Source organism: Benincasa hispida, chromosome 6 (genome assembly GCF_027475165.1).
Source record: "Benincasa hispida cultivar pf3 chromosome 6, pf3_genome.v1.1, whole genome shotgun sequence".
Classification (NCBI taxonomy): domain Eukaryota; kingdom Viridiplantae; phylum Streptophyta; class Magnoliopsida; order Cucurbitales; family Cucurbitaceae; genus Benincasa; species Benincasa hispida.
Genome location: NC_143483.1, coordinates 41,803,908 through 41,875,996, shown reverse-complemented (window position 1 = coordinate 41,875,996; position 72,089 = coordinate 41,803,908). Strand labels below are relative to the sequence as shown.

Sequence of the window (72,089 nt, the reverse complement as noted above, 5' to 3'; positions counted from 1 at the left end):
GACCGCCCACAAATCACTCGAACCAAGCGAACCGGACGTGAACCAACTCAACCACAAACCAAACCGCGTGTGAATCAATAAAAATTTTCGTCTTGGAGTGTAGTAATGTTGTGACCTACGGTTGCAACGTTACGGAAAATTTTTTTCGTCCGCCCTTCACAACGTTGCAACGCTACTGTATAGTAGCCACTATACATTTGCGCTTTCGTCGATTCTACTCCGATTTAGGCCTTGTCTTCACCAGTACATCGCCGAAAACATCATGGATGACTCAATATTTTAATAATATAGACTTAAATTCAATTAATGCAAAAAAAAGGCGCTCTTACAAACTAAATATGTAAAAGTAAAGCAGTATCCTGAATGTATCCACAATTACAAACTACATTCATGCATTCATCATTATGAATAAAAAAAAATGATACCCACCATAATTCTTTAAAAAAAATTGGAAAAAATAAATTGGGCCAAGAACTTGGTTCTGATACCAATTAAAGGAACGATGAAGTTCCGCAGCGGAAGCGAGATCGTCCCAATTTAGGAGTTGTGGATCTCGATCTCCAAAAACTGAAATTCCAAATGGTCATCACCAAGAAGTCAACCTCTGTATTCTCTTGGGAATAATAATTTAGGAGTTGTGGGCTCTGAATTCTTGGGAAGAGGAAGAGAATTTTGAGAAAGGGAAAGGAAATTTGTGTAGGAGAGTTGTTATGGGAAAATCACACATAGAGACCACATCTTTTTTAATCTTTTGTGAAGAAGATGATAAACCGTAGGAAACTGAACACCCCTCATACACAATTTTCACCTAAGACAAAAGAAGGGGAGAGAGTTACAACTCCCTCCTTAATTAATTTCAAAATTTAATTGAAAATAATTTAATACAATTATTTTAGTTATATGATAACCATCTTATCATATAATATATATTAAACTTGAAGGATCTCATATCTAAGAGTTTCATGAGTGCGTTCAGATTGCTTCGATCTCACTGTGACCGAAATACACATTATACATTCAACACATACAATTATGGAAATAAACTCTAATTAACGGCATGCTACAAACAACAAAATAACAAAGGGACAGAGTTCCATACCAGTTGAAGACAATCTTCACACTCCGGAACTCCAACGCAGCGGAAACCCTCCAAGAGATCTACCAACGCCCGGTGGGAACGTCGACTGCAACAGCACGATCAACGCGAACACGAACGCTGCAACGGGGATGACACCACCACTAATGAGCCCCGGGTATTCTCGGAATGAATACCCAAAGGGTGGGCTTTGGTGAATTCGGTAGAGGACGAAGGAAAAACGAGTTGTGTAGGGGATAAGAAAGTGGGAGAGAAAACAATGCTATCGTTAGCAGAAGTGTTTATCGCTTAGAGGAGCTACACGATCGTGTAGGATTTGCTTAACGACTATTTAAGAAAAGGTATACGATCGTTTAGCTAAATTGACACACTATACGATCGTTTATAGAAGCTATTTGATCGTCTAGGCAACAGTGTGCAATCATTTAGGCATGAGGTATACGATCGTTTAGGCGGAGAACGCTATCGCATAGGCTCTCAAGCGATCGTTTACTTTCACCAACGCGCGCTTCCGAATTCTTTTGGGCGAATGACCGATGAACGATTGAACCATTCAAAAATAAAAACCTTTTTCATTTTAACCCATCAGTTACCATAACCAACGCTACACACTAACCCACGTCCGAACGTGGTAAAATGATTAATTATCATATAATTAATCAATTATTAAATATAATCATATTATATTTATATCCTATAGTTTGATATTACATATTTACTATAGTATTTCCTCCTTTACTTGATATAAATCATATTTATATCTAATTTCCTCCAAAATAATTTATCTTATACATTTAGCCAATTATATCATATATAATTAACCAATCCAATTATATCATATATAATTAACCAATCCAATTATATAATATATAATAGAACTTCCTCTTGTCAATTTAAACATTTCAAATTAACCCAAATACTGGTTCTCGACTTTATCCAAGCTATCCAGGGGACCTAATGGACCTGTGGCTCGAAGCTCTAATGGTACATGAATAGCTAACTAAATTCTTTAACCACGAGATCTACCATCCATTAACTGTCAAGCATTCCACTAAAGACCAACAGTTGAACTCTTCTTACCACATATATATTTCTGTGTCCATCGGATATAACCAATCATGAGTACGATGACCCTTCACAGATGCTCGTAAGTACAACTGGGACAAATTATCGTTTTGCCCCTGTAGTTACATCTCACTCATTAAGTACCACCAATTCCTTTAATGAACAATACAACATAGTCCAACTATATGTGAACACCTTTCGAGCCAAAAGAAGGTGCGTGATACCACATCGTTCAAGCCCCGGAATCAGCCCTTAAGGGAGCCATCTATCTACTTACCCCTGCCTCGGGGAAGGAGTGAATTCTATCTTGTGTAGCTGAGTTCCCAGCTCCTAAATCAGACGAATCCCCAAAATGGTAGGTTTTAATCAACGACCTGGCCACTCGCACCCATACAAATCAAAGGACCGCCCTCAATGGCTGGAGTTCCCAACTCACTCAGGATTGAGGTCATGTTACCTATGGTCATCCTAGTGAAGTGAAGTCTCTGTTATGAACGGTGTTATATAACGAAACGTTAACACTTCGTGGTCAGGTCTTATACAAACTTTTTGTATAGGACGCCCCCACTCGCATGTCCCAACACGAATGATCAGGATTAGACCATCTGTGACAAGTCACAACACTTGTGACCATTCCACAAAGCGGACCGCGTCCGTAACGTTACCAGGATAAGGTTTCCCTCCTTTATCCATATACTACAGACCATTTTGGTTATCACTTAAGACATGATCTACTTGTATGTCACCACATATATGCTTGAGTCACATACAGATAACCAGAGATTTTATGTTTATTGGTTTGTGGTAAAGCAAATAAAACAATTAACCGAGCAAAATACAAGATGTGAAGTAAATATCATATATTAACAACACAAGTGTTCGCACATACTGTTTACAAACTACAGGACACGAGACTTTAGGGCATCAACCCCGACAAAACTATATGTTATATTAAATATAACAAATAGCCTATAGTTTTCATATTGTATCAAATACAATATAACCTATAGTTTTTATTTCTGTCAATCATTTATGGTATTTAGTATAAATCACATTTATACAAAATTATTTATATGAATCTCATCCATATAATTAGTATTTGAATCATATTTAAATATTAATTTCTCTCAAAATAAACTTTATACCATAATGTATCAAATACATTATATTAATTATATCACTTATAATTAATTTAATTAATTATATCATATAAAATTAATTCCCTCAACTAATTTGAACAATTCAAATTAATCCAAAATTAATTCTTAATAATTTATGTTGAGCAACAGAGGGGACCTTATGGACCTGTATATTAAAGCTCCAATGATACTTGGATAATTAATTAAACTTTTTAATTAAATTATCCAACATCCATTAACTGTTGATCACTTCATTAAAGACCGATAGCTGCACTATTCACATTACAGATATATTTTTGTGTCCATTATTTGTAACTAGTCAATATTGCGATGACCCTTCACAAATTGCTCGTAAATACATCCTGGCCAAACCATTTTACCCATGTAGTTACATTTAACTCTTTAAGTACCACCGATCTCTTTAATGAACAATAAGTCATAGTTTAATTATGACCAAATCCCTCTCAAGCCAAGAGAGGGTGTGACCACATTGTTCAAGCCCCGGGATCAACCCTTAAGGGAGAAATTTATCTACTTACCCCGACATTAGTGAAAGAGTGAATTCCGTCTTGTGTAGTTATTTTCTCAGCTCCCCAATAAGACGAATCCTTGTAATGGTAGGTATATTGAGTTGGCGATTTGGCCACTCTCACCCATGCAAATCAAATGACCGCCTTCATAGGCAAGAGTTCACAACTCACTTAGGATTCAAGACATGTCACCTATGGTCATCATGGTGAAATGTAAGTTTCTATTATTAACGACGGTATATAATGAAACTAATCATTCGTGGTCCAGTCTTATACAAACTCTTTGTATAGGATACCTCCACTCGCATGTCTCCATATGAACGATCAAGATCAGATCATTTGTAGTACTTTACAAAACTTGTAACATCTACAAAGTGGGCTGTATCTGTAGTGTCACAAAGATAAGGTACCTGCCTTATCCATCTACTACAGACCATTTAGGTTATCATTTAAACATGATCCACCTGTATGTCTCTACATATATGTTTAAATTACATAAAATAATCTAGGGTCTTAGTTTATTGAATTGATTGTATACTTATAAAATAAAAATGATTTTAGTAATAATAATTTGTTTATACAAAGTTTACAAACTACGAGAATACAAGAGAGATTTAGTGTTGGGTTTTATGTCCTAAAACTCGTGGTTTGTAAACAGTATAACTTATTTTTTAAAATTCAATAAGTTGTTATTGAATATATTATTTTTTAGAAATTCAATAAATCTAAGTCCTTTGACTATTACATGAGTACTTGGACTTTACGTGGAGACATACAAGTGGATCAGGTTCGAGTAAATAGACAAAATAATCTATAGTATATGAATAAGGTTTGGTGCCTTATTCTGGTGACACTATTGGATACGGCTACCCTGTAATTGTTACAAAGAGTTGTAAAGTGCTACATACGAAGTGATCCTAATTCATGCATGTTATGACATGAGGAGTGGGGGCGTCCCGTGCAAGTGAGTTTTGTGCAAGATCGGACCACAAAACCAGTTACTCTTACTTTATAATGTTGTTTACTATTTAAGACTGACTATTTCAAAGCGATGACCTAGGTAACTTGACCTTAATCCTGAGCTAACTATGAATTTCTGTTTGTTCGGGATTATCCTTTGATCTACAAACGATGAGAGTAAACCAAATGTCTCTGCTCAATAAGCCTCCCATTTTAAGGATAAGAGCGGATGAATAGCTGGGGACATAAGGTGCAAGACAGAACTCACTCCTACCCGATTAGGGTTAGTAGAGAGGTTGTTCCCTTCAAGTGCTGATTCTGGGTTTTGAACAAGAGTCCTCACCCTCTCATTGGCCCGAGAAGGATTCGATTTGTTGATTGGATCAAAAATTAATTATTCATTAGGGGATCAGTGGGACTTAAGAAACAATAGGTAATTTCGGGGGTAAAACAGAGATTCGACCCAGTTGTTATTATGAACAACCTGTGAAGGGTTAATTTACTAATCATGGTTATATCGAGTGAACATAATATATCTACAGTGAGGGGTGTTCAACTATGAGCTTGAGTGGAATCACCCATTAGTTAACGAATGAGGGTTAGTTCGGTTTAATGAATTTAGCCGATTAATCTCAGATTGTTGGAGCCCGTAATCTGTAATTTCGCAAGGTCCCCCTACTAGCTCGTAAATGGATTAGCGCTAGAATAACATGATAAGTTAAGTTGAAACGTTCATATTAGAATGAAATTAAATTGGATAAATAATATTTAAATATGATTTAAATATTTGAAGATGGAATTGTGTAAAATTAATTTAATATTTGATATTAAATTAATTAGAATTATTTAAATCGTTTAAATAATTATTTATTAATTTTATTAAGAAAATTAATTTATGACATTAATTTTTTAAAATTAATAATATTTTCAATTTTATTAAATAAAATTGATTTATGAAATCAATTTTGATAAATTGAAAAAGAAAGGAAAAACACAAAATGAAAATAAGTATTCTCCATTTTCTTTATCAAGTAGCTCACTAACAACCCACTTCTCATGCTTCATTAACTCCATGCATGAGCTGCATCTCATGCAACTATCTCTTTGCATGATTGTCTGCCATATATTGAAGAGATTGGAGTGTTTTGAAGTAATGCAACTGATCAAATTTTTCTGAAAAAATCGTGAGAAGAAAGGTGTTCTTCATTTGGGTTGCTGTAGTGAGTGTGTCTCCAAATTCCCTTAATTCAGGCTTATTTTGAGTCCCGCTACCCAATTTAGAGCACCAAGAGGATAATAGGGAAGATCTGGTGGTCTACAACAAGATTCAGGAGAGATTTGCAGCTGGTTTCAAGCTTTGAGGAAGTTCTACAAAAGCATGTCTTGAAACCCATTTATTTATGTTGAAGCATGCTTTCATTTTTGCCAAAATTAATGAATTAGAGTGCTTATGGTTCCTAGTCATTTCCGCTGCACAATAGTATATTCCAACATTTAGGACACCAATCCCAATAGGAAACTCTATAAATAGGAGTTTTACCCCTTCATTTCGAGGGAAGATTTGGAATAACTAAAGGCTAAAGCTCTAAAAACTAGAATTCCATAACTCTAAAGATTCAAAGGTTGAAGCTAGTTTTAAATATATGAAGAACAACTCCCTTTTGAAGATTAGAAGACATACTAAAGCTCTAAAGACTGAAGCTCCCAAGTTTTCAAGACCAAAGTTCTCAAGTGTCAAAGTCTGAAACTTCTCAAGTTCTTAAGACCGAAGCACTTAAGTTTTGAAGAAATGAAGATTGAAACTAATATAATCTTAAAAGATTAGAAGACTTCAAAAAAAAAAATGTTCGTATTTTCACAACCTACAAGTTGACGATTCATTCTCCTTAAACTCAAACAAGTTGATCGACAAGTCAAAGACCAATCCGAGCTAATCAATAAGCCAGAGGCTGGTCATGGTTGATCAACAAGTCAGAGACCGATCATACTCGATCGACAAACCAAAGGCTGATTTAAGTTGATCAAAAAACAAATCAAAGGTTGATCTAAGTCGATCAACAAACCAACCAGAGGGCGATTCACGTCGATCAACAAGCCATATGGCAATCCAAACTAATCAACAAACCAGAGACTAATCCAACCCAATTAATAAGTCAAAAGATCAATCGTCCAAGAAGATAAACAAGCTTAAGAATTAAAGTTTACTTTTTGAGATAAAGAATAAAATAATCAAACATTAGAGATTGTATTCACTTTACTGAAATGACTACAAATACAAAATTCTATTTTCACAAATTAAATTTCTCCAGAAATCTTGTTGAATAGTCATTCTTAAATTTTGAGCTTTGTTTTCATTTAGTTCATAAGTTTCGATGTCTTACATATTACTCTTCAATCTTCACTAATACTCACTTTGGCATTTCACTATTAACTTCCAGTTAATTATTTTAAAATAACTATGATGTGAAAACTTTTAATTTATTTTGATAACGACGAGAAACTAGGGAAAACTAAATTAATTATAATTATTTCAATTATTTTAAAGTAATTTATAAACATCAACACCACAAATTGAAAGTAAATATTTAATTAAAAAAAGGTCAGAGACATAAATAAAAAGCACAAACACCAAAGAATAAGGATCGAATGGGAAAAGAAAACTCACAATTCAGGAGTAAAATGCAACAATAGAAACTTTTAGGGGTTGTTTGGCATACAATAAAAGCATAGAGTTTAGTTAAGTTAAGTTTATAATTATTGTCCGATGAGTTATGTGATCTGGAGAGTTAAATTGTTTGTGTTTGGGGTGTAAAATTGAGTTGAGTTGGTAATTATTGTATTTGTTTAGAGTACTGAGTTGATTTAAATCGAGTCAGAAAGTCTGTGTTTAGGATGTAGGGTTGAGTTGAGTTGAATTGGGGTATTTGAATCAGTTTTTCTAACTGAAATTGATTTTGTCTTGATTTTTTTTTGTTGCTAATATTGATTTTAATTTTCAACTATACACATATTTTCCTAACTTTTATAGGACAAAAAAAAGATAAATAATAATAAAAACTTCCGGTCTTTTTCCATTCTCAAAACATAACAAATTCTGTACAAAAAATTCATATGCTAAACACAATATATTCTAGTTGCCAAATTATAAGTGTATCTCAGTGACAAATATTCTTTGATAACTGATGATTCGTTGGGGATCTTTTCAATTAGTATATGATCAGGTTGACATATAGCTCATGGACTTAGACCTAAGGAGAGATCTTCAATTTACTTAAAATATATTTACCAATTATTTTTTAAAATTCATTTACCAAATATTTTTATTTTATTTTATTTATCAACTAATTTTGTAAAATATATTTACTAACTACTTTTTTTTTTTAAAAAAAAATATTTACCAATTATTTATTTAAATATATATTTAACATTGTTTTAAATTAGTTGGAACTACGTGTGTGTGTTGCACGTGTTTCATGAGTTGAAATAATAGTCTAGTACTTTATAATTATTTTTTTAAGTTTTTGAATTGGATTTTTATATCTTAATTTAAATTGTTGATAATAATAGAAAAAACAAACTTATAATATTTGCATTTATAATAAGAAGACTTTAAAATAAAAGCTAATTACTTGTATAAGAAAAAAACCTAATTCTAATATATTTATAACTCCTATTTAACTTGCTTAAAAAATACTATTCTTTTACTATTATTATTTTTTAAATATAGGCTATTCAATCTAAACCTCAATTCCATACAAAAGATTAAAAAACTACCTTTCACCTTAAACGATAAGCAAAAAAAGAAATTTGAAAAAGACAACATACCTTAAAGAAATAAAAAAAATGAAGGATTGTCAGTATAGATAGAAGCGATTATTCCATTCAAAACCAAACTTAATCATTAATTACTGTAAAAGTTAAATAGAATCGAAAGAATTAGTGCTAACAATAAAACTATTACCATTGTTTTAGATAGAAGAGATGACACTTAAATATTAATCTTAAAAAAACCTAAATTTTACATTTAAATCATAAAACCAATTATTAGATAGTCTTTTTTTATCAATATGTAGAATATGAATTAACTTTTTTCAAAACCAGTGAAAGAATCAAAATCCGAAAAGTCTTCTTTGTCGCCTTAGTGTACCTTTTTTTTTAACAAAAAAAACTTGAGCCATAATTTTAAATGTCACTATTTCATGAGAATTATGCAATATTTGAAAACATCAAGGAATAAATTGTTTAAAATATATCATTGAACTTTTGTTTAATGAAACAATAATAGGACGCTGTACAAAAATTAATCCTAGAAAAGGACTTGGTAACATAACAGAAAAATGAAGGTTTTTCATATTGGAAGTAAAAAACATAATAAACATTGTAAAAGTACTATAGCATAATAAAAAAAAATGTCACAAACAACCCGCAAATCACAAATGTCCATAATAAAAAAATGTCTCCAACAATGTCAATATACATGTGTAAAAATAAAAAGCCATGTACATTGATTACAAAAAAGATTACTTCGAAAGGAAAACTAACAGACCTCAAACTAATTAGGAATGAATAGTGCAATTAGTTTGGGTCCTGCAAGGAAAAAAAGAAGTATAGTTAGATTAAAATTAAAGTGAAAGCAACTAAAATAAGAAGTAAACATACACCAACATACCTTTTGATTATGTTCAAAGTGAATAGAGATTGAGAGAGGAGAAACATCTGGAGGCAGATCAAAGATTTTATCTAACAACAATATGAAACATGTTAGTGAAATATCTTATCTCATATAGAAGAAGCATACCTTCTATGGGGAAGGAAGCATACCTTCTATAGGGCACTCATTCTTTTTTTAACAACCCTTATATGATTGTAAAACCATTTAAAGAAAAAAAATACAACAGTCAAAGTATACCTATGAGAATGTACAAAAGACTTAGGCCAAGTGGAAAAAGAAAGTTAGATTAGGATTCCCCAACACAATGTATCAAAGGAGGCAGTGGAGAATTCTAAAAAAAATAGGAGGACGAACAAGTCGTGTATAAATAGAAGAGACAATAACGGGTGGTTGGTGAGGGGAGTTGGGTGCACTTAAGTGCATCAAACCTCAATAGATCTAAAGAGTGACCTCATTAAACACATATCAAAGAGAGTCAACTCAAAATTAAATAAAGTAGAGTTAAGTAAATATTAATTGGATGGTTGAGTATAAAATAAGATTATTTATTAGTGCATTAAATACAATATAATATATCAGACAAAAATAGACAAAAGAAAAAAAAAAATAAGAGGGCCTCAAGATTGTGTATGTCTCTTTCTCGGAAGAAATGCAACTAAAAAAAATGAAATTATCATATGAAAGTTTTGTAAAACTGAAGTTCAATTTCAATGTACAAATAGGAAAAAAAAAAGAATACTACAATCAATTTAAATGAAAGCAAAAAAAAAAAAGAAAAAAAAAGCCAATCGATTAGCTAAAAAAGGCAAGATGTATAAACAAAATAATTACAAAACAGTCCACAAACCATTAGCACAAACAGAGAATTAATGTTGTGAAATGAAAATGAGAATGCAAAATTTGAAACTAATTATCAAAATGAACTAAAATCAAATTTGAAATGAAATTCAAATATTAGAATACAAATTTTGTAACTTATCATCATCGACCCTTGAAAAAAAAAAAGAGATAGAAAACAAACCTATTGTGGGATGCATTGACCCCCCTCCCCCAAACCAAGCTCCAATAACGTGGATATCATGAATTTAGTTGCAAACCGAAATTTGATGAGAAAGCAGAAGACAAAAAAAGGGCAAGGAAAAGACACGTGTTTTATTATTGAAGCGACAAGAGGAGTTATGAGAAAAGGAAGGAAACCCGATGAAGAAGGGGCTTAGAAAGGGAAAAAATAGCAGAGATGAAGAAGTAAACATAGTAGAAGTATATAAAAAAAACTAATAAACATGAAAAAGGAAACGTAATAAAAGTGGGGAAAAAATGGAAAGCACGAAGAAGAAAAACATACAATGAAGGAAAAAAATAGCTGAGACGAAGAAGAACAAGAAACCCTACATGCAAAGAAGAATAAAACACGAGGAAATCAAAACATGAACATACAGATCCAACTCATAATATAAATTCAAAAAAAAAAAAAAAGAGAGTTGTAGGCTAATCTAACATGTAAAGAAGAACATAATATGAATGAATCAAAATGCGAATATACATATCCAAACCCATAACATAAATCCCAAAAAAATTTCAAATCGTGGGCTAAAAAATTTTTACGGCTATAGAAAAAAAAAAAAAAAAGAGAAAAGAGGAGTTGAGGAAGAAAAGGGAATATTAGAAAGGAGTAAATATAAAGAGAAACATAAGAGAGAGAAATGGTAAATTTGGCGAATAATATAATGAAAAATGTTGGAAAACAGTTGAGAGTGAAAAGTGATAAAATAGTGGACTATTAAACTCACAATTTTATTTTTTCAACGCAACAAACACGGATCCAATTTTTTTTACCTACCCAACTCAATTCGAGTTGGACTACCAAATAGTCTCTGAAGGATTAAATAGAAATTAAATTCAAAACCTATAGGTATAATAATATAAAATGAAAATTGAACTCGAAGCCTAAAAACCAACCAGGTATTTTTCTACAAAAATATACATTAAAATAACACGTTGGTTCTGTACTTTGGATTTCGTCATTCATATCCTTAAAAATTGATATTTTGATTGAAATTCATATTGAAAAAAGAAAGGAAAAAAAGGGGATATTTCCCCTTCTATATCCTAATTTATTTTTTTTTCAAGAAATTTAAAATAAAACTAACGGTTGTGGTGAAATTGGAAAAAGAAAAAAAGGGAAAAAAGTATCTTAAAAATAGTCACGTTGAGCAAGAGGTTTAAGAAGGGGTTTCATCGTTCTTCGTCCGATAGACTGTATTGTCTCTTCCTCAATGCCTTAATTTTATCTTCAAAAGAAATGACAACTGCCGCCTCCTTCTTCCCAACACTTCAAGCTCCGATTCATGGCGGCAATGCATGGAAGAAACCCACCAAGAGATGCAAGTGCGAAAGAAAAACCCACTTATCATTCATTTCAACCTTCAATTCCCTCTCAAATTCTCCTCTTTCTTCTGTTTCTTTCCCCATTAACTTCGATTCCACTTCCGAACCAGTCCAACTTCAACCTCTAGCTGATTCAGTTCAAGAAAATTTCACAGAAACTCTCGACGGTTCCATGAATTTGCAGATACCCATGAGCGAAGTTCGCCAGATTACTCGAGGGGAATCATCCCAAAGAATTTTCATTCAGGATCCGCCATGGATAGCTTCATTGTTCCTGAAGGGGCTTTACAAAAGCGTTCAAAAGGAAGTGAAGTTAGAATATATGGAAATTGAGAAGAGGAAGTATAATTTGCTGAGGAGGAGGCAAATTAAGGCGGAGACAGAGGCTTGGGAGAAGATGGTTGAGGAGTACAAGGAGTTAGAAAGAGAAATGTGCGAGAAAAAATTAGCACCGAATTTGCCTTATGTGAAGACGTTGTTTTTGGGTTGGTTTGAGCCATTGAAGCAGGCTATAGAGAAAGAGCAAAAAACGCAGCGGAGTAAGAAGCAGAAGGCGGCATTTGCGCCTCATATAGAGTTATTATCTGCGGATAAGATGGCGGTTATTGTGATGTACAAGATGATGGGATTGTTGATGGTGGCACAGCAGGATGGCTGTGTTCAGGTCGTTCAGGCTGCGGTTCAGATTGGTGGTGCTATAGAGCAGGAGGTGAGCATGGAAGATTTTTTGCTTTCTCTTAAGATGATATTTTAAATGAGCTATTACTATTTTTTTTTTTTTAATGAGAAATTTTCGATCATAATTTCATTGATAGTATGAAATTACAAAAAGGCATACGTGCCATAAGAGATTATACCTAGAATTTATAAACTTGTTGTAATAAAACACTAATTTCTAGAGTCAGTTAGTACACCTAGAATTTATAAACTTGTTGTAATAAAACACTATTTCTAGAGTCAGTTAGTGTCACTGTAGCTTGAAAAATGCACACCTTTTTTTTTAATATTTGTGAGTGTTCGAGTCAGCTTACGTGTATCTTGATTAATCTGGTCGGACAATCTGTCTGTCTGACCTTACAATATTTGGATGTCCAAAAAACTTGTAGGATATTAAATCCTAGGTAAGTAGTCACTCTGGATTGAAAAAATGCATAACTCATTTGGACAACTCTAAACTAGAGTACAGTTGCAATTCTACCTCAGACTTGTGAAATTGTTATAGCTAAATTAAATCATGAATGGAGTCATAACAGTATTGTTTAATTGTATTGCAACAATTTTGTAACTTAGGAGTATGGTTTATCGTGTAAAGAGTGGATTTATAAACCTTTTTCTTTGTTTTTCCCCTTCCTATTGGTATCCTGAAAATGCTTCTCTATTCTTACCAAGCACATTTGTTATGTTCTGCTTGCCTAGTTATTCATCATGCCATCTACGAGCAGACTGCAATGTATTCAACCAAAGTGTTTAAATACAGAAGTCCGTGGATATAGATATAGGTTCAGTTTAATTGCATAACAAACAATAGATTTTAGTTCTATGATTTGGCCGTCTTAAATAAATTTCAAAATGACTCCAATATTGATTTGACATGTTACTGAACAATAGTTTGTGAGTTTAAATCACTGTAATTTGACTCTTCTGCTTTAACAAGTTCTCGAGCAAGAATTGTTGCTCTTTTCTCAGTACTCCTAAGCCATCATCAATAAATAATTGTGTAAAGGGCATGACTCTTCCTCTGAAATTTAACCCAGGTTAGAATTCAGAGCTTTCTGGACAAGGCTAGGAGTAACCAGAGAACAAAGGTTCCAGCTGATACTGAGTGTTTGAGCAAGGAGAAAGAGGTATTGAGGAAACGAGTTAATGGTCTAATTAGGAGAAGGAGACTGAAAGAGGTCCAAAAGTTGTTGAAGAAAGAAGAATTTAAGGCTTGGGGTCGAGACACCCAGGCTAAGGTTTGTGGCTACCATCTGTTATCTTATATGATTTGATGTAATCAATTCAATACCATATTTGTAAGGCTTCTCTACCAATCATACTTTGCAGCTAGGAAGTCGTCTCATAGAATTGTTAATTGAATCAGCTTTCATCCAACCTCCAGTTAGCCAGTCAGCTGACAGTCCACCTGATATTCGACCTGCATTCTGGCATAGGTTTAAACCTGTTGCAAAAACTCCAGGGTGAGATTTATTTGTTCTGTCCATTTTCCATTTCTTACAAATTGACAACCAAGCTACCAATTATGGTCCATTTAATCAACCTCCTATTTTTTCATTAGATTATGCACAGTAGGTAATGTTATAAAGCAATGAGTCGGGGATATTTGGTGCTGGTTTTTGTCATCCTTCTTTGGGTTTTCTTTTCCCTTCCCCCCCTTTTTGGAGTGGGTGAGCTGGGTGGATGGCTGCTGCTTGACAGGATCAAGTACCCAACTCTTTTCATGGCAGTTTTTTCTGAACAGCTTATCATGCTTTTGCATTTTTTTGGTGCTTGTAGGCAGAATATTGTGAAGAATTATGGAGTTATTGAATGTGATCCGATAGTTCTTGCTGGGCTTGACAGAACTGTAAGCGACTTTGTTATTCCTCCCCAACGCACACCCCCCACCCCACCACTACCTTAGAAAATTAAAGGAATAAAGTGACATATTCTTAAATGGAACTTTTTCTGCTCCTTGAATTTTCTTTTCTGAACTATTACTTTCTGTCTTTAAATGCAGGCTAAGCATATGTTAATTCCTTACATCCCTATGTTGGTTCCTCCTAGAAAATGGAAAGGGTATGGAGCAAATTGAATAAGTGCATTTTATACTGTATATTTTGGGTACTTGCTGTTGGTTACTGCATCAAAAGATACTTTAAATCTGGCTAATAAGAGATCCCGAGTGCTTTGAGGCACCTGTAGATTGCATCTTATATTTGCTATGATTATGTGATGGAAATACACTTACAGGTATGATAAAGGTGGACACTTTTTCTTACCTTCTTATGTCATGCGTACTCACGGATCAAGTAGGCAACAAGATGCCATGAAGAACATTTCTGGGAAACAGATGCAGAAAGTATTTGAGGTTTGTAAAACTTGAATTTCCCTTTTTAACGTACTTGAAATTAGTTTATTGTTCATCTGACCCCCCCCCCCCCCCCCCCCATCAGATTCATTTTTCATTGTCCTTTTCTTTTTTCTCCTTCTCCTTTTTTTTTTTTTTTTTTTTGGACATTTATGAGTGTCTAGATCAAGTTATGTACACTTTGTAACCTCACAAGACAATTTTTTAACTTTACAATACTTAGCTGTCATGAAATTCATAGGATGATATCTTAGATAGGTGGCTTCTATGGAGTTTGTACTCGATCTCCCAAAATCTTTTACCTTTTTCACATGTCCCATTGTGCACTGGCCCACGCACAGTGATTATCGTGCATTTCTTATTTAAAGCTATGTTTCAATTTAGACTTGAAAAGCAATATTATTTTTAAATGGTTCGAGATATAAAATTGTTTGGCAATTTAACATTCAACATGTTCCTGCAATGATATATTTACCTTGTTATGGTTCTTCTAGAGCATCAGCCCATTTAATCATACGTGAGGAAGTATACGATATACAACTAGTTTTATAAAGCTGATTATTGTTAGTTGTTCACAATTTCTGTTCTAAAGTTTAGTTAGACAGCTTGTTAATAATTAGTTGGACAAATTGTTAGTTGTTTTGATAAATGCTTGTAATAAACTTTTCCTATAAATAGATATCACCTCCCCCCTTGAAGGGAGAGTTTTCATTTCCAATAAAAATCAGTCTTTGGTTTACACAAAATTGGTATCGGAGCGGCTCCAAGATTCTGGGCAAATGGTGGGAAGAAGAATCCTCCACCCGAGAGAAGGAGACAACCCACAGAAAGAATGAGAGGCGGAGGATACATCCGTCCTCTCTCCAAGAACCACGACGTCATGCTTGCTGTCCATCAAAGATTCATTGGAGGGAATTCAAGAAACATTGATTACTAGTCAAGAATCGATAGTGGCACTTTTGAGGAGGGTAGATTTTGTCGAAGCGCCAACTCAAGATGATGAAGAAGGTCTAGCCTTCAACCGACATTGTGCAAGAAGGGGAAGGCGTGGCACGAGAGGACCAAGATTCATGGAAAATCTTCAAGAAAGACCTCTAAGAGTCCAAAGACAGCAGCTAGATAAACCAAGAAGGCAATATTTTGTTCAAGAAAGGTACCAATAATATCAAGATTGAGACTCGTCAAGTGAAGATGATCAAGAAGATGAGTTTCTTCTTCCAAGAAGGGGAAGAGAAGTTAGATATGATGTTAGAGGAGACCCTCACGATTACAAGATGAAAATTGATTTACCAACTTATGATGGAAGGCAAGACATAGAGACTTTCTTGGATTGGTTGAAGAACACGGAACACTTCTTTGCATACACGAATACACCCGAAAATAAGAAGGTCTAACTTTTGGCATTGAAATTGAAGGCTGGCACATCAGCTTGGTGGGATCAATCGGAGGTTAATAGAAAGAAATTGGGCAAGAGACCCGTTCGGTCGTGGGAAAAGATGAAGCGGTTGATGAAAGAACACTTTCTCCCTTATAACTATGAACAAGCTCTTTACAATCAATACCAAAATTGCAGACAAGGCCCTCGGTCAGTCGCTGAATACATTGAGGAATTCCATCGGTTGGGAGCTAGGATTAATTTGATGGAGAATGAGCAACATGTCATTGCTAGGTTTGTTGGTGGCCTTCGCATGACATCAAGGAAAAGGTAAAATTACAACCTTTTTATCTTTTATCCGAAGCCATTTCTTTTACTGAAACTGTGAAGGAAATGAATGAAATTCGGTCCAAGAACTTTTCAAGAAAGGGACCTTGGGAAGCATCCATGAGTAAGAAGCCCACTGCTGTGAATAAGGTAGTAAACCAGTCAAACCGACCTTCCTTAGCTAAAGGGAAGGATAAAAAGCCCAAGAAGGGGCCCTTATAACCGGCCTTCCTCGGGCAAGTGCTTTCATTGTGGCCAAGCTGGCCACCTTTCCAACTCATGTCCCCAGCGCAAGACTGTTGCCTACTTAGAAGATGAAGAAGAAAATGTGTTCGAGGGTAGTGAAAACAGTGAAGATGAAGCATAGTTCATTGAATTGGATGAAGGAGATAGGGTTTCTTATGTTCTACAAAGGGTCTTAATCACCCCAAAAGGAGACACCAATCAACAAAGACATCGTCTTTTCAAAACTAGATGCACTATCAACGGGAAGGTGTGCAATGTGATTATTGATTGTGGGTGTACCAAAAATTTTGTTTCGAAAAAGCTAGTGGCTGCTCTAAACCTCAAGGTGGAGGCTCATCCTAGTCCTTACAAGATTGGGTGGGTAAAGAAAGGAGGTGAAGCCCAAGTAGCTGAAATTTGCACCGTTCCACTTTCAATTGGGAGTGGATATAAAGATCAAATAGTTTGCAATGTAATGGAGATGGATGTTTGTCATGTACTTCTAGGGAGGCCGTGGCAATATGACACTTGAGCCTTGCACAAGGGGAGAGAAAACACATACAAATTCCAGTGGATGGATAAAAAGGTGGTATTACTCCCTTTGAACAAGAAACTTGAAGATGGAGTGAAAGAAAGAAAGGGGACAGCAAGCATTTGTTTACCACTGTAAGTGGCAAAACATTCTTGAAAGAAAGGGAGATTGATATCCTAGGACTTGTTGTTGAAAAGTCCATAAATGCACAAACTGAAGAAGTTCCAAGAGAAGTACGAGAACTATTTGCTGAATTCCCTCAGCTAATGAAAGAACCCGAGGGACTACCTCCCATGCGAAACATTAAATTGATCTACTTCCGGGAGTTACTCTTCCACATTTACCTCATTATTGAACTCTCAGTTTAGTTTGGTTCAGTTTGGTTCAATTACTTTCGGTTTTCAATCTGGTTCAATTAAACTTGTTTCAGCAGGTTCAGTTTAGCTCATTTGGTCCAGTTTTTCAGTTTGGTTCAGTTCATTTGAGTGGTTCAAATCAGTTTATTTTGGTTCATTCAACTCAGTCCGATCCTGTTCAGTTTACTCCGTCTAGTTTATTTCAGTCATCCTAGTTTGGTTCAGTTTAATTAGTTTTATTCACTCAATTTGGTTTGGTTTAAAGTTGGTCCAATTTGGTTTATTTGCGATTATGGCAAATCTCCTTTTTCACAAAGGTTTTTGTTCCAATTTCAAATTAGTCGTTCGTTGGGATTTGTTTTAGATCTCTATATGAGGATCTTTGTTTTCAGCCTAGAAGTTATTGTAGGTTTTATTATAGATCTCAGTATGAGGATCTATGTTTCTAGTCTAGAAGTCTTTGTTTTTGTTCTTCGTGGGTTTCTGTTTCTAGCCTACTTTATATTTTCGTTCTTCGTGGGTTTCTATTTCCATCCGATATCTGCAGATTTGTTTCGGAAGTTATCTTTGCAAACTCAAGTTATTCGCCGATCTACCACCTTGAGTTTGTGGGAAGGTGTTAAAAGGAAATTAGGATTTTATTCCTATTTTGTATTTTCCATCTTAATATTTTCCTTTTTTGTTTCTTTCCTTTGTTGGGTCTACTAGAGTCTATTTATTTTGTAGTTCTTTGTACTCTAAATTATTCAATTATATATACAAATTTAACAATGATCACTTGCAAAAAAGTACTTCATCATATAAAGAAGCAATAGACAAGTCACGAAGCGAAGTTGAATTCCAAATAAGAGATCTAAAGGTTTCCTATGGGAACCTACAACAAGTTGAAAGACAGACAATTGGGGCCGTTCAAAGTACTAGAGAAATATGGGTCAAATGCTTACAAAATAGAACTACCAAATGACTTACACATAAACCCTGTCTTCAACATCGCATACCTGAAGCCATACTTTGCTCTGGATGACTTCTGCTTGGCAGATTAGAAGTCCTCGAGGACGAGTCCAGTCCTAGGGGGTGGAATATGATGTACAACTAGTTTTATAAAGCTGATAATTGTTAGTTGTTTACAATTTCTGTTTTAAAGTTCAGTTAGACAGCTTGTTAATAATTAGTTGGACAGATTGTTAGTTGTTTTGATAACTGCTTGTAATAAAATTTTCCTATAAATAGATATCACCTCCCCCCTTGGAGGGAGAGTTTTCATTTCCAATAAAAATCAATCTTTGGTTTACACCACTAAGTTTTTTCCATATGGTAGTGCATTGGTAATTTGAATTTGACAAGACATTTTAGCAGTTTTTTTTTGTTGGTGACACAATCTTTTTATTTTATTTGGCTTATGAGTTTCCTTTGGTGCTTCTATCATATTTATAGTTGAGTCAACCTGATAATGTGCTGAAATGGGTTGTTTACAGGCGCTGGATATGCTAGGGAGCACCAAGTGGAGGGTGAATAGAAGGGTACTTAGTGTGGTGGAGAGTATTTGGGCTCAAGGTGGCAATACAGCTGGCCTTGTTGATCGAAAAGATGTAAACTCATGATACTGCCAAAGCCATTCCAACAATTATTTTCCCTGTGAAAGTGTATTCTCCTTAGTATCATATCGGATAATAGGATATCAGTAACAATATAGTCAAGCTTAATGCTAACTTGGATTTCCATTCATAAGTGGCCATGCTTCCTCTTTTCATATTTTCTTTTGCCTAGGTATGGTCATGCTTATTAAATGACGAATATTGCACATAAAATAAAATGTTATATAATGTGAAATTCTGTTAAAAAATTGGTCCTTGGTGAATAAAATTCTTGGTTGTGTCATAATGGCTATTATTAGGACAAGGATTCTGCATGAATTTCTGGTTATATGCTTATTATGTGGTTGATTGATCCACTCTTCATTGGCATGTAGGTTCCAATTCCAGAGAAGCCTCTTGGGGATTTGACAGATATGCAAGAATGGAAATGGAGCATGAGGAAGGCAAAGAAAATCAACCAAGAGTTGCATTCCCAACGATGTGATGTTGAACTTAAGCTTTCGGTAAGTTTCTTTTCTAAAGTTGGAATGAGGATAGCTTTCCTCTACCTGAGAAATGTAATATGCTGCCTAGCTAAGAAGCATAGATACGGACACAAACACGACACGACACTTCGATATGCTAATTTCAAAAAACTAGAACACGAACATGTTGGGGATACACTCTTTTTAATTATTATTCAGTATTCTTTTAGGATATATATAAATTTAACATAAAATACTAAATGCACTATCAAGTTAATTAACAACTGTAGGAGATGAAACGTTCAAGTTTCTAATTTCAATTTTGTCTTTAAAATTAAAAAAAAAAACTTAGTTTAACATATTATTGATTTGGGCTTTAAAATTGAGTCCAACATAAAAGGTTAGACCATTTCCACTTTAAAAAAAAATTCATGCGTGTCTAGGAAGTGTCCCAAACGTGTCTGAAATTTTGTTTTTTTTGTTGTTGTTGTTGTTTTTTTTTTTTGTTTCCCCCCTCCCTCCTTTCATGTTTCATTTAGATAAGAAATATTTTGTTGTTAAATGAAATGAGGGGAAATCCCAACCCCAATAGATGCTTATGACAACGTTTTTCAATTGGAAACTAAATAAGATAAACTAAAATGAATAAATGAATGCTTAATTTTGCACCAATAAAAAACAGTGGACAAAACCAAGTCCAAAAACTTTTCAAAAGAGGAAAAAGAATCTCTGAAAGACATCCATGGCGCTCGCCCAAAGAGTCCAAAAGAAAGTATGCATAATTGCCAATCAAACCATTTTTTTAGTACCACCAAAAGGATGACCCACCGAAAGTGACACATGGATGTCAAAAATGTTATTAGAACATGCCAGAGACTAGCCAAAAGCATCCAAAATAATATGCCAAAATTGAGAAGCATAAGGACAATAAATGAGTTAAGGACTCATGATGGCTCTGACACATGATGCACCAAGATGGAGGAAGAAACATATAAGGCATACGACGTTGTAAGTGATCAATAGTATTAACAGCACCAAGGCTAAGCTTCCATAGAAAAATTTTAATTCTCTTAGGATAGTGATCTGTTCATATAATGGAATAAAGATTTTTCACAAGTGCCTCAACCATACCCTCAACCATACCCACTAAGTCTTCCATAAGAGATTTAACGGGAAAAAGATGAAGATGGATCAAGGAACCAGGATCAATCATCAGGAGAAGGTAGGAAACTTAACAGTGGACAAAAGATGGGATAATGTAGCCTATTCAAGCATCTCCAAATCATTAAGATTACCGTCTGTCTGAAATTAAAATAAATAAATAAAAATAAGACACAAACACTCTCCTTAAAATGGAGTGTCTTGTGCTTCTTAGCTGCCTAGCTTGTTGAATGGATATGAGGTCTGATCAAATGTGTTGTAATACATAACTCTTTCTTTTATTTCTTGTGATGATTTTACAAGAGGGAGCACCCCTTATATACACAACTATGATAGCTAAGTATGGAAAAACCTATAACAGTAAAAAAAATGTACATATGGTAAGAATAAAAATAAACCCTAATTACAGGGAATAAAATCATATGTACAAGGTAGGAGGAGATTTTCCATATTCAACACTCCCCCTCAAGCTGGGCGATATATGTTGATTAGGTCCAGCTTGGTTTTTAAGTCTTCAAACATATTCTTGAATAGGGCTTTTGTTAGTATGTCAGCAATTTGCCTCTTGATAGGTATGTAGTTGAGTGAGATGCTTTTGTTTTCAATTTTTTCTTTAATAAAGTGCCGATCAATGTCCACATGCTTTATGCGATCATGATAGACTGGGTCTTTGGCGATACTGATAGTAGCTTGATTATCACAGTGTACCTCCATTGGTTCTTTTGATTTGATTTTAAGTTCAGATACAATACTTTTGAGCCACATTCCTTCACACATTCCTTAATCTAGAGCTCTTAGTTCTGCTTCGGCATTGCTCTTGGATACTACAGATTGTTTCTTGCTTCATCAGGTGACTAAATTCCCCCATGGTGCAATATCCGGAAGTTGACCTTCTGTCTATTTTTGAGCTTGCCCAATCGGCATCTGTGAAGATTTCGATGTTTCTTCTCTTAGATTTCTTGAAGTATAATCCCTCTCTTGGAGTTCCTTTCAAGTACCTAAGTATTCTTTATACAGCTTGCATATTGTCTTCTGTTGGATTGTTCATAAATTGACTTACAAAGCTAACTACAAAACAGATTTCAGGTCTTGTGTGAGTTAGGTAAATCAATTTTCCAACTAGCCTTTGATATTGATCTTTGTTAACCATTTTGTGATTGTTTTCTTTGATTATGTGATTATTTGTGTCAATTGGCGTATTAGCAAGCTTGCAACCAAGCATTCCAGTTTCCTTTAACAGGTCAAGGACATATTTTCTTTGAGAAATGCTCAAGCTTGTTTAGCGGGCTACTTCCATTCCTAGGAAGTATTTAAGGTTGCCTAAGTCTTTTACTTCGAATTCCTTGGCTAAGAGAAGTATTAGATTTCTTATTTCTTCTTCATGGTCTCTTGTAAGGATAATGTCATCTACATAGACAATGATAATTGCTATTTTACTCGTACAAGAATGTTTGATGAAGAGAGTATGGTCAGATTGACATTGTAAGTATCTGTTTTCCTTTACCACTCTTGAGAATTTATCAAACCATGCCCTAGGAAATTGTTTTAGGCCATATAGGGATTTTTTGAGTTTGCATACCTTATTTATAGTTTGAGTAGATTCTACACCGGCCGGTATATCCATATACACTTCTTCTTCTAAGTCTCCATTAAGGAAGGCATTCTTTATGTCTAATTGGTGAAGAATCCAATTATTATTCACAGCTAGGGAAAACAGGACACGAATAGTATTTAATTTTGCCACCGGGGCAAATGTTTCTTGATAGTCAATGCCATAGGACTGGGGGAATCCTTTGGTGACGAGTCTAGCTTTGAACCTATCTATTTCTCCATTAGCCTTGTACTTGATGGTGAAGATCCATTTGCATCCTACTGTTTTCTTTTCTGGAGGTAGGTCTGTTATTTCCCATGTGTTGTTCTTTTCCAAGGCCTTTATTTCGTCTAATACAACAGCTTCCAATTAATGTCCTTGAGGGCTTCATAGACATTGTTTGGAATGTAAACTTGGGATAGTGTAGTTGTGAATGCTTTAAATTTGGGAGAGAGGTTTTTGTAGGACAGGTAGTTTTAGATGGGATGCATCGTACAGGTTCTTACCCCTTTCCGTTTTGCAATAGGAAGATCAATGTCTTCAGTAGGTGTTTCAATTGTGGAGTTGGAGACATGATTTTCCTGTATTTCGGTTGGATTTTGATTGAGTACTGGTGCATGTTCAAGGGTGTTCTTCCTTCTAGTATAGACTATAGGATCTTTCCTACTTTCTGGTGGGCTTTGATTGGGAATATCTATTTCATGTATATAAGGAACATACGGAGCACTCTCTTCAATGAGATCTAGTTTTTGGTTTCCTTCGTTTTCCAGAGGTTTTTCGTGTTCTATGAGGGTGGAAGGTTCAGTGGTGTCTTGCTTTTTGAAGTAAGGTTGGGTTTCAAAGAAGGTTACATCTATAGATGTATAAAACCTTTTTGTAGTTGGTGAGTAGCATTTGTATCCTTTTTGGCTTGGAGCATAACCGAGAAAGATGCATTTTATTGCCTTAGGATCTAACTTACTCCTATTGGGTCTATGATCTTGGACAAAAATTGTGCAACCAAATATTTTTAAAGGAACCTGAGAAAATAATCTATCATGAGGAAATACTTCCTTAAGTTTTTGTAAGGGAGTTTTGAAGCCTAATATTCGAGAGGGAATTCTATTAATAAGGTAGGTGGCTGTTAGAACCGCTTCTCCCCAAAGAAAAATAGGGGGTGTTAGCGTGACACATTAAAGCTCTAGAAACTTCTAGGAGATGTCTGTTTTTTCTCTCCGCAATTCCATTTTGCTGGGGAGTGTTAGGACATGTACTCAGGTGGGCAATATCTTTTTCATTTAGAAAATTTTTCAAGGAAGTGTTAAAATAATCCTTAGCATTGTCAGTGTGAAGGATTTAGATTTTGGTGTTAAAGAGATTGAGAATCATGGCAAACAGATTCTGGAATATGGAAGTAACTTCAGATTTTTCTTTCATTAAAAATACCCAAGTAAGTCTAGTGTGATCATCGATAAATGAAACAAATCATTTAGCTCATGTTACATTTTGAACTCTACTAGGTCCCCAAACATCACTATGCATCATAGAAAAGGGATAAGAGAGTTTATATGCGCTTACCGGATATGAGGATCGAGCCAACTTTGCCATTTCACAAGACTCACATTGAAACACCTGAGAACTTTTATTGAAAATATCTGGAAACATTCATTTCAAATATAGAAAATTAGGATGTCCTAAACGATTATGCCATAACATTATTGTACTATCATAATTGTCTTTAGAAGCCAAAAGTAGATGTACTAACATAATTATCTTTAGAGACAACAAAATTAGATGTACTAGATGCACTATCATAATAGTCTTTAGAAATAAAACGAGATTTGCTAAGACCTAACTCCTTGACTTGTGGCTTAAGAGCATTAAATATGTAGAGATCCGAGGTTTCCTTAGCGTTGCCAATCATCTTCCCCGAATTCAAATCCTGAAATATGCAATTATGTGAGTAGAAAGTTGCACTGTAGTTTTTCATAGACGTTTGTTTGCTTATGGAAAGAAGATTGCATTTAAGATTTGGGACATGCAACACATTCTCTAATACTAGATCTTTAAATACAAACACATTGCCAATTCCCATTACTTTAGAATAGGTACCATCGGCAATCTTTACAGTAATTTGACTGTTACAGTGTGTGTAGTTAGTTAAAAGTGAGATGTCACCTGTCATGTGATCTGATGCACCAGAGTCAATAATCCAAGTACTACAATTTTCTTTGGTTGCATTAAGGGCACAAAGAAAGTTACTTGATTGTGCCATTGTTGCTACGCTGGTTTCTGATGTTTTTTGAGTAGGTTTCGGTTGGCCGAATAATTTTTGGAGAAGGTCCAACTGCTCCTTAGTAAACACATTATATTCAGGGTTGACGTTACCTTCTGATGATGTACTTGCTTGATAGGCCACGTTTGTCTCCTGCACCTTTGTTGGGCTTCCAATCTGGAGGTTTTCCATGAATATCCCAACACACTTCTTTAGTGTGTCCTGGTTTTTTACAGTGTTCACACCATGGTCTTGGTTTTCAATTCCTGTGTAGTTCTGATTTCGATTGTAACGGTTATCACGAGAATTACCAAGGTTTCGAGCAAGTAAGGCTGATCCTTCAGATTCAGAATTTGCAGTCACTCCTAACATTAGTTTCTTCCTACTTTCTTCTCTTCTTACTTCTGCAAACACTTCTCTGATGTTAGGTAATGGTTTAATAGCTAAGATTCTACCACGTACCTCATCGAGTTCTTTATTAAGGCCAAGCAGGAATTTGAACACTCGTTTTTTTTCAACTATCTTTTTGAATGTAGCTTCATCTGTAGTGCACTCCCACTTATGGCTTTCAAAAACATCCAGTTGCTGCCAAAGGCGAGATAGTTGAGTGAAATAGTGAGTAACTTGCATATCCCCTTGCCGTAGCTCATGGATTTTTCCTTCAATTTCAAATGACTATTTTCTTGGTCAGAATAAGTTTCACGGGCTGCTTCCCAAATTTCGCTTGCAGTTGAGAAGAGTAAAAATCTTTCACCAATCTTTGTCGTCATGGAGTTGATTAGCCATGATATTATTTTCCGTTTTCCATGTCTTGTATCTTTGATCAGTTTGGTCTAGGATAGGATTTTTGCTTGATAGGTAGTTTTCCTTTCTTTTTCCACATATGAACATCATGACTGATTGTGACCAATGTAGATATTTCCTTCTATTTCATTTGTGATTAGTGATTGGAAGAATGGTCCCTTCAGTATTGTTAGAATTTATGGATGCCATAGAAAAATAGATGAATGGCAAAACAAGAAATTAAGGATGAAATAGGAAAAAAAAAGGAAAACTTATAAAAAAAACTCTCCAGACCCGGTTTCTGTCAAAAAACCCACTCCAGACCTGGTTTCAATTGGGTCCAAAAATGCTCCAGACCCGAAAATTTCTCCAAACCCGACCCGACCGGGTTAACAAAAACTTACCGACCCGATTAGGTTAAAAATTGCTTGACTCGTCACGATCCTCCTTAACATGATCCAACCTACGATATTTATCGACCCGGTTCAGCAGTCGATCACCACTCTGCATCCACGATCAGCAGCCACCCACGATCGGAGACGACGCTTACGAGAATCGGCACCCATGGTCGACGACTTTGAGCCACAGTTGACGACTTTCGGTTGATGAACGAGCTTCGTGGTCGTCGGTCGAAGAATGTATTTTCGGCCGGGAATGCTTCGATTAGTATCAGCTGTTCATGAGAGTTGGAGTATGAATTTGCTTCGGACGTGAAGCTCCAAGGAATCTGATGCACTGCTTCAAGGAAAACGGTATGTTTGAGATTTCAATGTTATGTTTTTCTTTTCTATGGTTTTGGACGTGAAACCTATAGAAAAGATTCAAAGAGAGGGCTCTGATACCATGTTGTAATACATAACTCTTTCTTTTATTTCTTGTGATGATTTTACAAGAGGGAGCACCCCTTATATATACAACTATGATAGCTAAATATGGAAAAACCTATAACAGTCAAAAAATGTACATATGGTAAGAATAAAAATAAACCCTAATTATAGGGAATAAAATCATATGTACAAGGTAGGAGGAGATTTTCCATATTCAACAAAATGTGCTAAATGTAATATCTCCCTTCTTTTGTGGACTTGGCCTTTTTGGATGCCCTTGAATTCTTTCATTTTTTTCTCAATGAAAGTGTGGTTTCTTATTTATTTTTTTTTTTAAAAAAAATGCTAAATTGGTTATGCCCATCCCCCCAATAAACGTCGTTACAGATGTTCTTACACATGAAGATAAATTATTTCCCTTTTTTGTTGAAATTTTTTGAGATTTCAATCAACTACAGATCCCAATTCTATGAATTATTTGAAGGACATACCAACAATGGTCCTGAAATTTGATTAGTGATTTTCATCCACTTCCATCTTAACTTTTAAGAATAAATGAATAATTCAGTATGTTATGTATATGCTAGACTTTTCATTATTGTGGACATAATTATTTAAAATACCATTAATCAGTTATTTGCCTTGAGCTAGGTTGCTCGCAGAATGAAGGATGAGGAAGGCTTTTATTACCCTCATAATCTTGATTTTCGTGGCCGAGCTTACCCAATGCATCCACATCTAAATCACTTGAGTTCTGATCTCTGTCGAGGAGTCCTCGAGTTTGCTGAAGGACGACCTTTGGGAAAGTCTGGTTTGCGTTGGCTAAAGATACATTTAGCTAATTTGTATGCTGGTGGTGTTGAAAAACTTTCCTATGACAGACGTGTAGCATTTGTGGATGACCATCTGGATAGCATATTTGATTCTGCAAGTAACCCAGTTAATGGAGATCGTTGGTGGTTAACTGCTGAAGATCCTTTCCAATGCTTGGCCGCTTGTATCAATCTATCCGAAGCCCTAAAGAGCTCATCACCTCACACTGTCATTTCCCATCTGCCAATCCATCAGGTGGTATTCCTTTTTTCCCCTCAGATACAACTTTCACGTGTCTGTATAATCAGTTTTGTGACATTTGTGTCGAGATAATCTGTTGGATGATTTCTTATAAACATTCTTCTTCCATTGTTCTTCTTGAAGTCAAGTATATTCCTGTACAAGATGTTTTTTCCATCTCATACCTCCTTGGCTTTACAATTTTCATCAAGGAAGATCGTCTATATTTTGTATCTTTATTTGAAATAAGTCGTCATTCCCAGAAAAATCTAGATTATTTGCTATCTTTGTTTGAACTTGATATCTCTCATCTTTTGTACATTGCTCGATATATATTTCTTCATTTGAGCAATGTAATGACAGCTTAAAAGTCATGATTTTTCAGGATGGGTCATGCAATGGCTTACAGCACTATGCAGCTTTGGGAAGAGACACTGTAAGGCCAAATAATCTTTCCCATCCTCATATTCCTTCCTTATTTATTATTATGTTTTTAAAACAAGAATCAAGCATTTAATTGATATGATGTAAAAGAGTATGAGTTCAAAGAGATACAAACTCACTACTCACAAGGGACTGAAGAAGAGCAAGAAGTCAAAAAGACTACATTGAACGAATAAAAGCATCCCAATTATTATAAATATTATTAGGAGACTAAGACTCAAAGGAATTGTAGAGAGAACACCATAAGGAGGCCTTAAACTTGGCAATATCAAAACACTCCTCCCAAGGTTTGCTCTTGCCTTCGAAAATCCGTTGATTGTGCTCACACCATAATTATGAAGATATAACCTTGGTTACATTAGAGCTGTTTTCAAATATAGGAAAATGAACCAAAATATTTACAAAAATAGTAAAATTTCACTCGCGGTCTATCGCAGATAGACTACGATATTTTGCTATTATTTGTAAATATTTTCAGCAGTTTTGCCTTTTAAAATAATTCCCTTTGCATTACCCATGACATTCCTTCCTTATTTTATGATTGTTCGTACAAAAAATTAAAATTAGTATCAGTAATTCCCTCAACTTCTTCATGAGTCGTCAAATAATATATTTAGTGACGGTAAATTATAATGTGATAATGTCACTATCTTCCTTTCGGCTTCAAAGTTTATTTCTTTTGTCTTGCATCAGCAATTCTGTTCTTTTTCAGGATTTTCCGCTTCTTTTATCTCCTAAATGTTTTCATTAATAGTTTATGAAAAATAAGAACCCAGGTTGCAATAAAAGCTCCTTCTTTCATTAGGATCTGCATGGCTGATCTATCACAGGAGTCTCTTATTATCATTTCACATGTGGTGTACTTGCTGATGTCGAAATTCTAGATTCTAAAAGAGTATGTTTATGGATTTCCAGTTAGAAGCAGCTGCTGTAAACTTAGTTGCTGGAGAAAAACCTGCTGATGTTTACTCGGAAATTGCTGCCAGGTATGTTCAAGTCTTCAATCCAAGGACAACTTAGTCATTACTGGTAGCAGTTAGCAGTATACTTTTGTGGTACAGTAACTGACAGATCAATGCCCTGTAATTTTTTTTTTTTGTTTCCTGTAAAATAAATTCCTGTTACTCATGCGTCATTACTTCCAACAAGAAGCAAATGTGTTCTGGTAATTTTTCTGCCAGAGATAGTAGTGAAAGAAAATTTTTGGAAAGAGAAATTTGAGAGACCATTCGTTGTATGACTTCTAAAAGTTCTATATCTAATGTTCCCTTTTGGTTAACACCTATTTGATGATTTTTTTTTACTTCAACTTGTTTCGTTGATTTTTTTTAATCATCCTTTTTCTTTACTTTTTCTGGCCGTCCAAAGGACTTCTAAAGATGCGTGAGGGTCTAGAGGATTTCTGGGATTTGGTTAGATTCCTAGTGTCGAGACAATGCACTCCTTAATGATTTTTGTAATTTCAACTCCCTTTCAATTTAGCCAAGTGGGGAGTGCCTTTGTATAACTTCCTTATTTGGGAGATTGTTTATCTTTATACAGCTTCTTAATTAAAATTCCGTTTCTTACAAGGAAGAAAAAAATGGTTAGCTACCTATCCACACAAGATCAGATTAAATTTAATACCTCTGTGAGGGCTTCCGTTCCTAAGATCTTTTGTAATTACAATACTACTAGCTAGATGTAATTGTTTTGGATTGGGGTCCTTGTGGTTAGTTGGACTTTTTGTTAGGTTATTTATTTATATATCTTTTTTTCGTGTACCCTTGTATTTTCTTTCATGTTTTTCAATAAAAACTTGGTTCCCATTATATATATATGTATATATTTTGGTGAAAATTTATCTGTCCACTTTTGTTTTACTTCTATTATTGGTCAACAGGGTTCACACTATCATGATCAGGGATGGTAACAAGGATCCAACGACAAATCCAAATGCTTTACTGGCTAAGATCCTCATTGATCAGGTTTTTCTTTCTTGGCTTAGCCACCAAGCTACAGTTTATTTCCCCTTGAAAGTAGATATTTTATGAAGATGCCGATTTTAAAACTTTTTGCTTGTTGAGATTTACGTACTTTTTGAATTAGTCTATCTTTTTGAGGTTCAGGTTGATCGCAAACTGGTGAAACAGACAGTGATGACTTCTGTATATGGTGTCACATATGTTGGTGCTCGCGAACAAATTAAAAGAAGACTAGAGGAGAAAGGCGTTATTTCTGATGATCGACTACTGTTTAGAGCGGCCTGTTATGCTGCTAAAGTGAGTACCTTACTAATAGGGGATCAAGTACATCATTATACGGATAGATTAGCATTGTTGTTTTGGAAATTGAATTTCTCATACTTAAAATAATAATGGGAAATGATAATATTAATTTCATTGATTGAATGAAATTACAAATAGGCGAAAGCGCCATGGGACTTACATATTACTTTTCCATTCTGTAATAAGGGAGGTCAGATTGTAATTACAAAAATCAGACACCAAGAAAGCGAAGTATATAACACGTGATCTAAAAAGTCCGTGAAATCTAACTCTATCTTAAAAAATGTGGCAATTTCGCTTGTTCCATAGGAGCCATAAGAAGCCTTTAATGATGAAAGTCCATGTAGTCTCAATCTCATTCTTCAAGGGATGGTCAATAAGGAGCATATTTAAAAGAATGAGAGGGTCATTTAGGAACACCATGTTGTAATTGAAGTAGGATAATATTCTCCTCCAAAATGATTGTGCAAAATCACAGAAAACCAAGATGTTCATAATAGTCTCATTGTTTGATGACATAGGGCACACCAGCTCGGGGTAGATATAATCCATGGAGCCTTTTTTAGGAGAACATCATCAGTGTTTATGCTACCGTGGCTAATCCATCAGTGTTTAAAACTAAGACTTCCTTTGAACCTCATTGTAAGGGAATATTTGGTAAAGAAGTGTGAAGATGAGTCACCAGTCTTGATTTGTTTGCTCGTAACATTGACAGCCAACAGCCATAACTTTTTTTGTGTTGTCCGTGTCCCTAGCTTACAAGAGTTTGAACACCCCCCTCTCCCCACAAAAAAAAAAAAAAAAAAAAAAAAAAAGAGAGAGAGAGAGAGAGAGAGAGAGAGAGAGAAATGAAAGAAAAATCCTGACCTAGGCGAATCCACCATTGAAAATCCCCACAAGTCTTTGCTGTGAAGCTTTCTGGTCGGAGTAATGATCTAGGTTTCCAGATCACGAATACCTGACCTAGGCTATAGAGGATATATCTCTTACGTCAGTCTCAAAATTTACCTTAATCATACTTTGGATGAAGACCTCCGGACCCTTGCTGGTCTTCACTTAGCCCCCTTGCTGTTGGAGTCCTTATGCTCATCTCCCCAAAATCCTGTCTAGTGGTTTTGTGGTAAGGTGAGAGTTACATAAAGGAATGCGATTTAGTGCAAGGATTTTTCTCCTCTCGTTGGAGAGAGAACAGAATATTTCAAGATCAGTTTAGAGCTAATGGAGTTTATGTGTGTGTGCTTGTATATTTTGCAGCATAATGCCTCCACTTGGAGGGTATTACAAGGGGAGTTTTGTAACTTTCCCTCTTTATTTTGTTAACCTTTGGATTTTCTTTTTTCTTTATTTAATGCCCAGTGGATTAGGTTGGGGCTGGGAGATGTTTTATTTCCTTGGTCCTTACTTTTCTACCTCTTCCTTTAATAAATGGGAACGGTTTCTTTCTTTCTTTTATTATTATTTTTGTTTTCCAAAATGGTGACCATGTCTAATATTATTATAACCTTCTTTATAGGTGACGTTGGCTGCACTTGGAGAGATATTTGAAGCTGCACGTGGGATAATGGGTTGGCTTGGTGATTGTGCTAAGGTATGCCATTCTGACTTGTTCTGGCCTTCTGGATGGTAGGCTACTTGCTATCTACATAAAATGACATACTTTGGGCATTCCTTTTAACTGTCACTTGAAGTTTTGATTGTTAAATTTGTCATTCTTGAAGGTAATTGCTGCAGATAACCAGCCTGTGCGTTGGACCACTCCCCTTGGTCTCCCTGTGGTACAACCTTACTATAAAAGTGAACGGCATCTTGTGAGTAACTGCTTTGTGGAATCTTACAGCTATATAAGCGTACAGAACTCTGGTGTAATGGGCATGGGAGATTTTATAGCGTTAGTGGTGCAGAGTTAGGAGGATAATAGTTTTTTAGTTCCTGAGCATTTGAATTCATTTTTTGTGCTCTGTACATGAATATACTTGTATACTGGCCTAAGAACTGTGGTCGATTATCTAAAATCTAACTGCAAGCATCCTTATTAAGGAAGACAGTCATCAGTTTTTATTTTTGTGCTGCAGATTAGGACATCTCTTCAAGTTTTGGCATTACGACGAGAGGGTAACTCGGTAAGCTTAGTCACTGGTCATGAATCATATGATATTCTCCAGATTGTCATTGACCTTATTTGACTGTTACATTATTTCCAGGTGGATGTTAGAAAGCAGAGAACTGCATTTCCTCCCAATTTTGTACACTCACTGGATGGTTCACATATGATGCTCACTGCTGTTGCCTGTAGAGATGCTGGCTTACGTTTTGCAGGTTAGTTTTTTCCGGTTTATCAGAGCAGATCCTTGACCATTGAATAATCTTCGCACTGGGGAAGGGAAAATTGTCAATTGGAAATAACTTGAAGATATAATTCACATGAACTTGGTGGATTAAGGCATTAGCTCAATCATTTAGAGATCTTACTAGACTGTCAATTTTCTTGGTATTAATCCTTCCCTGTTCATGGCAACGACTTCTAATTTGTGCAACAAATCTATGGAATATTCAAGTGCACTATCCCAAAACCAAATGAAGCCACATAATTATGGAGAGATTATACAATGATGTGTGCTCCCCATTAACTTGTGCTGCTTGTACTATTACGGGGTCAGCAGTAAACTCATAGATAAGTAGCACGGAGCACTTATAATTTTTACTCTAATTCTAAGCGAGCTTCCAGTCCATTGCAAGGTATATGTGTTCTAAAACCCATAATTCAATTGCGCCATTTGTTGGTGGTGTGGTCAACTAAAGCAACTGTTGTGGACCTTATTGAATTATTCCTCAAACAGTTTATCTATCAATAGATTATTTGACGTCAGTAGTTATATAGAATATCCAGTAAAGAAAATGAGAAGTAGAACAACGAACAAGGTGCACGAGCAACAGAGTATATTATTATTTTATCGATATGTTGTCACAAATAAATGTTAATTCATTTGGTCTTAATGATTTTCGAGAATGATAACTTTCGAGAATTAAAATCTGTTAATGTATTCTCAGTCTCACCTCACCTAGCCAAGTACTTCTGTTTCAGGGGTGCATGACTCCTTCTGGACACATGCCTGTGATGTAGACCAGATGAATCTGATACTAAGGGAAAAATTTGTGGAGCTTTATAATATGCCAGTTCTTGAAAGTGTAAGTATGCTGTTATTAAGTTTCTAATGGGAAGAGCTTCTACCAGCAATTAAGAAATTCAGTCTATATTTAAGGAGTCCAAACTTTTATTTTTAGAAACCAATATGCCTACAGGTGTATTTTGTGTAACAGTCCCCATACTTCCAAAAGTTATATTTTAACCTCTGTGGTGACAAGTATTTCCACTACTTTACACTTTTTGACGTATTCTGCAGATATTTTTCAGTTGTAATTTTTTGTGATAATCAGCTCATTGCCCACCTTACTAATTGTCAAGAGAGACTATTTTATTGGTATTTGAATTAGACATAAGTTACCCAAATGAGGGTTTTTGTGGAATCTTTGAAAGGAAAGAAAGAAAGAAACAGTTGGACTTTTGAGGATAACTGCTGTTCTTTTGATTCTTTTCGTCTAAATGTGCAACTTCGATGCTTCTTGGTGTGCACAATTCACACAAAATTATTTTCTTTTGTTATTATAGCCTTTCCATCATTATTACAATTGAAAAGCTCTCTCATTTAATTGCTACGATTAATTCATTTTTTTCAACGTGTTTGTTTGAATTTTTTTACTTTCATTTTTTTGTTTCTTTTATTTTTGTGGGGTTGACCAAAGGGAAGTGGATGCGTAAATGTAATAAAAGTTGATATACTTTACACTTGTTTCTCGACCTTGTTTGATTTTTGGACTTTTTCCTGGTTGAATTTTGATCAATTAACTATATACCTAGATAAATTATAAGAAATTATTTTGTTTTCTTGCCAGTTGCTCGAAGGCTTTGAAACAACATATCCAGGGTTGACATTCCCTTCCCTTCCTGAGAGAGGCGATTTTGACTTGCAAGAGGTTCTTAAGTCTCCTTACTTCTTCAACTGATTCTTCGCAGCCCAACAGCAGGCATGACATTCTGCAGAAACAAGATTTAGTGAAAACTTGTATAGGAAACAATTTTAAGTAGTAGATGTAAAGCTGATACAAGAAACAGGAAGCGCGAAGGCCAGAGCTGCTTTGATCGTGGCAGGAATGGCGAAAGCATTCCAATTTGTTGCTCAGCTCTTCTTGCTCTGCAATCCTGTCAGCACACTATAAACATCCTGCTTTCAGGTAAATGAACGTTTTCTCGGGTTGTCTCTCTAGCAGATCTTGATGGATACTCACGCTATCTATGAGCTGACAGTAATTCAGCCGAGACCGAGACTCGAGCAGGCATCTTGGAGTTGGCAGCTTTTTTCATCTGACTTCCGACTTTGAGCGTTCACTTACATGCTGCAGATGAGTATTCTTTTCTCCCATATCTTAATGTATAAAATTTACTCAGTATCAATTAGAAAGGAAAAGCAGGGTATTAGAAAGCCTTTGTTTTCAATTAGAAAGGAATGTGAGCTATTAGAAGCCTTCATTTTGTGTATGTGTATAGGTTCCCTAGTAAACTATGTACCATATTCTTTCAATAATTAAAGCAAGCTATCTTTTTGAGCCCTCCAAGTTATATTTAAACATTTTTTAATCATACAATTTTCTTAATTGCTGAGCATCCAGTTTGACCACTAATTTTAAAGCCAGGTATGTGGAAACTTTTCTTGTAGAAAATCTTGAACTCGTCCTCATTCCTCAAAGTTGGAGATGTGGGATGAAATTTTCCTCAGGGATGGAGAAGCCCCAGTTCAACCTTGCCATCCTTAATCAATCAGATATTGTTTTACTTAAACAATAACAAAATGCCAGTTATATTATTGTTACAGTTTCTTTAGATTAATTATTTTAAAATTATTTGTTAATGGCAACATGTAAACAAGTTTATTTTGATAACGTATTTACTCCTTTCTTTAAGATTGAAAGTTTAAATTCACACGTATACGTTTGTTGTATAGATAATAAGGAAATTTTGATTTAAATTATAAACATCTCAACCAAACTAATATCAAACAATTCTTAAAGCCTCGTTTGATAACAATTTTGTTTTTAAAATAAAGCCTATGAATACTATTACTTTCAAATTTCTTCTTTTGTTATCTACTTTTCATTAATAGTTTAAAAAATCAAGCCAAATTTGAGAACTACAATAAGTAGCTTTTGTTTTTAGAATTTTGGCTAAGAATTCAACAATTATGCTGAAGAAAGTAAGAAATATGGATGAAATAAGTTTAAATTTCAAAAATAAAAAATAAAAAACCAAATAGTTACTAAATGGGGTCTAAGAAATCTATTTCATCAATCAAAGAGCCAAACTTAACCCAAAAATGAATAAAAAGTTGAGAAAGGAATTATTCCAATCTAAAATCACATTGTCTAATGTCATAACAATTTTATTGATTTTAACTTGAATCAATGTTCATGTTGAACAAACCATGGCTTAGCTAAGAAGGATTCCACTCATTACATTCCAACAATGAACACATTTCTTCTCCTTTCGATTGAAGCTAAAAAAGAGATTTGAAGTTTTTTAAATGTCACTGTGGAGTTGAAGGGATGGGAGTGAGTTTCCTGCTAGAAAAGCCTTGATGAGTTGAAGAGCCAGTTTTGGTTGGTGCAAAGGGACTTCATGGCCTGCTCCTCTCACTGACACAAGGGTCAGCCCTTCATATTCCTGAATCCATCCTCCAACCTGTACAAAACAACTAATTTCATTTAATTTGTATTAACTTTTTTCCTGCTAAATGAACTCGTCGTCTCAGGCTGTCGAGTAGTTTACGACAATGAGTAAACAGAATCATAACAATTTGATGAAAGTAGGCAACTGATGTTTTCCAAGTTAATTCAACGTGCTTTTATGAGTGACTGAAAAAAAATTGGAATTTGTTCTCTATCAGAAAACATAAATATCAATATTTACTAGTCACCCCATTATATTTTTAAAATTTTGAAAACAAAAACATAAATATATCTTTTGATAACGATTTCATCTTTAATTTTCTGCTTTTGAAATTTTAGTTTGTTTCCTACTAATTTTGTTTTTAGAAAAATGGAATTCTTAATCAAAATCTAAAAATGAAAATATGTGTTTTTTTCTTTTTTAAAGTTTTCAAAATTTGTATTAGTTTTGAAAACATCGGTAGAAAATAGATAACGAACAAAAAAATTTATGAATGAAAATGATATTTATAGGCTTAAATTTCAAAAACCAAACGCCAAAACTATTCTGGAAACAACCTCCTAGATTGTCCCAAACCTTTGCTTTGTCCTCCTAAAATAGAATAACTTTACTATGGAAGAACGGTTAAAAACTGACTGATATTCTAAAAAGTTGAAGTCGTCTTTAAATGTTTCTTAATTACAGTTGAACTTATTTCATTGATAAATGCCTTTAAGTATCATATATCCTCAACAGATAAAAACAGATGGCAGGTGAGAATAACAACAAAAATCTTAAAAGATATAGTTTTAGGATACCACTAATGAAAGTACATACTTGAAAACAAATATTGAAAACCAAACCTGCAGACCATGAATTATATGCATATGAAGCTCTTAACAATGATTTTACCTGGCCATCATCATACCAAGCACGCCAAGGTCCAATTACTGGAAGCTTAAGGGCATCAACGCTATAACGGGTAGATGTGATTGGGAGTACAGCATCAGTGTCACCACTGACATTAAGAAACACAAACAAATGTTCAAATTCAGTAAATTGAAACTGTAATGGATGATTCAGAAACTGGAGCAGCAATTAAAATGTCCCAAAGCAGTTTTTCAGTAGAATATTTCATCACTAGTTTAATATGAAATGTAAGACATCAGGGTTGCATTTAGGGGTGTAATTGATTCAATTTGGCTCGGTTTGAGTGTCAAACCGAAACCGATCCATTACAAGTTTATAACAAACCAAAGGTTTGGTCGGTTTGGCCGTAGCCATTCACAGTTTGGCTATATGCCTTGGCCTAACTCCCAAGGCTGGGCTGCAAGAATGGGCTAGTGGACACTGATGATTTCAAGCTTTTCTGGTTCACCCCCACTCCCCCAAAACCGAAACTGCCAACAATCAGTTTAAGCGGTTCTTTGGTCTTTCCTGCAACCCTAGTCGCATTGTCAAAATAATCAGGGTTATGCAAGGATCAGTTTGGTGATCACACTTTTTCAATAACCATCCCAATCCCGAACTCATAGACTAGCAGCTACATGTGTGATACAACTGTCTTTTCTTTTTCAAATATTCATGAGCGTTTGGACTAGCTTACATGCACTTCAACTGAAAAAGTTACCTCATCCTACTAGACCTTTTTGCTATTTTCATGGTCTTTACTGACCACCAGAACAACCCAACATTGTTATGATACAGTGTAGTATCAATTAGATCTCGTTTATCAATGTAAGAGCATAGACGAATTGATTCTTTTTCATGATGTAAACTTTAAATTTCAAGACGAACCTGAACACCCATATACGAAGTCCTGCTTGTATCAGCTCCCGATATATGTCAAGCACTGAGCCAGCAGAATCCTTCCAATTAAGGTTAACCAGTTCACTGTGGACATTAAGAGTTTCGTCAAACACAAATAACAAGAACATCCTTACTTGAGGATACTGTTATCAAAGGAAGAAGTGTGCCAAATAGAAACTAATAAAACTTTTGAAGTTCCGAAAAGAAGTAATGAAATGACATAAATAAAAATTCTTTTTGAAGAAAAAGAAAATTATTTGTTTCCTATAAGAAACTGTCGGATTTAAACCTGTAAAATTCTCCACACGATCTACTTGAAATTCAAGGGGTGAAATTTAGCTAACTAAGATGTCAATGGAATCATTTAAATGTTTGCACTTTATCCTGTTTATGTCAGTGATGAGCTAAAAATAAACATATACACTCGTTGCACGCTACTTTCACCCATAAGTTTCTATGTTTTGTCATCCATTTTCTACCCAAATTTTCGGAACTCAATCCAAGTTTTGAAAACTAAAAAAATAGTTTTAAAAAATTTGTTTTTGTTTTTAGAATAGGAATTCAAATGTTCCTTTAAAGATAGGTGAAAACCATAGTAGAGAAATTGGGAGGAAACAAGTATAAATTTCAAAAACAGCAAACTGAAAATGAAATAATTTGTAATGGGACTTTAGTTCGAAGTGTAACCTAGAACTAGCCAAATGAGAGTTTAGTTCCAAGTTACCCCAGGGATGGCCAGCTTGACCATAGCTCAAAAGCATTCTAACCTCGACCAAAGGGTCAAAGATCCAAATCCCCAACCTCAGATAGTGTTAAACTCCAAAAAGAAGAAGAAGATCCGCCAGTGAAAAACATAATAATTTTTAAAATCTACGTTGCTTCCTAGAATGGCTTTCGAGGGGGCAAAGCCTATCTGGGGACTAGTCAAGTTAATAGTTATATTTACTTCGTGAAATTTATACCTAATCTTTAGAGTTCTCTATTATTACAAGTTTATCTGGAAATATATGCTACAAATGCCACAACAAAGTTTATACTTGTTCTTCAAATGTTGTACCTGCAGGTATCCCATTTAGATGGCGCATATTTGGGATCGACATGAAGCGCCTGTTGAACTTCAGGTAGATTGAAGTATGCAACCGAGTGCTTCTCAGTGCAAGGATCATAGCGTTCACCAACACGACCAACCATCTAAGAAACAGTTATAGTACATTAATGGATATAAAAACTTATGTAATCAATAACATTTACAGAAGCTCTCTCCACCACAAATGAAATTTTCAATGTTGCTATGAAGGGGTACCTGAAGATGTCATAACTTCAAATGTACTTATAATAGCTTATACTATTGAAAGATTAAACGAATACTGAGAAAAAGAAACAAACTAAAATCTTGAGATTATTTCAGGGAATTCCAACTAGATCACCTACTACAATCTTGAACTTATTTCAGGATGTGGTTAGAACTTTGAAGTGTAAATTAATGAAGTAGAAGATTAGCGGGAGTGTGATTAGCAATTATGTGCTAGTGCCAGCAGGAAACCTTCTTGCTTGGTGCAAATTTATCTCCATTATTTAGCAAATCAGGACATCCCTAATTTGCACTGTGTTATCAGTAACCATGTGCCAGAAGGAAGGGAAAGACCAAATGTTGCTGACATCTATGTTTTTTTAGAAAAAAAAATTATATGTTAGCTTCAATCCTTCACAACCAAGGAAAATAAAAAGATAAAAAAAATAAAATAATATATTGATCAGTAAACTCACATGCATTCGCTTTCGAAGCCGATTTGAAGAGCTATCAGTGCATGGAGGAGTGAAGATGCTATAATGGTCAATGTTTCCGAGTTCTTTGTTGGCGACATCAAGTATCTCGTCACAAGATTCTGAGGAATGTACAAAAGATTGATTTGCACATAGTAGATTAAGCTGTTTGTATGTTTGATCAGAAATCAAACCGGTAGACCACAAAAATTCAAAAACTCCCACATGATCATGATGATCATCAAAAAGAGCATTGCCCACCTACACGAGCAATGTATAGAAGTGAATATAACAACTTTATATACAACTTAGTATTACTAAAAAGTTGGATGTTGTGAGAAGAAAATCCCAATACCATATAACCCTTCAGATTGATGGATTTTTCCTTGAATAGATGGTTGTTCCTTACAATAGCTTGGCTTAGCTGAGGAACATAATGCCCTACATATTCATATCATTTAAAATGAAAAAGACACGACTAAAACTGATTAGGGAGAATACAAAACAAATTGCAAAGAGTGGAAAGAGAAGATGGCAAGAATAGATAACAACCTTAGAGAAACCAACCATTTTTACATGAGTACTTGAAGATAAAAACCACTGTTATTTTATACCATAAATTTGAGGAAAGATTTTTTCCTTACCCCCATAGCTCTCTCCTGTAATATAAAAATCGTTTCCTTTGAATTGGGAAAAGCGCTCGAACCACTTCAATAAGAAAGTCAGAGAATCCTCGGCTAAAAAATCAGAAATTGAAACATAGTCAAATTAGATGGCTTAGCAATGACATAATATGTCCAATCAAAGCAAGTGTAACATGTTGTCTAAGTATTACCTGTCCTTTTATCTCCATTATTCACCAAATCTGAAGATGTATTTGAATATGAAAAACCAACTCCAACAGGGGATTCGAGAAATAATACGTTGGCAACTGTAAAGATGATGCAAAAAGGTAAGAAAAGTTTTTATTTTACCATTCAAAATAGAACATTTTGAGGCATTTCTAAGGAATCAACTCTGATCTTATCAATGAGCGAAAAGGTTGAGAGAGCTTCACATGAGAACAAGCCAAGCTCATTTGAGAGGGCTAAATAATCTCCTACCATACACTCTACAAAATACTTTCTATCTCTCGTTCATGACATTCCTACATCTACAACATATGTACTGCACCAACTTACCAACAGAGGGTATATTTTCCTTTTTGCACTTTCTAACATAAATATTACTATTGGAAATCTAACAATTTACTAAAATAACACTGTCATACCAAGTCAACCCCAATATAGCAGTCACAGTCAGCTGTGATAGAATATTTGTAAAAAAAATTAAATAAATAAATAAAATAAAATCTAACATTTATACTCATCATCTAGACGCTCATGCTGCATTACATGGATGGACAACTGAACACAAATGCTGGAAGAATTTGTTTTATATGAGATCTGTATACTCCACCTACTCATTCGTAATCCGTTAATATCTAAAGTAGGGGAAGGACTGGAGGAGGATCGGAGAAAGGGAGAAATAGTCCATATATATATACATCTTACCTTCATTCCAAGAATAAGGATTCAAGTAAACGGATTGCCCATCAGCATTAATGTGAAATGGGCCAATTTCTTCTGCCTCGCCATAAGCAATAGATGAACATCCAGGTCCTAGAGAAACAACTCAAGATTTAAAACCCCATTTTGCAGTGTACTATAAAATTATCATAGAAGCTATCTATCAACTTGCACAATTATGAAAAGAAGAAAAGAGCGTCTTATTTCACTCGATCGCATAGCCAGAGAAGCATAGAAGATGCCATGGCCTATCGTCTCTTCTCTCTCTAATAGACTAGTTTCTACCGTAATCTAGTGGTCCCAAAAGAGGAGATAGTTCAAGACTAAGACCTCCATTAAGCCATAGAACCAGAGGTTTAGAGGCAGAGTCCTGAGTAGCCTCAAAAAACCAGTAGAACAGCGCTCTTCCTGAATCTTCATTGACAGTGATATAACCAGAATAATGTGCAAATTTCACCCCAAAGTTCTGACCCGGAAGTTCAGCGATCCTGTCCAGTTCTTGCTGGCGAAGAGGGTTTTCCGAAGAAATTGGAACGCCAATACCCAGATGAAGAAAGCCGAAAATGGCGAAGACCTGGAGGAAAACCCAGGTGGGTCGTGCCATTTTGATGAAGCTCGCTTCGCCTTGACAATGGCGGAAGAAGATGGAGTGCCTTGAAATGCGAAAATGGATAGGAATTATGAAAAGGGGATGAGTAAAAAAGGAGCGAAGAAATTGGAAATGATTGCGTTTTCATGCCCTTCTGTGTTGGCGTTTTCTGAGGATGCGTTTTTGAGTCACCAATCAACAGCTTTGTTTATTGCACGCTTCATATTCTGGTACGGCATTCATAATGTATGTTGAGATTCGTAGTGATTTTTGTCCGCTCAGAGTTTAAAATGATTAAAGTTATTATTTTTTAAAAAAATTTATTCTAGAAATATTTTTAATCATGTAAAAAACTGGGATGAAAATTATGTTGAAAAATGCTTCATTAAAAATTGAATCATTTTGAATGTTTGAATAATTTTAAAATGGTTAAAATCACTCAAAAATACGTTTTTAATAATTAAAATTTAATTTTATATTTTCAAATACAATTATCATATCATGAAATTTAGCTCTCAATCATTAAAAACATGTTTAAGAGTGATTTTGAAATGACAAAAATGATTTTAAATATTTTTTTTTTTTGAATATTGATATTCTCGATATTTTAAATAGTGATACTATGCATTACAATAAAATAGAAAGCTGGATATTTTAATTTGATGCTAAATGGATGTGATTGAGAGAGTGGAACCTTTGAGAATGGGACCACTGTGGATTTTGATTCTACAAAGAAATTTCAAACATCTATAAAAGTCAAGTTTCTTTTGTTTTACTTTCATGTCTCTCTACCGATGACTTGTTTTCTTTAGAATAATTGAAAATTCTCTCCTCAAGAAAACACCATTCTTAATATTTGGAGAAAGTCTAGAGAAAAAGATATTTGGAAAAAGTTGCACAAATCACTAATTGACTATTGACTTTGAAGTTGGTTGGAAAATCGTCGAAAATAACCCAAAATTAACTTTTTTTATTTTTTTTATTTTTTATCAAACTAACATATTTTTTGAAAAAGTGTTTCTTTACCTCTATGAGATGTGAAATATTCATTTTGCCCTCAATTTTAAAGGAACTATTTCTCACTTTCCCCTCAGTTTTTGGGTTTCTCTTATCTATGTTTCTTCTTATACTACTAAAACATCAAATACCAAAAACGATCTAAGCATAAACTCTATGAAGCTATTTAAAAGTAAATATGCTCTAACATTTTTGCTCAATTTATAAATATGATTAGAAACAACACGAGAAAACGTAGGATAATATGAGTGATCATTTACCTAAAATGAAGTTGTATCGATGAAGATATGATAAAAAAGATAAATAAATAAAAGTTCACACAACAAAATGCTTGCGATTGTTGGGCTCTCACATTGCAATTTTATTTTGGTCATGTGTTCGTTAATACAATTTTGTTTTAGCTAAAAGACCACTTGTTTTCATACGCTTTTTCGTGTTCTTTTCCAAAATGCTTAAAAAAAATGCAAAATTTAAAAGAACGTTGAATTTAGATGGCTTTACCATGTTTAAACATAGATAAATCTGACTTTTGGAGTATTAAGTCAAATATTGTTTAATTTTTTGTTTTGTTTACCAGCATAGTTGGGAAAAGCACAAAAAAAAAAAAAACGTGTGAAAACAAGTTGTCATTTAGTTAAAAAAGAATTGTATCAATGAAGATATGACCAAAATAAAACTAATGTTTGTGTTGCAAAAGATGCATAATTGCTCACCCGAGATTAGCAATCACACACTTTTTACTACGTGAACGCTAATTTTGCTTTTGTTCTATTGATTTGTTGGATATATAGTGAAAGAAAGTGAAAGTTTGGTGAATATTTGAAACATAAAAATGGATTTAATTGCATAAAAATTCATTGTTTAGAAATTTTCAAATTGGAATGAAACTTCGAAATAGAATTATGTTTCATGTACAAATTTAACATTTATGAAAGTTAATTTTGTAGTTTCTTCAATTTGAATGAGTTATGTTTAATCTTTGTCAAGTAACAACTCAACTGAGTTAAATTTGACAAATATTTTAATTTTTTGTATTTTATTTTATTTTATTTTGTATTTTGGAGAGTTACTAAGTTGCTAGCTATAAATAGCAACTTGGTTATTCATTTATAGCATCTACTTCAAATTGAGGAGTTCTCTCATTTCCTTCTTTCTTTCTTTTGTTATTGAGTTGAGTTGAGCAAATATCCAAGAGTTCTACCAAATTCGAGTAGTTCGAGATTACAATTCTATCGAAGTTAGTCGTTGTATCCTGCTGAGATGATCATTTTAGTCTACTTGCAGCCCTTGCATAGTGAGTAATTGTCTTCAGGACAACACTCATCAAAAGCGTGTCTTAACTACTTTTTGAGTCTCCAAAGGTTTTGAGGTTCTTTCAAGTCTTTGATTATTTTCATATCTAAGTTTTGTTATATCAATTGGCTTAAGTTTCAGTTTGAATATTATATATTGAGTATAATGTTTTGTAGTTGATGTGTAATCAGTTTGCTAATGTATTCAGTTCATATATATATTCATTTTCCCATCATAATTTTGTTGGGAAAAACCTTCTACTACTATAGGAATAAGTAAAAAAAATAACAGAGAAATTAAAAGAAAGCAATAAAACTGGAAACACAAGAACTTACATGAAAGACTCTCAACTCGAAGAAAAACTACAGCCCACTAAAAAGAAATCCACTATGTGAAAAATTGTTACAATCACACAGAACAATTCTCTCTCCCGACCCCAATAACAAAAGCACTCTCTCAAAACTTTTATATTACGCATCATTTTTCTGTTGAGGTTGATGCCCTAAAGTCCCGTGTCCTGTAGTTTGTAAACAATTTGTACAAATGCTTGTGATGTATAATATATGATATTTTACTTCACTTCTTGATTTTGCTCAGCTATTTGTTTTATTTGCTTTACCACAAACCAATAAACCCAAAAATCCTTGGTTATTTGTATGTAACTTAAGCATGTATGTGGTGACATACAAGTGGATCATGTCTTAAGTGATAACCAAAATGGTCTGTAGTATATGGATATAGGAGGGAAACCTTATCCTGGTAACGCTACGGATGCAACTCGCTTTGTGGAATGTTCATAAGTGTTGTGACTTGTCACAGATGGTCTGATCCTGATCAATCGTGTAGGGGACATGCGAGCAGAAGCGTCCTATATAAAGACTTTGTATAAGACCTAGCCACGAAGTGTTAACGTCTCATTATATCACACCATTCATGATAGAGACTTCACTTCACTAGGATGACCATAGGTAACATGATCTCAATCTTGAGTGAGTTGGGAACTCCTGCCATTAAGGGTGGTCCTTTAATTTGCATGGGTGAGAGGAGCCAGGTCGCTGACTCAAACTTACCACTTTCGAAATTCGTCTGATTTGGGAGCCGGGAACTCAGCTACACAAGATGGAATTCACTCTTTCCTCGAAGTAGGGGCAAATAGATAGATAGCTCCTTTAAGGGCTAATTCCAAGGCTTGAACGATGTGGTGCCACACACCTTTCCTTGGCCCAAGAGGTGTTCACGCATAGTTGGACTATGTTGTATTGTTCATTAAAGGAATCGGTGGTACTTAAGGAGTGAGATGTAACTACAGGGGCAAAACGGTAAATTGGCCCAGCTGTACTTACAAGCATCTGTGAAGGGTCATCGTACTCATGATTGGTTATAACCGATGGATACAGAAAGATATCTGTGGTAAGAAGAGTTTAGTTGTTGATCTTTAGTGGAATGTCTGGCAGTTAACGGATAATAGATCTCGTGGCTAAAGAATTTAGTCAGTTATTCATGTACCGTTGGAGCTTCGAGCCACAAGTTCATAAGGTCCCTTTGGTAGCTTGGATAAAGTCGAGAATAAGTTTTTGGGTCAGTTTGAAATGTTCAAATTGACAAGAAGGGGTTCGATTATATATGATATAATTGAACTGGTTAATTATATGTGATATAATTGACTAAATGTATGAGATACATTATTTTGGAGGAAATTAGGTATAAATATGAATTATATCAAGTAAATGAGAAATTACCATAGTAGATATATGATATCAAACTATAGGTTAAGAATATAATATGATTATATTCATTTATTATTTAATTAGTTGGTTATGTGATAATTGACCGAGAATTTCTCCTAAATCGTGCGAAAGTGGGAAGATTGATTTCAGTTATTGTAACTGAAGAATAAAATGAAAATTGGTTTCATTTTGTAAAGAGTTAGAAAAAATCGCTCACAGTGTGGAAAATTCACAATTGCTTAGTTGAGAGTCTATACGATAGTGCCTTATCACGTAAACAATCACACACCCGCGCACTAAACGATCACATGCATTCTCTAAACGATCGCTCACCTTCTCTAAACGATCACTTGGCACATCGAGATTTTCTAAACGATCACTTAATATTTATTAGACGATCGCTTAGTAAAACCTACACGATCGTGTACCTTTCTCTAAGCAACAAGCACCCGACTATACGATAGTCACCTACTATCTCCCACTTGCTTGTTGTTCTACACGATCGTCCTTTCTTCCTTCCTCTGCCAATTCCATCAAAGTCCACTCTTTTGATTCTCACTCCGAGAATACCAAGGTCTTTGAGTGGTGATGTCGTACCCGGTCGTGTTTGTTTGTGTGCTGCCATTTGTGTAGACGATCGTGTTGTTAGACAACTGATTGCTGGCCGATTTGGACCGTAGAGAAGTTACTTCCACTAGATTAAGTTTAAGTGAAGACAGTCTTCAACTAGTACGTTTACTCAATCTATTGTATTTTCTTGTGTCAAAGCATGCCTATAATTAGTGTTAAAATGCATACCTGTTTGTTAGAATGTGTGTGTAGTAATTCGGTCACAATGAAAAAGGAAAGATCTGAACCTGCTCATGGATACTCTTGTTTAAGAGTTCCTTCAATTGGTATCAGAGCCAGGTTCTGATATTCTAATTTCATTGATGCAATGAATTGCATATACATTTATGGTGGGTGCATATCTGCTCTCTGTTTAATTGTTAAATTGTTTGTGGATATGCGGATTAATGGAGTTTTTTGGGATGTAGCCTCAGTTTGATTTAATTCTTTTGCATTTTCGGTTAATTGTAAAGGCCCCTACATTTTTGGGCACAATTGTTTATTATCGAGTCTATAATTCAAAGTCAATTTGAGTCTTGAGTCGTTTGTGAAGAAGTTCATATCAAGAGTTGCTGTTATTCGAGGAAGAATACGATCAAGATTGATCAAGTTGTGTAGACAATGGAGTAAACGATCACTGAGTTTTAGATGCTCGGGTATCGTTTAACATGAACGCTTAGTAACTGACTAAACAATCGCGAAGTAATGCACGGTAAATCGTTTACCTTTCGCCGTGTTAAGCAATCGCCTAGACGATCAGGCTTCGCAGCCTCGTTGTCGTCTAAGTGATCATTTAGCTTTTGCACTATTGTTTAGTGTGCGCTAAGCAATCGTTTACCTGCGGCGTTTACTAAACGATGGAGTTCTCCTGGTGGTTTAAGACCCAGTTCGCCTGTGAATTGGTTTACTCGGTGGAAAATGTAATAGATAAAGTTATTTCATTCCAGTTTTGTAAAGGTTCATCCCGGTCTATTAATCCTTGGTTTATTCATGAGATGTATGGTTATTTATATGTCATATGATATGCACATATAGTAAATTCCACCTTAGGTTATGGGATTAGTCATACATCATCTATTTATTCTAAATGTTATAATTTAGAGAAACATGATTTAATTATGTAAAAGCATGCTCATACATCATATAATATAAGAGTTATGTTTATGCATGCATAAAAAGCATTGACATGCATCGTCTTTATATTATAATTGTTATGTATAAAGGTGTATGGAAAACATGCTTGCTTGGTTATTATGCTTATATATAAAAGTTATGTATAGTAATGACCAGACATTGCATGAAGCATGACAAATAGGTTTCTTTATAAGCATTATAAACACCAAGTTGTGCGCAATGTGTTTTAGTTGTTTCTTTTTAATGTTTAAAGAGAAATTAGAACTAAAAGCAATAAGAAAGACATGCATGCTCACTTAGGCTTAATTCATGGTTTAAAAATGTTTAAAACTTGGATGACATAGACCTAATATCACGGTTCTAATATGATTAGCAACCATTAGGCTTTAATCTTTTAATCAGTTTAATAGGATTAAATTGACTAATAAAAGGTTAAAATGTAGCAAATCTATCTATAAGGGACCTTTTGTCTAAGGCAGGTTCTGTCTAGGCTGGGGTATTTAAGTTGATGGAAACATAACACCCTACCTAGGAACTTACCTGGAAAGGTGAATTAAATAGATTTGATGCATGCATGCAAGTTAAGGACAATCCATTAAAGTGTTTAAATGTGACTATTTGAACTTGTTCATATTTCATAGACAAAAGTTGTTTATGAACGAACTAAAAAAGATGACTTAGACTAAAATCAGTAGCTGGATTGTATATGAACCCCTAGGTAGAACGTTCAGTGGGAGGTACTTGGGGCTATGATGCTTCACTTAAACCTTTCACGTTTCTCTTATATAGTCCACATCGTGAGATCTACCCTCGGCCTCGTGGCACCTTGGAAGTGTCCCCCTAAAGGATGGTGTTTGGGTAGGTCAACATCAAGGTGGATGGAGTGTTCACAGTAAGTGGGAGTGGGAGGTGCGATAGCATATCCCTCGGTTTCCCTCGTTGGATTGAATAAAGTTTCTGCGCATTGCCTCGAGGCACCCTAGGAATGTCCCCTTATAGGATGGCATTTTTGCGTGTTTCTTTATCTAATCTCCTATAAGAGGATAATGTTACTTAATCTCTTGTTCTAATATGCTTCTTCTCTACAGTTGGCTCATTAGGGCGGGGCTCTGGCACCGAAAGCGAGGGGTCACACTTATGCAAAATTGATAAAGGTTAATAGTTCTGGACCAAATAAATGGTAGCTGTTAGGTTCATTTCCAAGAGAGGTTCTGCCTAATGGTTGAGAAGGTCTCATCCTAGTGATCTGATCACCCCACCGGTGACGTTTGTCCTGCCTTGTTAGGGCATCATTGCAAAATAGAAGTCTTATACTTAGGGGCCGTTTGGATTGAGGTTTTCTCAATGCCCAGGAATTAAGGATGTCCCAAAATTATATGTCTGGGAATAAAATTACTGGGAATTAATGATAACTATGTTTGATTATGCATGAGAAAACAATGTTTGGGAATAGTATGTAGGAATAAAAAAAATTGAGATTATGAAAACAAGTCCAAACGATCGTTTACAAAATACTATACGATCGCTTAAATTATCTACATGATCGTTTACAAAATACCGATTGCTTAAATTATCTACACGATCACTGAGTAATAAAATTCTATACGATTGCCTACCCAATGCTATACGATCATCTACCAAATGCTATACGATCGCTTACTAAATGCTACACGATCACTGAGCTCGGCTACACGATTGCTAAGTAACAAAATGCTATACGATCGCTTACCAAATGCTACACGATTGCTAAGCTTGGCTATATGATCGCTGAGCTCTGCTACACGATCGTTGAGTAACAAAATATTATATGATCGCCTACCCAATGCAATGCGATCGCATACCAAATGCTATACGATCACTTACCAAATGCTACACAATCGCTGAGCTCGGCTACACTATTGCTGAGTAACAAAATACTATATGATCGCCTACCCAATGTTATATGATCGCTTACCAAATGCTACACAATCACTGAGTAACAAAATGCTATACGATCGCCTATCCATTGCTATACGATCACCTAACAAATGCTACACAACCGCTTACCAAATGCTACACGATCGCTGAGTAACAAAATGCTATACGATTTCACGGCTGAAAGGAAGGAACATCGTGGTAGGAAGTGGAAGAAGAAATGAAAACCCACACTTCTCAATGGGTATGCAATTCCTTCATTTGTGTGGGTAAAAGATACCTAGGAAATTCCTTTTCCAAGATAAATAAACAAATCCCACTAACCAAATATGGGCTTTGTAAACTCATTTCCATTCCCACCCTCTTTTCCCTCCAACCAAACAGCCCCTTAGGGTACTTGAAACTGTTTTGCAAAATTAATTGGTTAAAATGTAATTTAGCAAAATCTAATAGAAGTTTTGTTCGTTTTTCAGCAACAATCTTTTGAAAAATTGCCACAACCACTTTAGCCTTGCTTAGCACCGAGAAATTAACTGGCGATAACTTTTCAACATGGAAACACATGATTGATCATTGAGGATCTCATGTTTGCCCTTACGGAGGTCTGTCCTCTGATTCCAACTCTGAATGCCGCTCGAAATGGTCGGGAGGCATACGAGCGTTGGACACGGACGAATGAGAAGGCCGAGCCTATATATTGGCAAGTCTTAGTGAAGTCTTGGCCAAGAAGCATGAGCCCATGGTCTCAGCGCGTGAGATCATGGAGTCCTTGTGGGGAATGTTTGGACAACCGTCTGAACAGCTCATGCACGAGGCTCTAAAGTATGTATTCAACTCCAAAATGGAAGAAGGCACCTCTGTTCGTGAACATGTGCTTAACATGATGGTCCACTTCAATGTGGCGGAGTTGAATGGGTCTACTATTGATGAGGGCAGCCATATTAGCATAATCCTGCATTCATTATCGGAGAGCTTTCTACACTTTGTTAGTAATGTGATTATTAACAAAGTGAAATACAACCTTACAACTCTCTTCAACGAGTTGCAGACCTACCAATCTTTACTGAATAGTAAGGAGAGGAAGGCTGAGGCAAATGTTGCTTCATCTTCCAGGACGTTCCATAGAGGTTTGACCTTAGGAACGAAGTCTGCACCTTCTACTTCTAACTCTGCAAGGGGGAAGAAGAAGAAGGGTGATAAGGGAAAAAGGAAGGCGCATGCTAACCCATTGTCTGTCGCCCCAAGAAGGCATCCGCTGCCGGTTGAAAAGGAAAAATGTTTCTACTGCAACCAGGATGGACACTGGAAGAAGAACTGTCCTCGATGGTTGAAGGAAAGGAAGGCCGCCAAGGCTAAGGCCAAGGCAGACAAAGGTAAATACGATTTACTTGTACTTGAAACTTTTTTAGTGGAGAATGATGATTCAACCTGAATAATTGATTCGGGACCCACTAATCATATTTTTTCTTCTTTTCAGGCAATTAGATCCTGGCGACAGCTAGAGGCTGGTGAGATGACGATGCGAGTAGGCATCGGGCACGTCGTATCAACTGTGGTAGTGGGAGGGATCCAGTTATCTTTGCAGAATAGGTTTCTAATTTTGAATGATGTATATATTGTTCCTGAAATTATGAGGAACCTTATTTCTGTAAAGGCTTGTTACAATATAAATACACTATTTCTTAAAATGTGGATAAAGCGTTTATTCATAAAGATGGTGTTAATATTTGTACAGCATATCTAGAAAGTAACTTGTATGTGCTAAGGCCGTTAGCTATTAGTTCCCTCCATAACACTGAGTTGTTTAAACTACCGTAACTAAAACTAAACGTCGACGTATTTCTAAAAAAAAACCCCAACTATGGCACCTTCGATTAGGGCACATCAATCTCAATAGGATTGAGAGATTGATAAGAATGGACTTCTAAGTGAGTTAGAAGAAAATTCTTTATCGGTGTGCGAATCTTGCCTTGAGGGTAAGATGACTAAACGACATTTTACTACAAAAGGTTATCGAGCCAAAGAGCCTCTTGAGTTAGTACATTCTGACCTTTTTGGTCTTATGAATGTGCGAGCTCGAGGTGACTATGAGTATTTTATCAGTTTTACTGATGATTACTCTAGGTATCGTTATGTTTATCTTATGCAATGGAAGTCTGAATCCTTTGAAAAGTTCAAAGAGTTCAAGGCTGAAGTTGAAAAAGTATTGGATAGACGGATTTAAACACTTCGATCGGATCAAGGTGGAGAGTTTTTGGACTCGGTATTCCAGGACTATTTTATAGAACATGAAATCGTTTCCTAACTCTCAGTGCCAGGTACACGTCAGCAAAATGGTGTAGTGGAGAGAAAAAATAGAACCTTGTTGGACATGGTTCGTTCGATGATAAGTTACACTTCCTTACCAGACTCGTTTTGGGGTTTCGCAGTGGAGATTGTAGTTTACATACTCAACTGTGTTGCCTCCAAGATTATTGCGGGAACACCTCTGGAGTTGTGGAACGGCTGTAAAGCTAGTTTACGCCACTTCTGCATTTGAGGTTGCCCTGCACATGTGCTTGAGAAAAATCCCAATAAGTTGAAACCACGGTCGACGTTATGTCTTTTTATAGGCTACCCGAAAGGTACACGAAGGGGTTATTTTTATGATTCGTCGGAAAATAGGGTGTTTGTTTCCACAAACGCTACTTTCCTTGAGGATGATCATATTAGGAAGCACAGTCCACGAAGTAAAGTCGTGTTGCATGAGCTTTCTAATGAAACTACTAAAACTTCAACAAGAGTTGTTCAAGAGCCTGCTTCATCAACAAGAGTTGTTGATGGTATTTCATCTAGTAGGTCGGTTCTACCTCAAAAGTTGAGGGAACCTCGACGCAGTGGGAGGGTTGCGAACCCGCCCGTTTGCTATCTGGGTTTCACGAAAATCCTTGCTATGGTAGCAGATGGCGACGTTGAGGATCCGTTGTCTTGTCAGAAGGCAATGAAGGATGTAGATTGGGATGAATGGGTCAAGGCCATGGATCTCGAGATGGAGTTGATGTACTTCAATTCAGAATGGGATCTTGTAGACCAGTTTGATGGGGTAAGACCTATAGGTTGTAAATGGATTTACAAGCGTAAATAGGGCACTGATGGGAAGGTGCAGACCTTCAAGGCTCGACTTGTGGCAAAGGGTTATACCTAGGTAGAGGCAGTCGACTATGAGGAGACTTTCTTACTTGTTGCCATGTTAAAGTCGATTCGCATCCTCCTGTCCATTATAGCTTATTATAATAATGAAATATGGCAAATGGACATCAAGATGGCCTTTCTAAATGACAATCTTGAGGAGACCATTTACATGGTGCAACTCGAGGGTTTATAGCCCAAGGTCAAGAGCAAAAGGTTTGCAAGCTGAATCGGTCCATTTATAGGCTGAAACAGGCGTCTCAATCTTGGAATATACGATTTGATATTGTGATCAAGTCGTATGGATTTGCCCAGAACATTGATAAACCTTGTGTCTACAAGAAGATAGTGCATCGAGGGGACGTGATCATCACGAAGACCGCTTCGGAGCACAACATTGCTGATCCTTTTACAAAGGCTCTCACGGCTATAGTGATTGAGGGTCAACTTTAGAGCATAGGTCTACGAGACCGCCCGCTGCTGGACTAGGGCAAGTGGGAGATTTTATTGTACTGAGCCTTAATGCCCTAGTTTATTATTTTATACTAGTTTTTGTACACTCCACTTGCTTTAGGACAAGTGGGAGATTATTGGGGATGATGCCCTAAAGTCTCGTGTCCTGTAGTTTGTAAACACAATTTTGTACGAACGCTTGTGAATATAATATATGATATTTACTTCACTTTTTGACTTTGCACATTGGATGTTTTATTTGCTTTACCACAAACCAATAAACTAAAATCTCTGGTTGTCATTATGTAACTTAAGCATGTATGTGGTGACATACAAGTGGATCATGTCTTAAATGATAACCAAAATGGTCTATAGTATATAGATATATGAGGGAAACCTTATCCTGGTAACACTACGAATGCGGCCCACTTTGTTGAATGGTTACAAGTGTTATGACTTGCCATAGATAGTTTGATCCTGATCATTCGTGTGTGGACATGTGAGCAGGGGCGTCCTATACAAAGATTTTGTATAAGACCTAACCACGAAGTGTTAATGTCTCGTTATATAATGTCATTCATGATAGAGACTTCACTTCACTAGGATGACCATAGGTAACATGACCTCAATCCTGAGTGAGTTGGGAACTTTTTCCATTGAGGGTGGTCCTTTGATTTGCATGGATGCGAGTGGCAATGTCACTGACTCAAATCTACCACTTTGGGGATTCGTCTGATTTAGAAGTTGGGAACTTAGCTACACAAGATGGAATTCACTCCTTCCCCGAAGTAAAGGTAAGTAGATAGATTGCTCCCTTAAGGGATGATCCCAGGGCTTGAACGATGTGGCGCTAACATCTTCTTATGGCCCGAGAGGTGTTCACACATATTTGGACTTTGTTATATTGTTCATTAGAGGGATCAATGGTTCTTAAGAAGTTAGATGTGACCATAGGGGCAAAACGGTAAATTGGTCCAACTATACTTACGAATATCTTGAAGGGTTATCGTACTGATAATTGGACATATCCAATGGACACAGAAATATATCTGTGGTAAGAAGAGTTCAGTTTTTTATCTTTAGTGGAATGCCTGGCAGTTAATGGATGGCGGATCTCATGGTTAAAGAGTTTAGTCAGCTATTCACGTACCGTTGGAGCTTCGAGCCATAGGTTCATAAGGTCCCCTTGGTAGCTTGGATACAAGTTGAGAATCAGTTTTTGAGTCAGTTTGAAATGTTCAAATTGACAAGAGGGAGTTTGATTATATATGATATGGTTGAACTGGTTAATTATATATGATATGATTGACTTTATGTATGAGATACATTAATTGGAGGAAATTGGATATAAATATGATTTATATCTAGTGGAGGAGAAAACACTATGGTTGATATATGATATTAAACTATAGGTTAATGAAAATAATATGATTATATTTATTATTTATTAATTTGGCAATTATGGGATAATTGGCCACCGTTTTCTCCGTAACTGTGCGTTAGTGGGAAGTTCCATTCGGTTTTCGTAACTAGAAAATGAAAACTGTTTTCATTTTGTAAAGATATCGAAAGAACACGGTTAATAGCTCACGAAGTGTTTGCATCCCATCGTTTAATGAATTGAGAGCCTATACGATAGCTCACATTTCCTAGACAATCGCTTACATGTGCGCGGTGCTTACTAAATGATCGCTTACCTTTTCCTAAACGATCACTTAGCGCCCGAGCTTTACTAAACGATCATATAGAAAATCGCTTACCTTTTCTTACACGATCGTGTACTTCACCTAAACGATCAAGCATCTTGACTATCGATAGTCGTTACCTTCTCCCACTTACTTGATCATGGTATACAACCTCTTTTCCTCCTTCCTTCTACCAAATCCAAACAGAGCCCACTCTTTGGATTATCACTCTGAGAATAATAAGGGCTCCAAGTGGTCGTATCGTTCCCATTTCCTACTATTTGTGTGAAGCCGTTTGTGGTCGACAACCGGGGTGTTGCTGAATGATAACTTGTCGTTCTAGTGAGAGCGAGAGCATCCGTTCGTGGAGAGAACGAGATTTGTCGACAAGAAAGTCTTCAACTGGTAAGTTTACTCATTCTCTTGTTTATTTACCTTTAAGCATGCCGGTAATTTAGTAGTTTAATGCATATCTGTATGTGTGAATGTAAATGTAGAAATTCTGTCACAATGTTTTGGAAAGATCTATTTTCACTCAGAGGTACTCTTGTATAATAGTTCCTTCATTGGTGTTGTAAACCACTCCCCTAGGATCAAAAGAAAATTTATAACACCAATCTTACTCCTATCTACAAAGACATAGCAATAGTAGTAAGTCTGAGTCGATCTGCAGGGAGGCGTGAACTTAATTTCGTTGAGCTAAATTAATAGTTATAACGATAAATATTGGGGGGGAGAGGGGGATTGGTGTGGTTAAGAATTAAGCATGCAAGAAAAGTAAAGATAAAGTGGATAAATGTAATTAGGGATTAGAGATTCTAGCCTTGGGAGTAAATTGAGTTCCTATGCAATTTCCTATCATTAGGCTATTTTGACTTAACTCATATTTGCTCAGACTTTGCACAACAACATGCTTGACCCGACCTAACTAGCTTCTACAATGGCAGATAACTAGCTAAACTGACCCATGTAAGTGACCTAAGTAATACTTAAAACTCCAATGAAGCTCTAACTAATCTAAATGCAATTAATTCTACAAAATCCTTATTGGTCATGAAGATTCAGTTAGCATTTGATTTAAGTCATATGTTTCTATTTTGTGGTTAATTAATCAGAAAGCCCAACATAATTAACCAAATTTCTTTTATCCTAATTAAATCGTGAAATTTAGAGATTCAAGATTAGATACAAACCTTAGCATGCAAGATCCAACTATTGATGCTTATAAATTTAAGCAAGATGAAGATGGGAAACAATGAGCAAGCCAAAATTCTCTAGCATAAAGTAATTAAAATTGAATCAAAGATACATAAATCAATGAGGAGTCAATACAAAATAATCCTCAAGTAGTTATATAAGTTTAACTCCCAAGATCTAGAAAAGAACAACTTACCTCACTCTCTTCATAGACAAAGGAAGAAAAAGAAAGAGACTCCAATCCGTGATTACAATCCAAAATCTAAGTAAAAATCTAAGCTAAAAATGCCTAAGAGATAAAGGAAGAATAGAGGATTTTTGTCTCTCTTCGGCCTCCATTCAAGTCTGCATTCTTTTCTATTCCATCCTAATCAGTTTGATGATAATTAACCCAAAACAAAATGAAGGGAATATAAAACGAGTTGGCAGAGCACAGCTGCGCTATGATTGGAGCACCATTGTGCTCTGGTTTGTTGGCCGAAGGCACAACGCTATTGTGCTTAGGGGGTCCCTTTTTCTTCGTGCATGTTGCAAGCGCTGGGGAAGTCCATCAAAATCTGGAATGCTATGGCGCTCCAAATCAGCACCACAACGCTCTCACCAAAACCAAGCTACTGCCTTTACGTGCAGCATAGGGCACCGAGCAAGGGCAACCCTGTGCTCTTCGAGGGTAAAATCGTAATTTTTCTTTCCTTTTCATTTACTTGCTTCATTTCGACCCAAAATCCATCCAATTCATCTCGATGGTCTCTTTTGCTCATTTTTCTGCCAAAAATACTAAATAAAACATTAGATACATACACGATTTAGGCGGGAATAAATAGCTCTTTTGGAGAGTTATCATTGGTGTTGGCACGCACGCGCATGGACACGGGCGTGCGTTGAGTGGGCACTCAGCTAGATAGATGTGGATACAGTGTCGGGTGCCTTTTTGCATGCATGCTGCATCGGGTGAGGTGTGCAGGGCTAGGTGATGCACGCACGGCGTGGGCTGTGAACGGGGTTTGCGAGCAAGTAGTGTGCTGACTAGTCTTCTTTGCGTTTAGCTAAATCTTTCTCACTTGTTTTCGAATTTTCCCAACCTTCTTGCCCTTCAACCTTTCTGGCAGCCCAAGACACTTTCCTCACTCAAATATCTTTAATTTTGCTCAAGAGCATTAGAATTTGCCAGCTGGTTTTAAAGAACTAAGTGTCCCTTTGCCCTCTTTATAGTTGTCCAAAATTCACCCTTATGCGCTAGCTCTTCCTTGCATGCATGTTTATGTGTCTTCAGCATGCAAAATCTAGTACACATACTCTTTTGAGGTGTCTTCGCCAGCTCTTTGCATGGCTTTTCTTGCTCTATTGATGGTCACCTCCTACTTCGGCTTAGTCAAGATTTCTTCCAAATTAGCAACCTCCTAGCTGTTAAATTGGCCTTGCTCCCCAAGTAACCCTTAGTCCAACGCATCTCCCACTTTCCTTAAATGCTTGTTCCCTCCAAGTTCAATGCATGCTTCTCCTCATGTGCCCAAGATAGCCCATCTTCTAATGACCCATGTATTCAGTGTACGTTCAAAGTAGATACCCTTGCATCCGATGCACATCTTTTTATTCTTCAAGCATGCATCCAAGATAGTGTTCTATGCATTTAGGTTGCCTTGTCTTGCATTCAAAAAGTAGCAAACTCTTACCTTCTCATGATTTCCTATATCCATCTATGTATGATTAACCTTAGATACGTCCAAGGTGGTCTTCTTTACCCTAGCATGTGTCCAGATTGGTTTTTCCTTGACCAAAGCATGCGTCCAATACTTTTAGATGTAACTTGGAGTAAGGTATTACTTATGCACAAGCTCCCTAGACAAACTTTTCTCTTTTCTACAAGGTTTGAGGCCAACACATTTCAACTACCCTTCCAACCTTAGGATGATCAATTGGACTTGTTCAACTATGCTTCCAATGTTGAGTCCTACTTCTTTCCTACTAACACTTAGTCATATCATGCGTTCAACCTTCTCTTCAACCAACTTCACTCATTTTCTTCACCTCCCAGTCCCAACACATGCCCTACTCCTATAATCTTCCCTAGATTCAAAGTATAGTTTGAACACTTGGCCAAAATTCTGACTCCAACATACTACATGTTCGACTTTTGCGTTTGAACCTCTTCATCCAAATTCTTAGAAAAATTCTTGCCCTCCAAGATCCAAATATGTGTCCACCTTACTTTTTCGCTCAAATGATTGTCTTGTGCACCTCATGGTTAAGTGAAAGAAAAGAGATTGGGGGCTTACAATGTTTTTTTTCTTTTCTTCATTACCACACTAAAGTGCTAAAGAAAAACTCTTATATGGATCTCTGCCTTTTCTTCTTCAGCGGCATAGGTTCTCGGCCTTGTGCAATATTTTCCTTCTAATTTTTTTTCTTTTAAAGAGTCGTCCACTACCCTTCATTTCCTTCTAATTTTGTCAATAAAAAAGGTTGTTTATGGTTTTAAAAAAAGGGGAATGGGCTTTGGATTGCTTATTGGGCCAAGGAATTCCACAAATAAAAAGTTTAATAAAACACAACGTGAGACATGCATACATCACACATGTGACTTCTTAATAGGCTAAATTAAATGGAGTTTCATCTCCAAAATTCCTAGCAATCTCCCACTTGGAGACAATTGCCTCCGACTGCAACAAAACTTATGATCTTGGTGAACTCCAAGACTCTTTACTCCCACAACATCTGTTATTTCTGACCTTCTTAGCAAACTTTAAGGTTCAACATAAAACCTATAAAATTAACAAAGTAACAAACCAAAAAACCATCAGAAAAATAACTATAGCTCATTTGTGCTTGTCTCAAGGTATGAACAAGTTATGTGGAATTGTCCTCTAGACATAAAGAACAGTCGTGTACTCCCACTTTCAGCTAAGTGATACTAACTGACATCTTCATTCTTCAGAACCTGTTCTTGAAAATGTATTCTGCAAGTGGCTTGACTCCTTCCTTCAAGTCTGTTGCCAAGCTAGAGACTGACCCTAACAACTGCTTTGGCCTTCTAATCTGATGCCTTTACTCGCTTATGCGACTTCATAATCCATTCGAATGTCTGACAACTAATGGTTTGTGATAGCCATTGACTTTCTTTCTCAGACTTCCCAATTGCTTTTGAATTGATTGAACTTAATTTGACTAACCAAAATTGTCTATATTTCATGTTGGCTCAATTGCACCTCTGCACTTGCCATATGCAGCTTTAAGTGGCATCCGCTGTCTCTCTATTCTTTTGGCAACATCAAACCAACATATGCATAGTGTGGAATTTCTATGGCCAATACCATTATTTGGGATCTTGGTTTCTTACACCTATTTATAAGCGCTTCCATCAACTCTATTGCACTAATCTCATTGGCTACAAGACTGGCAACATCCATTGGCAGACACATCCTGATGATAGCAACTGTCTCTTCATTCAAATTCTCCCAATCTTCATCTGATATTCCTTTCGATATCTCAAATACACAAAATTTTCCCTCGTCAAATTTTATGATACCCACCCTCAAAACTTTTTGGCTTTATTGATTCCATGACTCCTAAACCTAAAGCTCTAATACCACTTATTGGGAATTGATGAAAGATTTAAATAAATGCGGAAAAAGCTAAATTATATCTCAAACTCCCACATCACAGGTTAGAGTCAAATAAGTAATCGACCATAAAATAACAAATGATAAAGCGAAGGAAAAAAGAGAATGATACCAAGAATATACTGGTTTACCCTAAACTCGAGATTACATCTAGTCTTATGCAACTATAGGTTTTACTATGATGGAGATTGCAAAGAAACCCACATTGCACTACAAATATCTCCCCTAATAGCCTAACACAAACTATTTGAATCCAATACCAAAATTCGATAACTTGGAATAAATAATAAGAGAAGCCCCCAACCCAACCAGAAATAATATTCTCTATATTTTTCTCTTTTCCTTACTATCACACTAAAATGCTAAAGAAAAACTCTTATATGGATTTCTGCCTTCTCTTCTTTAGCGGCAAAAGCTCTCGGCCTTGTGCAATATTTTCCTTCTAATCTTTGCCTTTTAAAGAGTTGTCAACCGCCCTTCATTTCCTTCTAATTATTATCCACCTCTAATTTTGCTAAAGTGAGGCATGCATACATCACACGTGTGACTTTTTAATGGGTTAAATTAAATGGAGTTTTGTCTCCACAATTTCTAACATTATAAATGCTAATTAATCAAATTAAAAATTCATGAATATAATTGTAACAAACCACTTAATCTGTGTTGATTGGTCAAACTAAACATTTAGGAACACAATTGTAACAAACTAGCCTAAAAGTGGGTTGTCCAATTTTTCAGATGTTTACCGGTCATCTCATCATATTCTTAAAAATAATAATGATAAGAAATAAATAAATAAATAAAAATAAAACAAAAGCACATAACTAATCTTGGAAAAATCTCCTAAAAATGTATGTAGCTTTGGTTTGCTCTCTAGAATTATTTTATTGAAGAAGAAAAAGAAAACACAATTCAAAATGTCGATGATATTCAAATGTTTTTCTTTTTTTTCTTTCTTTCTGATGGCGGCTAAATTTGCAACCTCGAAGGAGAGTCTACTCCTAAGTAGAAATATACACTATTGTGAAGTAATAAAAATATTTTAGGATAAATTACAAAAACTACCTCTAAAGTATAGTGATAGTTACAATTATACTCTCAAACTTTCAATTTGTAAAAATTTAGTCCTTAAACTTATAGAAGTGTTAAAAATGAACCCTCAAACTTACCTGACTTTAGAAATTGTAGCAATGGTATAAGTTTAAGGGGTCAATTTAATCATTTGATGGTCCAATTTTTCACAACTAGTGTAAGTTTAAGGGTCCAATTTTAACACTTTTAAAAATTTAAGGTCCAATTTTTGCGATTAGAAGTTTGAGAGTGTAATTGCAACTACTACTATACCTAGTTTTTGCAAATTCTTCAATATCTTAAGAGGTTGATTCCTTAAGAACTTTTGACCATTTAAAAACTCTTAATTAGTTTTTTTTTTTCAAATGTTTAAATTTTTGTTTTTCCAATTAATTAATCAATTTTTTTCCAATTAGATCAAATATTCCACAGTATGTAATAGACCAACTAATCCTTGCAGAGCTTCATCGTTTTAAGCACATAGCTGAAAATTGGAAAAAGCGGAGAGAAAGAGTCCTTGACATGGGGACTTTTTTAAGTATCTCAACAAATTATGAGTGGCATCTAAATGTGGTTGGAGGCTTAGCAATAAATTGGCTAAGCTTGTGAACTGCAAAGGTAATATTAGGACGACAAGTCGTCAGAAATGACCAATTAAACGTCTATAAACAGAAAGATCTGTCAATAGAGCACCTTGATCATTTTGAAGCTTACATTAGGATCTATTGGAAGAGATAAAGGCTTGCAAGACAAATAGCCAGAGTCTTCAAGTAATTGTGTTGTGTAATTACGTTGGGAAAGAAATATTCCTTTAGTAGACTTGCACAATTCAAGTCCAAGAAAATACCTCAATGAACCAAGATCCTTAAGCTTAAAAACTTGATGTAAATAGTTCTTGATTTTGTTGGTTTCTACCAGGGAAGCACTGACAAGAATTATGTTATTAATATAAACTAGAATAGCAAGAAAAGATGGACCGACTCCACATGTAAACAAAGAATAATCAGACTTAGATTGAATATAACCTAGAGATAGAAGAGCATGTGAAAATTTATCGAACCACTATCGAGAAACTTGATTTAAACCATAGATAGATTTATGAAGCTTACAAATTAAACGCTCCCCTTAGGTGCAACGTGTTTTGGCAATCAAATCTCCATGAAAAAACATGTTATTTACATCAAGATGTATAACAGACCATTGTTGAGAAACAACAAGACAAGACAACTTTGATGGTGACAAGCTTAACAACAGGAAAATGTTTCAATATAGTCTAAACCCTCTCGTTGTGTATACCCATTTGCAATAAGCCTAGCTTTGTATCCTTCAACTGAGCCATCTAACTTGTGTTTTACTTTGTAAATCCATTTACACCTTATAGAATGATTGTCTTTTGGAAGAGTAACAACAATCCATGTCATATTATCCTCCATGGCTTTTAATTCAGTAAACATAGCATCTCGCCAATGAGTAAAAGAAACGACTTGATGATAAAAGTGAGGTTCATAATCAGAAGAGACATTTAGGACAAAAGCTTTATAGTTGTTAAATAGTTTTTCATAAGAAATCATTTCAGACAAAGGGTGTTTGGACTGAGTTGAAACATATTCAGTTGACTGAAGTAGGTTGCAATGATTATCTCTCAAGTATGGAGGTAATTTAGTAGGACGAGCAGACCTTCTAACATTAGGCACAACAGCAGGCTCAACACATGCATTAATAGTATTTATCATAGTATTCTCAACAAGATTTTTCACTCACATCAGTAGAAGGAACATTGTCAACAACAAGATTCTCAATAGAAGTGGGAGCAACATTATTGTGAGCTTGTTGTGAGATGATCCAGAAAATCAAAAGACTTCAGCAATACAAGGTCTGGAAACCAACGATGGCCTCTTGTTCAGGTGTTATGTTATGGAAAGGAAATATTGGTTCATGAAATATAACATCCATTGAGACAAAAATCCTCTTGTCTTGAATGTTATATAATCTATAGCCTTTAATGGCATGTGGATATCTAAGAAATATAACAGAAATTACTCTTGGCTCAAACTTCAATCGATGAGATTATTGTGTAGAATCAAAAAATAAACATCCAGAGGTATGTATTATGAAATAATTAGCATGTTTGTTGTGTAACTGGAAATAAGGTGTGGATCACTAGAGTAATGGAGAGGGAGTTCGTGTTGGATTTATTGGGTTTTATATCATAAAACTCATAATTTGTAAACAATAAAACTTATTTTGAAAATTCAATAAGTTGTTATTGAATATATGTATTGCTTATTTCGTTTTAGAAAGAAATCCAATAAACTAAAAGATCCATGGCTATTACATAAGTACTTGAACTTTATGTGGAGATATAAAAGTGGACCAGGTTCGATTAAATAGTCAAAATGTTCTATTGTATATGAATGAGGTTGGATGTCTTATTCTGGTAATACTATTAGATGTGGCTCACTCTGTAGTTGTTATAAAGAGTTATAAAGTTCTACAGACAATATGATCCTAATTATGACATGAGGAGCAGAGGTGTCCTATGCAGTGGATTTTGTACGGACCTCAAAATCAGTCACTCTTATTTTATAACGTTGTTTACTGTTTAAGACTGACTATTTCAAAGCGATGGCCTAGGTAACTTTACCTTAATCCTGAGCTAACTATGAACTCCTGTTTATTTGGGATAATCCTTATATTTGTATAGGTAAGGGTTGGCTCAACAACGCCGACTCAATAAACCTCCATTTCAGGGGTAAGACCGGGTAGATAGTTGGGGACATAGGGTGCAAGAGGGAATTCACTCCTACCCACTTTTAGGGATAGTAGAGAGGTTGTTCCCTTAAGTGCTGACTCTGGGTCTTGAACAAGGGACTCCACCCTCTCATTGCCCCGAAAGGGACTCGACTTGTTGATCGGATCACAAATCAATTGTTCATTAGAAGATCAGTGGGACTTAAGGAACAAGAGATAATCTCGGGGGTAAAACAAATATTTGACCTATCTGTTATTATAAACAACATGTGAAGGGTTAACTTACTAATCATGGTTATATCAGGTGGACATAATATATCTACAGTGGGGGAAGTGCAACTATGGTCTTTAGTGGAGTGACCCATTAGTTAACAAATGGGGGTTAATTCGGTGTAAAGAGTTTAGCCAATTAATCTCGGATCGTTGGAGCCCATGATCTGTAGGTCCACAAGTTCCCCTATTAGCTCGCAAATGGATTAGCTTTAGAGAAGCGTGATAAGTTAATTTGAAACGTTCAAATTAGAATTAAGAGAATTAGTAATTATATGTGACATAACTACGCATTTTATTTTAGAATTAAACGAAATTGAAGAATTTAATTAATATTTAAATATGATTTAAATATTATATTCATGAAGGTGGAATTTGTGTACAATTAATTTAATATTTGATATTAAATTAATTATAATTAATTATTTATTATTAATTTTATTAGAAAATTAATTTTGTAAAATTAATAAAAGTTTTCATTTTTTGAAATCAAAGCTGTTTTTAGAAATCAATTTGGAAATTAGAAAATTGGAAAACACAAATTTTGGAAATATAGATTTCTCCACTATCAACCAAGTTGCTCACTAAGCATCTACTTGACTCTAGCTTCAATACTCTAAGCATGAGCTGCATCTCATGCAACCTTCTTCTTTGCATGAATGTCATGCAATAAATAGAGAAGATGGAAGTGGAATTGAGACACGCATCAGTTGAATTTTTACAGAAAAATTTGAGTTGAAGAAGGTGTTCTTCAAGTGGATGCAACAGTGAGTTCTTCTCCAAATTTTCTTCATTCAAGCTTATTTTGAGTCCCACAACTCAATCTAAAGCTCCAAGAGAATAGTAGGGAAGATCTTTAGGTGGTTTACAATGAGATCTAGAGAAGATTTGCAGCTAAGAATCGTGATTCAAGAAGTTCTACAAAGGTATGATATAAAACCCTTTTATTATTGTATGAGCATGCTTTATTTACCGCCAAAATTAATGAATTAAAATGTTTATTGATCCTTGTTGCTCCTGCTGCATAATGATAGGATTGAAACCCCAAATGCAGCAAAAAAAAAAAAAAAAAAAAAAAGATCATTTTCAGATTTTAATAACAAATTAACAGAGGAAAAAAAAATCTAGAAATCGTTACTTTCCTTGACGACTCTGGAGGGCATCACCAACTTTTTGGATCTCGATTCCTCTGCAAAAGAAAAAAAAAAAAAAAAAAAGTGAACGCCACCAAAAAGATTTCACCAATTATCTCCTTGGATTAGTGAGATAGAAGGAGGTGGGATCCTTGAAGAAATTTTCTTCAGAGAAAAATCTCAGAAAACCAAAAGTCAAAGAGATCAACAATTAATTCTGTCATACAGATAGAACTGAGACAGGATGAAGTTAGGGAGAAGATCTCTTTCTCCCACTCACATATAACTCCCCACATTTGGGAGTTTATTATAACTAATGTATTTTAAATCATTATTCATTTAATTAATAAATTAAATCAAATTTAATTTATTTAATTAAAAAACAATAAATTTATTTAATTTAAAAAAGAAATTAAATCAAAATTTAATTTATTAAAACGAATTAGATAATTATTAATTAATCAAATTAATTAATAATAGTTAAATATCTCATATTATTAAATGTGCATTAGAATCATATTCTAATACATTCCTCTCTCATAACCTATAGTTTTAAAATTAATTTAATTGGATCAAACTTTATTAAATTTAATTTAATTAAATAATTAATTAATTCTCCAATTAATTAATCATTAAATTAAATATCGCATATTTAGTTTAACCTTATAATTGAATCACATTCAATTATTTGTCTCTTATATTACCTATAGTTTTAATGTGTATCTAATGCACATTAATTTCACCTATAGTTTTAATTCTCTTTATATTAGATATAATATTTGAACTCTTTCAAATATTCAATTCTCCCAATAAATTAAATTTTTTAATCAAATTCAAAATAAATTTATATTCTAAATTTTAATTAAAATATGAACTTTATATATAATATATCACCATACATTATATTCTTTCCTTAGTAAATTTGCACATTTCGGATTACTTTAATTACCTCAATACCCTTTATGAGCTATCGGTGGGATATAATGGACCTACAAATCAGAAGCTCCAACAATATGAGATTAATTGGTTAAACTCATTAACCAAGTTGCACTTTTCTCACTGCAGATATATTTCTGTGTCCACGGATATTAACTACACACATTTGAAGATGCGTCTTTACGCTCCGTTACGCGACCGCTCGAACAATCAGCAACCACGAACGCTCGATCTAAATGACCGCAACACAGCAACGAACACTTCACACTCATCCTCAAAAATCACCTTGGTCACGAGCTCCTCCACAGCACCACAAACAACCTCCTGAAAACCTCTACGGTGTCGAGTTGAGTCTGACACCACCAACAAGGCTACCTTGGTATTCTCGGTGTGAGAATGCAGAGGGTGAGCTCTGTTCGGACTTGGTATGAGGCAGACGAACGAAGAAAACACCAATCGCGTACATGACTAGGCAAGTGGGAGATGGCGGGGACCTATCGTATAGGTCGATGCTTAATCATTTAGATAATGTTAAGCGATCGTCTAACAAAATCTATGTGATCGTTTAGCTCATCGTTTAGCTCGGTCTGTCGCCTATAGACTCTACAAGTTCGTTTACTTTGGGCAAGCGATCGTCTAACAAAACTATGCGATCGTTTAGTAAATACTGCACAATCATTTAGCTCGCCTAGCCGTCGTTTAGTAAATTTGTATTTATTTGACGATCACCATGAGATCCTTTGCGTCGAGAGAAAAATTTCAAAAAAAATTTCAATCGTTTTTTCAATCTCTTTCAAAATAGGAAAACCATTTTCCTTTTAAACTCACGATTATCATGAATCCAATAACCACCCACTACTTTGGTTATTAAAAGAAAAGGAATTAATTATCTAATAATATATTTATAACCTATAGTTTTAAAATTTCATCTCATGAAACATATAAACCATAGTTCTTTTTCTATTCCATGGTACTTAATGTAAATCTCATTTACATCAATCCTCCACTAGATGTATCTCATACATCATACCTATTATATCATATATAATCAAAATACCTCTTGTCAATTTGAACATTTCAAATCACACTAAGAAATGATCCTCAACTGAATCCATTGAGCTACCAAAGGGACCTCATGGACCTGTAGCTCGAAGCTCCAACGGTATGTGAATAACTGACTAAACTCTTTAGCCACGGGATCCACCATCCGTTAACTGCCAGACACTCCACTAAAGACCGATAGCTGAACTCTCCTTATCACAGATATATTATGTGTCCATCTTAACCAATGAGCAGTGCGACAACCCTTCATAGATCGCTCGTAAGTACAGCTGGGCCAATAACCAGTATGCCCCTGTAGTTACATCTGTCTCCTTAAGTACCACTGATCCCTCTAATGAATATAAATCATAGTCCTACTATGACTGAGTCTTCTCTTCTAAAGAGAAGCTGTGACCACTATGTTCAAGCTCCGAAATCAGCCTCTAAAGGAGCAGTCTCTCTACTTATTCCTGCTTCGGGAAATGAGTGAATTCCATCTATTGGATTGAGTTCCCAGCTCCCAAATCAGACAAGTCCCCAAAAAGGTAGGCATGTTGAGTTGGCAATCTGGCCACTCTTACCCATACTAATCAAAGGACCACCTCAAAGGTAGGAGTTTCCAAAAAACTCAAGATTGAGGTCGTGTCACCTATGGTCGTTTAGGTAAGATGTAAGTCTCTAGTATCAATGGTGTTATATATAGAGTATAATCATCTCGTGGTCCATGTCTTTTATAAACTCTTTGTATGGGATACCCCCGTTGGCACTTCTCCACGTGAATGGTCATGATCTACCATCTGTAGTAGTTTACAACACTTGCAAACCTCTACAAAGTGGGTCATATCCGTAGTGTCACCAGGATCAGGTATCCCACCTTAATCCTTATACTACAGACCTATTTAAGTTATGACTTAAGGCATGATCCACTTGTATATCACATATACATGCTTAAGTTCACATCAGAAACTAAGGAGCTTTGTTTATTGGATATGTGTAAATGCTAGAATTAAATTACACTTATTTTATTCATTAAACAATGTGTATCTTTACAAAATAACGAGACTCCGAGAGAATTAGGACACCAATCCCAACAATCTCTTACTTGTTCTAATGACTCGGGAGACTAATGTACAATATACAATAAACTAAGGCATGCCCCAGTATCATCTCCCACTTGTTCTAGACAAGATGCCGCATGTCCCGCAGACCTAGACTCTCCAGGTGACCCTCGAACACTTTAGCCGTGAGGGCCTTTGTAAATGGATCAGCAACGTTGTGCTTCGATACGATCTTCGTGACTAACACATCACCGCGATGCATAATCTCCCTGATCAGGTGATATTTTCGTTCTATGTGCTTACCCCGATGATGACTCCAAGGCTCCTTTGAATTTTCCACAGCCCCATTGTTATCACAATAGAGAGTGATAGGCAAATCTATATTTGGAACAACTTCCAAATCTGAAAGGAACTTCCTCAGGTAAACAGCCTTCTTAGCTGCTTCGCAAGCTGCTACGTATTCGGCTTCCATAGTGCAGTCTGTGATGCATCCTTGTTTGATGTTTCGTCAGACTACATCCCCTCCATTCAAAGTAAACATTGACCCCGATGTCGATTTGCGAGAATCTCTATCGGTCTGAAAGTCAGAGTCCGTGTATCTTGTAAGGATCAGATCCTTATCTCCATACACAAGCATGTAGTCCCTCGCTCCGAAGATACTTGAGGATCGTCTTGACCGCCGTCTAGTGATCAAATCCTAGATTAGACTGATGCCAACTGACAATCCCTACTGCATAGAAAATGTCGGGTCGAGTACACACCATTGCATACATCAAGTTTCCTACAGCAGAAGCATAGGGAATCCATCTCATCTTCTAAACTTCTTGATGTGTTTTAGGACATTGATCCTTAGACAGAACGATTCCATGCCTAAAGGGTAACAATCCCCTCTTGGAATCCTACATCCTGTACTTGATCAACATTTGATCAATGTACGATGCCTGAGACAGGGATAACTATTTGTTCTTGCGATCCCAAATAATCTGGATCCCGAGAACATACTGTGCCTCACCCAAATCTTTCATTTGGAACTTGGCAGCTAGCCACTCCTTAATGTCAATCAGATACCCTACATCATTCTCGATGAATAAGATATCATCCACATACAGTATCAGGAAAGCTATTGAGTTGTTGATGATCTTCTTGTAAATACAAGACTCATCAACGTTCTGATCCAAGCCAAACGACTTGACAGAAGTGTCAAATCTGATGTTCCAAGATCTAGATGCTTGTTTTAGCCTATAAATGGACCTATTAAGCTTGCAAACTCTTTGCTCTTGATCTGGAACTATGAACCCCTTTGGTCGAGTCATATAGATGGTCTTCTCAAGATTACCATTAAGAAAGGCAGTCTTGACGTCCATTTGCCATATTTCATAATCATAAAATGTGACTATGGACAGGAGAATCCGGATAGACTTCAGTATGACAATAGGTGAAAAAGTTTCCTCATAATCAACTCTTTCAAGCTGGGTATAACCCTTTGCCACAAGTCTAGCCTTAAAGGTTTGCACCTTTCCATCTACACCTCTCTTTCGCTTATAGATCCACTTACACCCAATAGGTCTTACCCCATCAGGTGGATCAATAAGCTCCCAAACGTTATTGAAGTACATAGACTCCATTTCCTGGTTCATGGCCCTAACCCATTCATCTTTGTCGATGTCCTTCATTGCTTTCTTAAAAGATAATGGATCCTCGACCCCATCATTCGTAATAACATTTTGGGCTTCAGTCAAACCCATGTAGCAATCTGATGGGTTCATAACCCTTCTACTATGTCGAGGCACTCTTGAGCTGGTTGACTAGACATCTTGACGTCAATAACTCTTGTTGATCTGTTGGCCTGTTCAACAACTCCTGTTGAACCCTCAGCAGTCTCAGTTTCACTAGAGATCTCACGTAAAACGAGCTTACTTCGTGGCTTATGATCCCTCATGTTATCTTCTTCCAAGAAGATAGCATTAGTGGAAACAAACACTTTATTCTCACTCGGGTCATAGAAGTATCTTCCTCTCCTTTCCTTGGGGTAGCCCACAAAGAGGAAAACCTTCAAACGCAGCTCCAACTTATTTGGGTGAGTCGTTAGCATATGTGTCGGACAGCCCCAAATCCCGAAGTGACGTAAAATATCTTTACGACCTCTCTATAACTCAAAAGGTGTTTCAGAAACAATTTTCGAGGGAACATTGTTCAGGATATAACATGAGTCTACATTACATAATCCCAAAATGAGTCTAGAAGATGAGCATAACTCATCATAGACCGAACCATGTCCAAAAAAGTCCTATTTTTCCTTTCTGATACACCATTCTACTGAGGTATACTAGGGGCTGAGAGTTGGGACGCAATCCCATGATCTATCATATAGTTCTGAAATTGGAGGTCCATATCCACGATCAGATCGTAGTGTTTTTATCTTCTTACCTAACAAGTTTTCGACTTCAGCCTTATACTCCTTGAACTTGTCAAGGGCTTCAGACTTTGCATTAGGAAGAGATACCCAAACCTTGAATAATCATCTATGAAAGAGATGAAATATTCATACCCACCTCGAACTCTAACATTTATCGGACCATAGAGATCTAAATGTACAAGCACCAAGGATTCCTTGGCTCTGTAACCTTTTCCAGTAAAATGTTGTTTGGTCATCTTGCCTTCGAGGCATGATTCACATACCGGCAAGGAGTTTTCTTCCAAACTCTTTAGAAGTCCATTTTACACCAACTTCTTAATCCTATTGAGGTTGATGTGACCTAACCTAAGATGCCAAAGATGGACGTTTTCTTTGGGAGAAACCTTTGGTCTTTTAGCTGTTGTTGTCATACTGAACATTTCAGTGTTAAACAAGGCTTTTATGATTAGTGGCCTTAGTACATATAAGTTATTTTCAATTGAACCATAACCAATCTCCATTCCATTCTTGAAAATAAACACTTTATTCTCAGAAAAATAGATGGTGTAGCCTTGTTCAATGAGACAAGAAACCGAGATTAAGTTCCTCTTAATATGAGGAACTACAAAAACATTATCCAGTAACAGATAACGTTTCTTGTCAACAAATAACTTCAGCCTACCTACAGCAATAGCTGAAACAACCTCACCAGTACCGACTCGAAGAGTCATCTTTCCCTGTGGCAACGTTTGCCAGGAACTAAATTCTTGGTAAGAGGAACTGACATGATTGGTAGCACCTGAATCGAGAATCTAGGTAGAATCATCATTCTCTACCAGACATGTCTCCAAGGCCAATAAATCATATTTACTGTCTTGTCTCCTCTTTCGGAGAGTAGTGGGATGGAGGTCATTTGCCATGAAATTCGTTTCACATGATTCTTTCCACTGTAAATAATCGGTCATTTTTAAAAGCTTTAGACAGAAATACTAATGAGTTACTGAAAAGAAAAAACACATTGACCTTCGTTAGGTTTTAAGCAAATACCCGTTGTAAAACAAAATAGCATCCAATAAGGTTTTAGCAAAACTAACATGAACCTCGTATGACATCTAGTTTCGCAATGAGGCTTCAAAAATTTAGGACAAAAGCCGCCGAAGGGAGGTCAGTTATCCCTCCTCTGAATTGAGAAGTTCTCAACCAATCATTAATACCAGAACAACTCTTGCTTTTATAACGACTAGCCATCATTGATTTGACCAAGAGATCACTAACTTACTTAACAATCTCCCGTAAGTGTAACCCGCCATTTTAAGCCCTAGAGGTCCGTCCCAAAAGGCCAATCTGAAGGGAAAAAATATGATTGGGGAAAAACCTAAAGTGACCCTACCCATTTCTGGAGTTCACCTTGATATTGACCAATTGCACAAAACTCATCCGAAGAGGGATACTCCGAAGGCAACACGAGGGTGTACAGAATGATCTCACGGTGTGAACCAATGACAGAGACCATAGGACGTGTTGGCACACACCCTTCGCCCACTTATAATAAATATTCTTTTCGTTCACCTTGATATTGACTCATGCAAACACCATCTGAAGGGGGACGCACCTGGGCACCACGAGGCCAAGCATGAATCTCACAACATGAACATACAGGGAGAAACGTGAGTGGAATCATAGACATATCTGATACGACTCTTCCTTCCACTGAGTATTTTATAATATAGGGTTTAGCTTACTTAGAAAAAACACGGCTAAGGATTTTAACTAAGTGACTTTTAGGTTTTCTCAAGAGTAACTTTTACCTTGGATAGTGAAATAACTTTTGATCATCATCCATTAAACTCTTTAACGAAGTCTTTGACAAAATCGTCGCATGCTTGTTGAAAATCTATCTAATTCACCTTTTCAAGTAGGTTCCCAAATAAGGGTATTACATTTCCGTCAACTTA

At 35.6% G+C, this 72,089-nt stretch overlaps 2 protein-coding genes across 3 annotated transcripts; one reads left to right on the top strand and one right to left on the bottom strand.

Moving 5' to 3' along the window:
• The first annotated feature begins 11,669 nt into the window (after nt 1-11,669).
• SCA3 (DNA/RNA polymerases superfamily protein) lies at nt 11,670-34,845 on the top strand. Of its 2 annotated transcripts, XR_005482273.2 has the most exons (20): nt 11,674-12,559; nt 13,605-13,805; nt 13,897-14,030; nt 14,347-14,416; nt 14,570-14,628; nt 14,803-14,920; nt 19,211-19,324; nt 19,705-19,833; nt 27,062-27,478; nt 27,849-27,899; nt 28,823-28,893; nt 29,790-29,874; nt 30,016-30,168; nt 31,688-31,762; nt 31,893-31,982; nt 32,247-32,294; nt 32,376-32,490; nt 33,257-33,360; nt 34,126-34,464; nt 34,538-34,845. XR_005482273.2 is itself a non-coding variant. In XM_039033816.2 (19 exons), exons 1-19 carry the CDS (start codon nt 11,765-11,767, stop codon nt 34,234-34,236), a joined length of 2,940 nt encoding a protein of 979 aa, XP_038889744.1. In that variant the 5' UTR covers nt 11,670-11,764; the 3' UTR covers nt 34,237-34,845. The 2 variants fall into 2 exon arrangements, 1 of the variants encoding a protein (XP_038889744.1); XM_039033816.2 differs by having other exon boundaries at nt 11,670-12,559; nt 34,126-34,845.
• An 800-nt stretch (nt 34,846-35,645) lies between these two features.
• On the bottom strand, nt 35,646-42,290 carry SCPL29 (serine carboxypeptidase-like 29). The gene is made up of 10 exons (XM_039034798.2): nt 41,404-42,290; nt 41,059-41,166; nt 40,341-40,436; nt 40,150-40,242; nt 39,861-39,946; nt 39,509-39,766; nt 38,799-38,932; nt 37,730-37,825; nt 36,845-36,950; nt 35,646-35,965 (listed from the first exon to the last, which is right to left on the bottom strand). The coding sequence occupies exons 1-10, from the start codon at nt 41,675-41,677 to the stop codon at nt 35,804-35,806; spliced, it is 1,413 nt and encodes a 470-aa protein (XP_038890726.1). The 5' UTR covers nt 41,678-42,290; the 3' UTR covers nt 35,646-35,803.
• Nucleotides 42,291-72,089: the final 29,799 nt, after the last annotated feature.

Bases quoted from the DNA above. Each gene is read 5' to 3' on its own strand.
- SCPL29 (XM_039034798.2), bottom strand. From the start codon at position 41,677: ATGGCACGACCCACCTGGGTTTTCCTCCAGGTCTTCGCCATTTTCGGC. The intron at 40,243-40,340 runs GTAATACTTAGA...CTGATTTTTTAG, and splicing joins TAATGGAGATAAAAGGACAG to CCGAGGATTCTCTGACTTTC. The intron at 35,966-36,844 runs GTAAAATCATTG...TGTTTTGTACAG, and splicing joins CTTGGTATGATGATGGCCAG to GTTGGAGGATGGATTCAGGA.
- SCA3 (XM_039033816.2), top strand. From the start codon at position 11,765: ATGACAACTGCCGCCTCCTTCTTCCCAACACTTCAAGCTCCGATTCAT. The intron at 14,417-14,569 runs GTAAGCGACTTT...CTTTAAATGCAG, and splicing joins TTGCTGGGCTTGACAGAACT to GCTAAGCATATGTTAATTCC. The intron at 14,921-19,210 runs GTTTGTAAAACT...GGTTGTTTACAG, and splicing joins AGATGCAGAAAGTATTTGAG to GCGCTGGATATGCTAGGGAG.